General features: G+C 41.0%; 1 protein-coding gene across 2 annotated transcripts; it reads right to left on the reverse strand.

Moving 5' to 3' along the window:
* Positions 1–221: 221 nt before the first annotated feature.
* On the reverse strand, positions 222–51,066 carry CHODL (chondrolectin). Of its 2 annotated transcripts, XM_030552393.1 has the most exons (7): positions 50,930–51,066; positions 13,388–13,700; positions 12,449–12,606; positions 9,030–9,077; positions 8,525–8,608; positions 5,100–5,202; positions 514–670 (listed from the first exon to the last, which is right to left on the reverse strand). In XM_030552393.1, the coding sequence occupies exons 1-7, from the start codon at positions 51,018–51,020 to the stop codon at positions 586–588; spliced, it is 882 nt and encodes a 293-aa protein (XP_030408253.1). In that variant the 5' UTR covers positions 51,021–51,066; the 3' UTR covers positions 514–585. The 2 variants fall into 2 exon arrangements, with proteins under 2 accessions (XP_030408262.1, XP_030408253.1); XM_030552402.1 differs by lacking the exon at positions 5,100–5,202 and having other exon boundaries at positions 222–670.
* Positions 51,067–72,089: the final 21,023 nt, after the last annotated feature.

Raw genomic sequence — 72,089 nt, forward strand, 5'->3', positions numbered from 1 at the left:
CAATATCACAGCATTGAAAACTGTCTCTGCTAATGAGCATGAGCTACAGGATAAAAATAAAATCTGTGCCTAAAGAATCAAGAGCAATCTTGAAAATGTGCAAATAAATAACTGAGCAATCCATTTTTATCAAATATTTATGCAAAGATAAATTATTTTATTACACTGTAAATTTATGTCCATACAATTTACAGTACATCAACTAAAGTAGAATGTATGAGGGACTACAGGAAATAAAAATGTTATGATTACTACAAACAATTTTAAAACTAACACATATTGTAGATATTTCCCCCTATAAACTTCAAATGCATTGTCCATTCCACTGCTCAGTTGTAAATGAGTTACTGCCCTTAGCAAAATAGACACATCCTCTTTCTTTATCTAGCATGATATGTTTCATTTAATTAATAATCAAATGTTACATACAAAACTGATCTGAATAGTTGCCTCAAGGGGGAGCTTAAGTTCATCTTGCTGAACCATTGCAGTCTCAAGCCATTCCAAGCTAATGTGCTGAGATGACATTATAATAGCGCCTGACTGTAAAATATTATTTTTGCTTTGTTTTCAGTCATTAAATTGTTATACCTCCATGGTACTGTCCTTCCTGGGGTTCTTTGAAATCCATAATGTGGACTGGTTTGGGCTGGTTTTTGTTCTTCCTTTACTGAAAAATAAAAATATAAAATAATTTCAATTCATTTGATCCCTCTGTGGCTCAGATTTAGGATGCAGCTTGGTCAGGGTATGTCAGACTTGCATCCATCCATTAATTCAGAGTTGTCTCTGTTATTGATTTAATGTACTTTCCCCTCCTACAATAAAGTTATACACAAGCTCTGCCGAAATGCATCACAACAGTGATCAGCAAAGGCAAAGAAGCCACTAAATTATGTTTGAAAGGAGAGTAAATTATTTTGTCTCCCTGTAGACTTAGATTGTCCATGTTGTACTACATTGTTTAGGTTCAGATTTTGCCACTGTCATGGTATAATTCTCCACTCTGAACCTTAGCGTCCAAAAGATGGGGTACCAGCATGAATTCCTCTAAGCTCAATTACCAGCTTAGTACTTGTAGCACTGCCACCAACCAGGAATTACAGTGCCTGATACACTCCGGTCCCCTCCAAAACCTTGCCTGGGGACCCCCAAGATCCAGTCTCTCTGGATCTTAACACAAGGAAAGTAAACCCTTTCGCTCACCATTGCCTCTTCCAGACTTCCCCTCCCTGGGTTACCCTGGAAGATCACTGTGATTCAAACTCCTTGAATCTTCAAAGACAGAGGAAAATTCACCTTCCTCCCTCCTTCTCTCTCCCCGTCCCAGACTCTCCCTGAGACAGAAAGTAATCCTAACACAGAGAGAAAATTAGCCTCTCTCTCCCCCTTCCCTCCTTTCTCCCCACCAAGTCCCTGGTGGATCCGGATCCAGACCCAGTCCCCTGGGGTCTCACCAGAATAAAAAAACAATCCAGTTCTTAAATAAGAAAAGCTTTTAATTAAAGAAAGAAAAACAGTAAAAATTACCTTTGTAAATTTAAGATGGAATATGTTACAGGGTCTTTCAGCTATAGACACTGGGAATACCTTCCCAGCCTAAGTATACAAGTACAAATTAAAATCCTTTCAGTAAAATACAAATTTGAACTCCTCCCAGCCAAATACACATTTGCAAATAAAGAAAACAAACATAAGCCTAACTCACCTTATCTACCTAGTACTCACTATTCTGGACATATAAGAGCCTGTATCAGAGAGATTGGAGAGAAACTTGGTTGCATGTCTGGTCACTCTCAGAACCCAGAGAGAACAACAACCAAAATCTAACAGCACACACAAAAACTTCCCTCCCTCAAGATTTGAAAGTATCCTGTCCCCTGATTGGTCCTCTGGTCAGGTGACAGCCAGGCTCACTGAACTTGTTAACCCTTTACAGGCAAAAGAGGTCTGAAGTACTCCTGTTCTATTAACCCTTAACTATCTGTTTATGACAGCCACCCTTCCTTATGTTAAGCAATATCTTATGCTGAGAGAAGTCCCAGTGGCAAGGTTTTCCTCAACATGAACAAGTAGGAAAAAATCTTTCCTTTAGGACTTGATCTATTTTCTACTGAAATCAATGGGCATTGGAGAAGACTCTTAGTGATGAACTGGTAGAAAAGTCCTAATTATGGCTGGTCAAAGAATTTTCCATCAACATTGTTTTTTCATGGAAAATTGGGGTATTGTGTAATAAAAAGTGTTTACTTTCCACTGAAAAACATTTTTTTTCATCACAAAATGGAAGTCTGTAAAAGTCAATTCTGAAATGCCGCCACAGAACCACACATTCCCATTCTCTTCTGTGGGTTGGGATCCCCAGCCAGACTTCATCTTCCATGATATATTATGGCCAACGACTTCCAGGATGCACCTCAACCATGTGACTGACATGATGCATCACTTCCCCTCACCTAGAGGGGAAAATAGTGCATCCTGGGAGATGATATCAGATCAGGAAGCCCAGATTTTACAGGAGAATGGGAGCAAACTACAGTGCCCATGTGATACCATGGCAGCAGTTCAGAATCAAAAAGCTTTGGCTCCCAGACATATTTCAGGTTTTTATTTTTTCCAAAGGGGTGGGGGTAATTGGAGTAATTGAAAAGATTCCCATTTACTTCAGTGGGCTTTGGAGCTGGGCTGTATGCTTCCAAACTTTACTCCAGTTTTACACTAGTGAATCCAACCCATTTTGTTCATTTATGTCTGAGGTACCCTGAATGGAAAGTCATCTCAGCAAAAAAAACAATTAAAATATGCTCTTTCCAATACAACATGTCTAAATATAATGGATGAGAACTTCAGTTGCTGTATGTCTCCAATGAGTTCAATGAAGCTGTGGCTATTGCCAGCAGTGGAGGATCTGACTCTGCACACAATTTCCAGGAATAATGTTAAGTAAGGAGCAATAAATAGTTTGAGGATATTGTCTAACATTGTTGCTTTGACTGTGAAATACAATCATAGAAACTGAGACATATACCAGGTTGGAATTTAAACTTTCTGCAAGGCATTCAGAGGATAATGGAGATGGGTCTGTGAAGCAGTTTCTCCTTGCTTCCCTGGAAGAAAGGAAAGGGAGAGCATCTAAGCATGAATGAGTGATTGTTGCTACTAATTACAGGAGAGATGCTCTGTTTCCCTTTACTGCTACCCTCTAAGAACCTAAACCAGTCAAAACTTTCCATGTTCTTCCAAGCTAAGCAAGCCCTGGAAGGCATGGATTATGGCTCCACACCAAGATAACCTTTCAGAGGAAAGGTCATCTTCCTATGAAAGCCTACAAAAGAAAAAGGGAGAAGAAGAGACTCATTTGTAAATTGGGAACTTCCTTTCAGAGTAGAACTCCTCACAGAAAGCACTGGAGTTCCCAACTTCTTGTGCTCTGCTCTTTCTAGCTCTTGGAAAGTGCAAAATCCTTTTCTTGGATGAATTATTACAGTTTCAGGGGCCTGATCCAAAACCCATTGAAGTCAACAAGTCTTTCCATTGACATCAGTGGGTTATGCATCACACACTCACATTCTTGCATGGTCTATCTGGAAAGAAAGGCAAGACGTGAACTCAGTCTTTAAAACCCTTTGCATGGTAGCGGAGAGTGTGGAATGAGCTGCTAAAAAAAAAAAAAAAAAAAAAAGATCATGAATGTAAACCTGCCATGATACTTACCTGGAAGGCTAATCCCACTGTTATGCAAGGTGAGATACATCTCCTAATCCTTACAATGTTATGAATGGGCACCTTTCATCACAATCTTCATGTAATCTACCAAGATCCTGTTGGTCAGCGCTGGAATCATGGTGGTTGTATGTAGGTATGGATTTGCCTGACGTGTTACTATTGCTGAGGTTGGGAAATACAAATCTTCCACTTCTTTATATGGAAGTGCACGTCATTAGGCTACCTTACATGTTCTAATGTAGGTCTCATGCATCTGGAGGGATAGGATTACTAAATAACTGTGTGATGCCAGGGAATACCACAGTGATAGTTTATATGAATATCAGGAGATTGTTTCCCATTTGGGGCAATATTTTTTTTAAAGTTTCAGAAATTGCATACCTTTTATTTTGTTTTCTGTTTCACAAGGAAGAATTAAAACTGAAACCCACCAAAAACAGAGAAAATTAAACCTTCCAAATGTTAAAAAAGCTAAAAGAAAGCCCACATGGAATATCGCCCCATTTTACTATAGAAACTCTTCCATCGGCTATTCCCTGGGTCTTCAGAGTTGTTAGTAATCTTGCCTTCCCACCAAAGCTGACATTCAGGGGCAGAGGAGTGCCATGAATGAAGTATTAGCATCACGGTCATATGTACGTGCTTGGGAGAAGGGAGGCGCCACCACCAATCAATATGCTACAAAAGTGCTAACAACTATTGTCAAAACAGATGCATTCTTAAATGTTAGCACTGAAATCACAGCAGCTGAGTGCTGGAATCCAGGTAATTATGCTGCCCATGAACATGTTTGATTTTGTGAAGTTCTTCTGCTCTGGTGTCGTCTTTCTTGCTCTTTCTGGATGGCTAACGCATGAAGACTTATCAGGCTGCTACCCCTTTAAGTTTTTTTCCTAACAACTTATGCCCATTCAGCCAGGGAAGAATTCACCCTTTGTGCAGAAAGTTGGGGGAGTGGGGTGCTCCTTCTGCATGCTCCATGTCAGTGAAGCCTCCCAATGTCATTCCCAAGAGACCAGTTCCAATACAGACTGTGATCAGGCTGCAGGAAGTAAAGGAAAATTGCAACAGTAGAGACAGAAAAAATTGTCTTCCTTGGAACTGGAAAAATTCCTTATAGTCTGTTTTAATGGATCTGTGGATCTACATTAGGCTAGAGCCTTTTCATTGGCAAAAACCCATGAACATGAATTTTCAGTTGTCAGATATAAGTAAATCGTTTGGATTTTCAGGGACAAGAAGATGCATACAGCACAACTGAGAAGGAAGCAAGGGAGAGATGTAAGCATTCTTTATGTATGAAGAGCTTCCTAATGAAAACCTGAATTCATCATTATAAGACAATTTCATTCCAGTGTATTAAAAGTATTTACCTTTTGTGCAGCATCTGGAAACAGCAAGTACCAAAAGCCACTAATATCAACAACAGCAGTGGTATGGTTGGTATAACAACATAAATTAAATTTGGAATTATACCTACAAGGAAAAAAAGTCTCTCATTAGTGCATACTGTATTGAAAGACGTCGTCCCATCTCACTATATATATCTATATGCCCACATTATTCAATTCTGAATTCCTTGTGTAGAAAGACTGCTAATCAATTTTAAAGGAAGATGTGAATATATTAGGAATATAAGACTAAGCCCTCAATATTTTATGAAAATGATGTCCAGAAGGTGCATACTGTAGTTTTCCTTATAAGATTCAGATCTCATTATACTTACACTGCAGCTAAAATATACACTCGATTACATGCGATGAGCTGAATAGTCACAGCTCTTATTCAACCATGCAAGGGAGTAAGAAGTCATAAGCCCCAGGTCCACTCCCCAACCCAATTCCCCTTTACAGCCCTCATGACTGTGACTCTTTCTGGCTGAAAGGGGGCGAGCAGGAGCTACCCATCTGACCCTCTCTGCAGTGAAAACATGGAAAGGAATGGATAGAGGGTATCAGAGCCCTGGATCCACCTCTCCTACTCACTGGTCACAGTATCTACCTTGGTACTTAGTGGGGAGTAAGCTGCTCCATGAAAAGGGGTGAAGTAATTTATTCCTCCCACAGAGCAATACGGAAGCAGGGGCAGAACTGTGACTCTGAGTCCCCACTGGTTCTCTGGTCTTCTACTGGACCAGCACAGCTACGCATTGCTCCTTACTCGGGCTAGACTGAAAAGTTACAGTCTGCCCTTATGCCATTTGAATTTTTTTTCTTTTCTCAGCATTGCAGTTAAAGAACAAAAACAATTCCTGAAGCATTGTCTCCTTTGATATAGGAAGGGTGAGGCCCTTTCTACCCAAATTCTTACAGTGGGCTCACGAAGAGGGATGTTTAGACTCCAGAGACAGCTGTTGTGTGTGAAGGAACCATCCTTTGCCCCTTCAGTAATATGCCACCATACACTTAACATACTGCTGCTTACTGACCACCATGTAGTACCAAGCAATCATCATTGTACAGCTATGTTTAATAGGATCATCTTCCAGGTTCAAGAGAGAAACTGTGATTACATGTTAAATAACTGTATACCCACATTTTATTACCATATACAAGACAAGATACTTGTAGTTGTCTAAACTTGACCCACAAGCTGGTACTCTGCATACAACTATTTTTGAGTATACTTTCACTTGCAAGAGAAAATGTTTAAGGCCAGTTTGTTTATTAACATAATTTGGCTTTCTGTATACCATAGCACTAGTGTTAAACACAGGCTCTTTGTATGCCACGCATTGAAAAGCATAGTACCTATTTATTTATTTATTTTATTTATTTATTTTTAATAGCATTTGCCCCTGAGTGCTCAGATGAAAAATTGCTCTGAGAAACTAAGCAAGTGCAAATGGAGATCTATAGTTGGCTGTGACTGTTGTTGCTTATTTTCCCATGTACCATTGTAAGCCCCATGTTTTACCTCTCCATTATCTAGCATTTTTCAGGATTTTTTTTTCCTTTCTCGGTATATTAGCATTCTCATTATATGTTCAGAGAGCAGCACAACAATGTTATTCTTTAAAATTACAACAAAATAATTCATTGACTCATGTAAAGGTCTCCTAGGAGGCTGGTAATGGGACACGTGGGCATTCACAACAAGAGAACTGATTCAAATTCAGCTGAGATGGACAGCAGTGGAAAGTTATTGCTATCTTTCAGCTGTTCAGTGAACCAAGGACCCAATACTGCAAGATGTTGAGCTGCTCCAGAGAGATGTTGAGTGCCCTCAATGCCCACTGAAGTCTATAAGAGTTGAGGGAACTTAGCACCGCTCAAGAACTGCTTGGAACCATGCAGGATATCAACTCATAAATTAAATGAATTTGTGGGTCTCTGAGCAATTCTTAGCGGGTAGATGGCCCCATCCCAAAAAAACAACACCACAGTTGGCACTTTTATTGGCAGTTTTTCAAATGCTCTCAACCTAGAGATGATCCCTCCAAATATGGGTTGGGGCACATGGGGAACCTTGCTATACCTTGAGGCTATTGGGTAGGTAACACAACACTTCAGTCCCTAGAACTATCAAGCTGGCACCTTTTGTGAGCACTAAAATTCAGTTTCTAAAGAGAAAACAAATGTCTTATGTTTGTGTTAGATCATTTTACACATTTTTGGCTTTGACTGTATCAGAGATATTTGAGGCCTGATCCTGTAATCAGATCCACAGTGGTAGAACCCTGTGCCCTGGTAGAGACCCACTGAGTTCAGAGGGGCATTGGTGAGGGGCAAAGGTCTGATCCAGGTTCATGCAGATCCAATTGCAGTGCTGAAGACAAAGTAGGAATATTTGAAATAGTTGAGTATTCCCTCCCAGAAAGCTAATCACAGCCATTGATTCCTGCAAGAACATCTAAGAGAAACTGATCAGAAGTCTTGAATTTTTAGTCAAGGGTATTGTGATGGGGTAAACTAGGCTCAGAGGTTCACTGCTGGAGGCCTCAGGGTGCTACCACCACTCCATCTCAGAGAGGAGTTGAGTCCTCCCAGTGACCTAGAGAGGCTGTGGGGTGGGGAAGAGAAGCAGCCAATGAGAGAGGCTACAGGGAGCAGCCAATCATGGCCCAAAAGGGTGATATAAAAGGAGCTGCAGAGCCAGAGTCAGATAGTTGCTGCCTGGAGCTGAAGGAATGAGGACTGTGTTCCTGGCTGGCTGATGGAGCAGCTGTACCATGGACAGATCAGTTGTTGGCAAGAGGGAGCTCCTGGCTGGCTGCTGGGATCGAAGATAGAAGAACAGTTGGGGCCAGAAAGGTATGGCACCATACTAGGACGGACTGGGACTATTTGAGGCTAGCCCAGAAGGGGCTGCCAGACTGATTAAGGTCTGAGCCCAAGGAGGGCTGCAGGAAGACAGTGCCTCCAAGGAGGAAGCCCTGGGGGTTCTGGCCCCATACCAGGGCTGGGACTATTTAAAGACTGAGCCCAGGGAGGGCTACAGAGATACCAATGGAGGGGTACTGGGGTAGGCCCTTAGTGGACTGCATACACCAGAAGGAGTCTGTTTTGTTTCACATACATATTGCATGTGTGACTTGGCCAGAGGGCTGAGTTGTTGAAAACCTGCCTAAGAAACCACCTACAGAACTCACCACAAACTAAGAGGTGAAGACAATGCACCTGGCCAGAGGGCACTCATGAGAAGTGGATGCTACCCCTTAAAGGTATATTTTCAGCAGACCTCTAAGGAATAAACTGTCTAATTCCCATCAACAAGGGAAGTTGCATATCTCATTCTAATTCCCTCCATCCTCTGTTACTATTTTGCTCCAAACATTAAAACCCTATGAATACATTACCTGTTTCAGTAACAACTACATGAGAATTATCTTCTGATTTGTTTTCATCATAAGGCTTTCCTGCTGTCACTGATGGAAAAACCTCTGAAAAAGAAGTTAAACAGATTAGAAAAATAACAACCATAGAAAGAGGGGTAATTACATATAGTAGCATCTATTCATAGTTTTTTACATTAAAACAGATTCATATTTGTTATCTGAACTGTTTCAGTCCTGAATAAGTTTATTGGAAGTAAATGTGTCTACAGAACTTTAGTGTGTTAGGATTAAATATGGAATAGGAATTAAAAGCAGCAGTGTTTTGAACTACATCTATATATTTGCAACTACATCTGCAAATATTCCTCTCTGCAGGATTCTCTTTCAATATGTTCCACTACTAACACAAGTCTGTTTAAAAAAATAATAAACTATGTAACTTTCCTAGAGCCTGTAAATGATTCATGAGATTATGTCTTTGTCATTGCAACCCAAGCTAAAAGTTTTTTTTTTTAAAGTTTCTTACCATAATCTGTGTCTGTTCTGTCGCCTAGTTCTTTTTCTAGGACATCATCTGTTAAATCAATCGTTTGACAATGTAAGAGTAATAAAACAGACATCTTTTACATTGTTTTATACATAGTACCATAGCTCAAAACTATGCTTTCATGTTAATTTAAAAAACACAATTGTTAAAGAATTCTTTAACTTCATATTTCAATATTTGGCAAGCACTTTTCTGAAGAATGTTTGACACAAAACATTAAAGTTAAGAATTGGTATCAAACTACTTCTAGATCGTACTTCTGCACAAATCTAGATAAATAGGAATGCTGCAGTTTTGCCTTAAGGCCATTTTTTTTCTGTAGAATCTACTAATTTATTGGATGAATAATTGAAACCCACCCTTTTCTTGTGTCAGATATAATCTGAATATAGCTTTTCTTAACATCTCACTTCTTCTCTTATAGTCAGAGGATCCTAGAACATACTAAAATGGGCAATGGTCTTGATAATGTGGGCTAAAGAAACCTTTTCTTATTTCCAATAGGATTATCCAAAAATTTGCTATAGAGCAATGAGAAGTATGAACCAGATGTTTTGACAGAAGATATCAATTTTTTATTTTATTTTTGCTACAGACATCCCTAAAATCAAAAAAGATACATCAATGAACTATTAGAAATTGGTGGTAAGGAAATGCAATCATTGCAAAAGAGGAGGTTAATATTCCATTTCTAATGAAAGATAACCAATTAGAAACTATAACTACAAAACATACAGCAAAGGCCAGTTAGGATGCAGAAATGGGACAGTAGCATTATCTATGTCTAAAGGATTCCATAGATTATTGAAATTATTTTGAACGGAGAGAATGATCGCAGAGGTAGAATCTGTATGGTTATTTGGATACCATTCCCATGTTATAAGATGAATACCAGTTGTATTACTGGTCTTTAGCTCAAAACAGTAATGCTCAGAGTTCAAAGAGGTAATAAAATCTACTGTGTCATGGTATAAACCCCCACTCTGAACCTTAGCGTCCAAAAAATGGGGTACCAGCATGAATTCCTCTAAGCTCAATTACCAGCTTAGTACTTGTAGCGCTGCCACCAACCAGGAATTCCAGTGCCTGGTACACTCCGGTCCCCCAAAAATCTTGCCCGGGGACCCCCAAGACCCAGTCCCTCTGGATCTTAACACAAGGAAAGTAAACCCTTTCGCTCACCGTTGCCTCTCCCAGACTTCCCCTCCCTGGGTTACCCTGGAAGATCACTGTGATTCAAACTCCTTAAATCTTAAAACAGAGAGGAAAATCCACCTTCCCCCCTCCCAGACTCTCCCTGAGAGAGAAAGTAATCCTAACACAGAGAAAATTAACTTTTCTCTCCCCCTTCCCTCCTTTCTCCTCACCAGTTCCCTGGTGAATCCAGACCCTGTCCCCTGGGATCTCACACCAAAATAAAAAACAATCAGGTTCTTAAACAAGAAAAGCTTTTAATTAAAAGAAAAAACAGTAAAAATTATCTTTGTAAATTCAAGATGAAATATGTTACAGGGTCTTTCAGCTATAGACACTGGGAATACCCTCCCAGCCTAAGTATACAAGTACAAATTAAAATCCTTTCAGCAAAATACAAATTTGAACTCCTTCCAGCCAAATACACATTTGCAAATAAAGAAAACAAACATAAGCCTAACTCGCTTTATCTACCTAGTACTTACTAGTCTGGACATATAAGAGACTGTATCAGAGAGATTGGAGAGAAACTGGTTGCACATCTGGTCACTCTCAGAACCCAGAGAGAACAACCAAACCCTAACAGCACACCCAAACTTCCCTCCCTCATTATTTGAAAGTATCCTGTCCCCTGATTGGTCCTCTGGTCAGGTGACAGCCAGGCTCACTGATCTTGTTAACCCTTTACAGGCAAAAAAGATATGAAGTACTTCTATTAACTCTTTCTTATCTGTTTATGACATACTGCAACAGTAACAATTACTTCAGCTTCTCAGATAAAAACTGGTTAATTGGAACATGGCTTGGAGAAAAATATTAAAGTACTTGAAACTATTGCTTCTAGAAGTAGCTAATTGTGGAGCATAAAAGGGTGGATTAATTTTTAATTTGATCTGAAAATCAAGATGCAAGAGGAGTTGGCTCAGAAACTAAATGTGATTACAGCTACTATTATATAATTAAGATCAACATCCTTTCAAGGTGAATGAGATTCAAACCCACAGCTAGTACTGTGACATTAAACACCATCAAGGGAGGTTCCCCCACTCCACACCACACCTGAAGATATTATTTAGATAGAAAACAAAAAATTGCAATATGTCAATTAGGGACTTGGAGGCTGGCTGAGTAAAGTTGCCTAATGAATCTCAGAGTCAAACTCAGAGCATGAATTTTGATAGTTCCATTGTAAAGATGAAAAAACAAGATGTATTTAAGTACTCCAGAAATAGGAAGTTTTAGGAACAGAGATAAATTGGTTCTCCTACTCTGATTTTTCTAAACTTGTAAATTTCACTGAAATTGAAAGTGACCCTAATTTGCAGGCAGACTGAGATTTACTGTCTGTAAGGTGTAAGTGACATTCCAGTTTGTAATATATACCTTGTCACTTTTGTGGTCAGAGCCTGATTTTGTAAGAAGCAATTGGATGAGAATCTCTGCAGGTTCAGACTAAACACTGAAACTCTGGTTCAGTGTGGAGTTTTACATACAGCCTGGCTTTGAGGATGGTTTACAACCTGTTTGTTTTTTTGCATGCAGTTTGGCTAAATTTATGCTGGATTTGTATGTTCTCTTTGTGGTCACAGTGGACAATTTAAGATTCAGTAATGCTTTGAGTACCATAATCCTGGTAAGAAAAGTGGTGTTTATCTACTGCCAAGCATGTTTACTATAACTAAAAAATCATTATGTCCTCAAATTCAAGCTTGCTTCTAATTTCCTTGTTCTGGCTGTCCAGTTTTAAGTTTCCTCAGCTGAAATATGCAGGATCCAGAAAAGATTCGCATGTCATTTCTGGAGGTTAAGACAAACTGAAAAATCCCTGGCCTCTTGTGTCATCATCTGAACTGATGTGCCTGTGTGTGTATGTGCGTGGTTTTCTTCTTGTTACGCTGGACCTCCCTGAATTCCATTTACTTGTATTCATTTTACAGCTCGGTTAAGTGACATTTCCAAGACATCACAGAAAGGCAGTGACAGAGCCAGAGGGCGAGAACTAGCATTACTGGAAAATGGTGAAAATATTTTGGCAACATTTCACATGAAAACATTGGCCAATTCCTTTCACCCCATTTTCAAGTTCTTTCAGTACAGTTTTCCACAAAATATTGAGGATCCCCAAATCCGCAACAATTTCTGCTAAAGCAGTGACTTTTCTGTTAACATACCACATGTGAAATCTGACTTTAGTTTTTTCTTACCTAGACTATACTTGCAGATAAAATTGTGCTTCATGTTGCATCTGTCGTCATTCCACTGGTAAAGGTAAGGCCCCCCCAGGCCAGGGTTTGCAGTTGGTTGATGATACATCACAACACAAGCTTCACTTCCACAGGAAGGCTCATCTGTATACCAATTTCTAGCAGTGCATATAAATCATAATGTTCAAACTCTTGCAGATAAAAGGCCCACCATATCATCTAATAGAACCATTCACAAGCATCCAGAAATCTAGTGGAAGTTATAGCACATAGGCTCCATTGTCCCTTAAAGCAGAATAAGCTGCATTTCCCCCAGCTCCTGCATGAAACAGAGTGGGGGTCTACCACCAGTCTTGCAGATCTTGGAGCATCTTCCTGCAGCGAAGAAGCATCCATGCAGATGTCTGCTTTCTGATGCCCGTTTTCCCTGCCACCTACCCACAGATGCCCTGCAGATTATGGCTCCTGAATGTTGCCATTTGTTCTACTGGTCTTTAGCTGAATCAGGAAATCTAATGGGGTTTCCAAAATCTGGGATGTGGGCAGAGTGAGTTTCTCTAAACAGTCTGCACTAAGTTACGCAGCTGTTGGCCTTCTGGTTTGAGGGCCAGAATCCAGCAGAGTTTGGTTGCCATTTTCTCCCCATCCGCCTCCTTCCAACACCGCAGAGCTGGAAGCCTGTGGAACCCTTACTTCTATGAGGTTGGGAGCAAGGGCTGAGACAAGCATGCTGCTGAGACATCTTTCCACGTCTCTAAGTGTATATCCATTGGCTCAGCCTCCTCTTTGTGTGAAGAAGCAGCAGGGGCATGTTATTAGCCTCACTGACCAACTTTTCTATATGCTTCAATTCACAAAACATTTGACTTTTTTGGGTGCTGCACACTGTGTTTCCCTCCATAAACCCTTTAAACTATAGGCAATCTCTCAGACTTTTACCTGAATGATGAAATGGTTCCATCAGTCCATTGGTAGAGCTCAGGGCAAGCACTTGATGTTGCTTGTCCCTCTCCGCTTCTCCACAATCCAATCCAGAAGTCACCATCAGAAATCCCAGAGCCCGACTTAGTGAGGTTTTGTAACATGTTTTCTATGAGCTTCTGTTCAGTTTCACTTGCCAGACTTAAAAGCATACCACCATCGATTTCACAGGCATGACGGGCCTCCTGAAAGCCCACACGTCTTGACAAGTCCTGGAAGTAGGCTATCTTGTAACAGGGATGCTTGATATCTTCATAACACACTTTTTGACCTTAAATACCATGACAAAGAAGATTAATTATATTTCTACTTGCTACTTACTGAAGGAAGTCATGCTTTATTTTGATAGGGGTTCAGCAGCATTAACCCAATCTCCAATTTTAACACTGCTGGTGTCATGCACATCTTGGTCCCTGTCCTAAAATCCCTAAGCAGATGAAAGTCCCATCGAAACCACAGAGAATCCTTTTGACAACTATGGGAATATTCCTTGCTTAAGGACTGCAGGGTTGGGCCCCTTCCTTAAAAGTAGTATTTGTTTTTAAAAAACTGCTGCGTATGGGATCAATCCCACTTCTATTGGCATAAATGGCAAAATTCCATTTGACTTTAATAGACACAAAATTAGGCACTAAATTTTCATTGTCAAAAGGAGGTCATGAGTTTCTTCAGTCAGTTATCTAATCCTGCTTGTTTGGATTCCCCAATATTTATAGTTTTACCCCTATCTCCAGGCATGTTCAATGCAGTCAATGGAAACTACGGATGGTACGTGAGACCATAACAATACATAGCCAAGTGTAGCAGGGTGGTCCCCTGCTCCTGCCCTGAAGGGCTTAAAGCCAGCCCTGAGAGAGGGCTGAGGCTGGGAAGGAAAGCCTGGGCTGAGGCTGGGAAGGTAGTAACAGCTGGGGCCATGCCTCAATCAGGGCCAGCTGGTCTCTATAAGAGGCTGTGAGCCAGAAGCCCAAACAGTCTCCCTCTGCCTGTAGAGGGAGATAGGCCTGGCTGCAGGGAGCTAGAGAACAGGGTACCTGAGTGGAGCAGGACTGGGGAAAGGCTGAGGTACTGGAGAGCTCCAGCCTGGAAAGCCCCAGGCTGCGGGCTAGCGTTGGGCTAATAGGTACTGGGGGTTGCAGAAGGCAGGCCCCGGGTTAGGCAAAGGCAGCAGGTCCAAAACCAACCTTGTCAGTGATGGTTAGGCTGATACTGCAGCCTCTCCCAGGGCGTGGGGCAAGATGATGACTGGCAGTAGCCTGGTACTGAGGTGAGGTGGGGATAGTGTTTGGAGGTTCCCCAGGGAGGGGAGACTCTGAGAGAAAGGGGTTACTGCCAGGGCCAGCACCCCAGATAAAGGGGCACCTGGTCCAGGAGGGACACGGGGGCCAGAGGACAGGTGTATCACCAGCCTGCAGAGGGCACTGTGAAGCTGGAATGAGCTAATTCCATGAGAGACCAGCAGGAGGCGTCACAGGGGTGAGTCCACTCTTCTACACGAAGCAGAACAATATAATCAAAATATTTTCAGAAAGCATCAAATCTAATTTGTTCACACAAACAAATATTTACTTATCAGAGGGGTAGCCATGTTAGTCTGGATCTGTAAAAGCAGCAAAGAGTCTTGTGGCACCTTATAGACTAACTGTTAGTCTATAAGGTGCCACAGGACTCTTTGCTAAATATTTACTTAAACTTCAGTTGATAAATCTGTTTAAAGGATCAAACCAAACGCTCCAATGACTCTTTTTTGTAAAATGAAACTGCAAGGTAAAGAAAGTGAAACTGCACTTATTATATATTTACTTTCTTCCAAAAGCAGTTGAAATGTGTGCTTACTATCCTGTATTTGCTATTGACCTCTTTTAAAACTTATACTTTGAATCTAAAATGACAAATGATTCAAATCAGAGCAAATCAGTGGTGTCATCTGTATATATAATGTGGTTAGTGCTGCTGAAGTCCATAGATGTTTAAAAATGTACCAGCTGTATGTATAGTGATCTTGATTTTTATCTTAAGACTTTACACAGTTTCTTTTAGACTTCTTGTAGTTGGACTAACTAAAAGCCTCTTTTAAAAGAATTATTTTTCTTTTCTGTTCCAATTCCAGCATAGAAAATGTGCAAATTATAGTATTTTGTAAAGTTAACAAAGGCCTTACAGAAGTAATAAGAAATTACTATAATTATCTAGACTGTTTGAACACAAACAGAAAACAATTTTACCATTAAACCTGTAAAAAATAAGTTGTTCATAAGCCATATTTGTTGAAGAGGAGCATAAATGATTATTTTTGCTTGAAAAAATCCACGTCTTTTGTATGCCTCAGTTTTTAACCATAATAAATGTTAATAGATCTAGGTAAACACCCCAGTGACTTTATATCTGAAAGTTTTATCCTATTTAGCTTGATAAATGTATATGTTTTTGTAATTAGGACACAAACATCATTATGCAACTTAAATTTAATTTTCCCTAAATGTTTTTCCATACACAAAGTGTAACCATATTATTTCAATCAAAATGGCTTTTATAATAAGAGAATGACAAAACAAGAAATAACAAGTAGGTCTTCATGAAAGGGTGAAAAGAACAGGAGTATTTGGGGCACCTTAGACTAACAAATTTTTTGAGCATAAGCTTTTGTGGGCTACAGTCCACAGAGTGAGCACACAGTGGGTCTGATTTTCCTCCATTAAGTTATTCTTAATTCACATAAATGTAAAATCAGGCATACTGTGTATGATTCCTCAGAAGCAGGTTACATTTGCATACTGCATAGTAGCTGCTTCTCTCCATTTATAGACATACAGCATAATTCCTGGAACTTCCAGTTAATAGCGAGAATTCATTAAGCAATAGTTAGTATGATCAAATCCATCTAGCTAAGTCCAAAGGTAAGTCTCATTGCTACAAATTTTCAATGAAAAACAAATGTGGCTCTTCTGTGTTGTAGGGATGATCCCTATATTTAGTTTGGCTACCTCTTTACATAATAAATTATTCTTATGATCTTTCTTGAAAAGCGCTAATACTTCCATTGTTTGAAGTAGGCCTTTGAAATTCAAAAGGCAGAAATCCCTCGGGTCACAGAAGTGTCTTTTCTTAGTCCGATGAAATTCTGTTCAGGTGCGGTGGCGGTATAAACTTTAGAAAAATAATCATTTCCCTTCTGTCACTTTGGTAGGCAGCAAAAGTGTGACAGCCTGCCAAAATAATAACCCGACATGAATACTCTAACCTAAGGCCAAGCTTATATCAGCTCCACGTACTGCACAGACAACCCTTCAAGAAGACAGCTTCCTCAAGAGTTGGGGGGCTGAAATTCTGATGGGACTTGCCCTGACAATGGTTCCCAGATTCTGCACATGGATTCAGAGGTCCAGTCCCATCTCCTCTCCCAAGATAATAGCTTTTTCCTCCTACCTGCTAAAGAAATAAGTCCTGTAGTTCTAGCTGTGCTGAAGGTTCAGGGTTCAAACCCTGAAGATGCACATTGAGGAGTTGTTACAGATGTGCATAACAGAATTTGATTTTTACCCAGTTCCTTTTAAAAAATATCTTCCTTAAAAAAACTAATGTAGTCAAAGAACATTATTAAGGTTGCAAAGTCAAGCATTCAAAAGTTAGGAAATGTGAACATTAAGATTGCCCTGTGCTATTTAACTTGTCATTTGTACACATGCATTATGATACAGCCTTTAATTATATAATCACATACTACTTTTTCCTCTGGACCTCTGCCTCATTCAGTGCACAAGATGGACCGTGCACAGGAAATGAGATACCTGTTGAATATGTTTATCCTCATCATTCAATGAGTAGCCCCTGCCTTATTTAATGCAAAACATCCCAAGACTGAAATCAATACTAAATTATTTAGGTTGCAAGAATCTTTATAATGGAAAATGTTAGGTGATCTAAATAGAGGGGTAAACCTATAAACTTGAATTGAAAAGTGTATATATAAATTCTGAAGATCATTTGCCCAGTGACTTATTCTTCTGACTTTCCAGTTAAATATTAGGGATTTATTCTCCTCTTGTTCTGTGCACCTGGCTCCCAAGAGGTAGATCTGCATGGTGGGGACTCCCTATTAAGAACAGATAGGCCTGTCACTAGAACTGATCCAGAGAATAGAAATGTGTGTTATCTGCTGGGAGCTGTGATTCGGATCTGGTCCTGAGATTGAAGAGGATCCTACTTAGAGCGGGAAAGAATCTACTGATTGTCCTTCTTGCAGATTCTTGCCAGAACATACAAAGGAAGGCTATGCCAGGCTGGGGAAGACACATAAAGAAATGGAGGCTCAAGTGATCTTCAGTGGGATTCTGTCTCTAGAGGAGAAGACAAGACAAGATTATGATCATCAACAGATGGCTCAGGCAGTGGTGCTATAAGGAGGTGTCATAAACAGATAGCTAAGGGTTAACGTCTCTTTCACCTGGAAAGAAGTAATCTGAACCACCTGACCAGAGGACCAATCAGGAAACAGGATTTTTTTCAACTCTGGGTGGAGGGAATTGTGTGTCTGAGTTCTTTGTCTGTCTGCCTGTATGCTCTCTCAGATGAGGAGTGATTTCTATTTCCTGCTTTCTAATCTTCTGTTTCCCAGCTGTAAGTACAAAAAGATCAGATAGGATTTATATATATTTTTTGTATTTACATGAATATAGTTGCTGGAGTGTTTTAAATTGTATTCTGTTTGAATAAGGCTGTTTATTCAATATTCTTTTAAGCAATTGACCCTGTATTTGTTACCTTAATACAGAGAGACCATTTTTATGTATTTTTCTTTCTTTTTATATAAAGCTTTCTTTTTAAGACCTGTTGGAGTTTTTTCTTTAGTGGGAAATTCAAGGGAATTGGGTCTGCAGTTCACCAGGGAATTGGTGGGAGGAAGAAATCAGGGGGAGGTCTGTGTGTGTTAGATTTACTAGTCTGACTTTGCATTCCCTCTGGGTGAAGAGGAAAGTGCTTTTGTTTCCAGGACTGGAATTACAGAGGGTGGACTCTCTCTGCTTAGATTCACGGAGGTTGCTTCTGTGTATCTCTCCAGGAGCACCTGGAGGGGGGAAGGGAAAAGATTTATTTCCCTTTGTTGTGAGACTCAAGGGTTTGGGTCTTGGGGTCCCCAGGGAAGGGTTTCGGGGGGACCAGAGTGCCCCAAAACACTCTAATTTTTTGGGTGGTGGCAGCAGTACCAGGTCCAAGCTGGTAACTAAGCTTGGAGGTTTTCATGCTAACCCCCATATTTTGGACGCTAAGGTCCAAATCTGGGACTAGATTATATGACAGGAGGGCTTTGGGATGTTCAACAACTGGGAAGCAATGATGGACAGAAGACTTTTCTCATAGGATGGACTCCACTTAAATAGAGTTCAATTCAGAATTTAATATCTGGCAGACTGCTTACACCCAATCCCCAGGTATGGAGCCTTACCAACCTTCAGGTATGGAGCTTGTCACAACTGATCGAAAGAGTTTTAAACTAGGAATTTGAGGGAGACTGCTGGTAAATGCTCATGAAATTGTCATGCCTCTAACATTCAGAGGGAAGAAAATCAAATAAGAGAGGATACAGCATTGGAAAAAGGAACAGAGAGTAGGAGATTGGATATCAAGAGGAAAGATGGTGCCAATATCAATGACAATAACAGTCAGGTAGGTGATATTGGCAGTGAAATGACTGTACCTAATAGGGCAAAGAATATGGGTGAAGCCAAACAGAAACAACTAAGATGTTTGCACACCAATGCAAGGAGCCTGGGTAACAAAATGGAGGAACTAGAACTACTGGTACAGGAAGTAAAACCAGCTATTATAGGAATAACGGACACATGGTGGAATAGTAGTCCTGAACAGAATACGGGTATTGAAGGGTGCGTGCTAGTCAGGGAAGACAGAAATAAAGATGGTAGAGTAGCATTGTATATTAATGATAAGGTAGATTGTAATGAAATCTGAAGTGATGGAATGGATGAAACAGAATCTGTTTGGGTCTCAATCACTTGGGGAAATAAGGTAAAAGAGGCTCTATTGGGATACTACTTAGACAAAGGAATTGCAATAGATCTAATCTGTTCAGCAAAGCAGTTGATGAGGATCCACATGGGAATTTATTAGTCAAACTGGAGAAAATGGGGATTAATATCAGAATCTAAAGGTGGGTAAGGAACTGGTTAAAGGGAAGGCCACAATGGGTCATACTGAAAGATGAACGGTCAGGCTGGAGGGAGGTTACTTGTGGAGTTCCTCAGGCATTGATCTTGAGACCAATCTTATTTAACATTTTCATCAATAACTGTGGCACAAAATGTGGGGATTTGCTAATAAAATTTGTGGACGATATCAAGTTGGGCACTATTGTCAATATGGAGAAGGACTTGAATATCATACGAAAGAAGAAAGAATATCATACAAGAAGATTTGGATGACCTTGAAAACTGGAGTAGCAGAAATACAAATAGTGCAAAGGTCAGGCACTTAGGTACTAATCACAAGAATTTTTGCTGTATGTTGGGGACATGTCAGTCGGAAACTGCAGAGGAGGAGAAAGATCTGGGTGTATTAGTCATTCTGTGGTAGACTATCAGCTGCTCTTGTGATGCAGCCATGAAAAAGGCAAATGCAATCCAAGGATGCATCAGGCGAGGTATTTCCAGTAGAGCTAGGAATGTGTTATTACCATTATATAAGGCACTGGAATTATATAATCTTCTGGAATACTGTGTGCATTTGTGGTCTCCCATGTTTAAGACAGTGATGCAAAGAGCTGCTAGAATGGTCAGAGGAATGGAAACCCTATCTTGTGAGAGGGGATTTAAGGAGATTGTCTTATTTAGCCTAACAGAATGGAGGCTGGGGGAAATATGATTGCTATCTATAAATATGTCAAAAGAATCAACACTAGAGACTAAGAGGAATGATTTAAGTTAAGGACCAATTTTGATACAAGAACTAATGGATATAAACTGGCCATCAAAAAAGCTTAGACTTGAAATTAGACAACAGCTTCTAACCATCAGTGGAGGGAAGTTCTGGAAAAGCCTTCCAAGGACAGTAGTGAGGGCAAAAAAATCTATCTTGTTTTAAGAGTGAGATTGATAAATTTATGGAGGGAGTGGTATGATAAGGTTGCCTACAATGGCATATGGCCCATCCACTACTACTATTAGCAAATATCTCCAGTGGCCACAGATGATACAGTAGAAAGCGAGGGCTCTGAGTTACTACAGAGAAACCTTTCCAGGGTCTGGGTTTTGCCATATTTGGGATCAGGAAGGAACTTTCCCCCAAGTCACATTGAAAGAAAGGGATTTTTTCACCTTCCACTGCAGATGGGGCATGGGTCACTTGCTGGTTTGAGCTAGAGTAAATGGTGAATTCTCTTTAACTTAATCTTTAAATCAAGATTTAAATCAAGATTTCAGGACATCAGTAACTCAGCCAGAGGTTATGGGCCTACTGCAGCAGGGGTGGGTGAGCCTCTGTGCAATGTGCAGGAAGTCAGATTAGATTATAATGATCCCTTTTGACCTTAAAGTCTGAGACATTAATAGGAGATGTATTGGTGGTGATAGATTACTGATGATCTTGATTTCACGAGAATTACTTCATCACCTCAGGTCAAATGCATTCCCCTTATCAAGCTGGAGCAACCAGGCTTAGCACAATAAGGGATACTTCCTGAGGGCTGTGATAACTGTTCCCAGGCCATGAAACAACAGTGGAGCCTCTCTAGAGATGCTACTTCAGCCCTTATTGCTGGTCCCCAGTTTGTGAAACCTAAGCGGATCCATATCATGATGGATACACTGAACCTCTCCTCCCTCAAAGGCCACTCTATTGAGTTGCAGACTGAGCCCCTTGGAGCTGATGTGCAAAATATAAAGGAATGTGCAGGCTCCTCAGACTTTTTCTATGTGCAAAGTTTCACAGGTTTAACTAATCATGAGATTTCTAAACCCATGCAACCTCGTGAATGGACATTCTTAGACCAATTTTAAACCCTGTTTTTATTACTTTAGTCAATATGTGTGTCCACAATGGAGTATGCACTAGTTTAACTCATTCAGTTTTTAAAGTGACCTCTCCTTTATCTGGTACCTTCCACAGCTGTGGCAAAAGGCATAGGTTTTATTCCTTAGAATATCAGGCTAATAGCTATTCCAAAGGCACAGTGTCTCTAGAACACCGTAGAGGAAACAGTCTGTGAATAACTGAAAGTGGCATGTTTTGGGCTCCAGCCCTCATGTGCAAATGAAACACCTGAAATCAGATGGTACGTTCTTCGGAGAAGGTTGTGAAGTCCTCTGTGTTCTAGCTAAATTAGTTCCTGATGTTCAAGCAGTGACCTATTCTGAATCCTCTTCTTTTATGCTTCTGAAGAGGAGTTTCATCATCTTTGCTGCTGCAGAAGAAGTCATTCAATGTGCTAATGGAAAACTGGAATTGTGTATTAATGGCTGGTAAATCAGTTGACATTTTAGTGCCCTTCTCTGAGCATGCTGCGAGGTCAGCTGCTTGAGTTTCATTTTTAGCAATTTTGTCTCTGTTATTCATCTACAAAGCAGAAATGATCTGACAGTGAAAAATGGTAGTGTGTGCAGCACACACTGTTGCAGACAAAATAGGTAGTAAAACGTTGACTATAAGCTGTTTAACCCTTTCGTAACAAGAACTTTACAATGGGTAACAACCAACAATTAATTTAAAGTAATGTATTGGATCATTCTATGACATACATTTAGAATCAGATTCTCCCATCATTATAATTCTTGAGTAGACCCTAATTTTGCAAGTAATTTCATTGGAATGAAGGGGGCTACTGCAAAATAATATACTACTCAATTGGAATATAGGTGGCAGGATCAAACCCTTATTACCTGAGGGCAAAATTCTGGACTGTGTTGCATGAATGATGGAAGAGGATGCAAAAATCTCTTCCATCCCCAACTGGACACCTGGGTAGGGATAGGGCAGTATGCAGATCTTGTATTCCCTTGAACACTAGGCTGAATAATGCACCAGATAAGACCCAAATATGTGCTTTTATTATTATTGTTATATGACATGTTCAGCCATTTTTGAGGTTATAGACAGGCCCCTGGCTTCTTACCATTAGGCAGCAGAACAGAAACGTATACACTTCCTTTTTATTGGAGTGTGTTACATCAACCCCCGCCCCGCTCCCTGAGCTATCCTGTCTTGTGCAGACAGAATAGCTCAAAACATTCCATTCTTACTAACCCTACACCACTGAGAGGAGCAAGCACTGGATTTTGCCCTTATTTTTTTTCCCCTCAATCATTTTTTTTTCCTCCTACATGCTTGTGAAACAGACATTGTCCTATTGAAACTTGCTTTACAAATCAAATATCCTTACCCCTATTAACACCTTCCATTCCTAAAACTGGAACCTTTTGAAAAACATCCAATTTATATATCCAACACTTACATTATTCACTTTGTACTTTATTCAACGTGAACTATTGCAAAAAAGCTAGTCAGTTTCCTATCCTGGCACTCATGAACCAGCACAATGATGTGATTATTTTGAAGACAAACACCAATCAGGAAAAAAAAAAGCAATTGTCATCTGAATATTTTAAATTTAATTTAAGAAATTCTACCAATATTAATATCAGCAAAGCAATTATCTGAAAAGAAAAAAAACAGGAAACAAAGACAATAATTCAGTAGTGCTTTTATATATTTAGGTTCCAGGAGGTCAATTAATTTCATATTGGCATAGTAATGCATTATTAAATGGGAATACTAAATGCTTTTAAGTATGCACTTATAAGTAACTTCTGCCAAAATTTTGCTGAGAACCAGGATCGTCAATCAGAACTGCACCGCTCAAGGAATTGTAGCCAAGGCTTTCAGAAATGTTCAGTGATTTGGGGTGCATTTAATTTGTAGATGCTTAACTTACGACACATTAAAGGGCCTAATTTCTACAGGGTAGGAGATCAGTGGTTTCTGAAACAAGGCGCCTTTTAGATGTCTCAAGGTGGGCACCCAAAATTACTTGTCACTTTTGGAATTCTTGGACAGTCTTTGCTTGGAGTGTCACTATTTACTAATCCACTGCCTGTGGCCATGGATGTTCAGAGGGATTCTCCCAGGAAATGCCTACTCCAACAGAAGCTCTGATACCATTTCAATGAATGGTGCACTCACTTTCCTTTGAGCCCAACCCTCACCCCATCTTCCCTTCCTCCATTAGCACTCACAAGGGTATTAGCAGGAAGCAGAATCTTAATTTCCTCTTCCTCCCCATATTGTGCAGTCACATAGCACCTACCATGACATAGTCCCTTGGTCATTTTAAAAAACCTATTCAGTAAAAATTGGAATTGTTGCAAAGGAAAACTGGATACTTGATACCTGTTGGACTGTCCCCATCAAATTTAGCCTTAAGAATTCAGTGTTATACCAGACAGTAGCAATGCTCTATCAGGAGTAAAGTCTCTTAGTATCATATGATCAGATGATGTCATTCCTGGCTTGGACCTCACTTGAATTAGCTCATATTGCTTGTATGAAGTTTTGTCTTGTGGGAAATTATACTTTGTTCCCACTCACCTCCTTAGCTATTTTAAAGCATGTTGTGGGTTTTCATTAACTCATTTCTTTCTGTTCTAATTTCCTCCCACTTGATATGAAGCCTACACTTTTCAGCTGCCCTCTTCCTTCAGCTTGTTCACTGCTATTGCTTGTCAACATCCTAGCATTTCATTTTAATTCCTTGAGGAAATTTCCTTCTGGGTAACTTTAATAGATAACATCTTTTTATCAGAAACTTATTTTTGCTTTCACTCTTCCTGTTTCTTCCACAACTCAGAGATGACACTGCTTTGGCCATCATTCCCTTCCCCCTCGCCACCCAAATTCTGTGCTCTTTCCTGCCTTATCAATTTCTTCTTTCCTCTCCTCTCCCCTTCTCACTCCCTTCTTCTTCTTCCCACTAACTCACTTGATGGAATCTCTTGTCTTCAGCTCGGTTCCTATACTCTGATTCTTTTTCTTATTTAAAGTCCCTAGCATCTTACTTTAATTTAACATCTCGACTTTTTCTTTCATTGAGCCCTGATATTTTCCATTGGCTCTAGTGCTCCTCTTACATCTGAGTTCTTACTTTCTCTTGTCTGGCTCGATATTACCTCTGTTAAATTCAGTGACTTGATCATCCTGGGTGAAAAACCCTGGGTGAAAAACTAATATGCTTTTAAATCTGCCTTATCATCCTTTCCAGCTGGGCTATTTGCAGTCTCTTATCCAAGGCCTAATTACTCTAGTTATTCACATAAGCATTTTGCTTCATCCTTTGCCCCCTCAATCACCCAACTTCTTCCACATCCTCATTACATTTCACCTCTTATCACTTTACCTGGTGTTTGGTGAGCAAAATTACTCTTGTTTGCAAAGACTTTGGTCCTTGTCTTGCTCCTTTCCTAACCTCCATCTGCATCTCTCATTACTTTCCCTCCATCCTTGGGACTGAAATTGTAATATCGAAACCTTACATCATAAAAAACAAAACAAACAAACAAAAGCCCTACGTACACATAGTCCATAATAAGCAGTATATGCTCTGGGCAGTTTGAAGAGATTTGGTTATACAATACAATAGTTATGTGCATCTATAAATATTCCACAGTGCATCTGCCATGGGAAATTATGGCTAGCTTTAAACAAAAGTACATGCACTTTTCACTCTCCCAGAAGGTAACTATGGAGTATGTAACCACAGAGTCTAGGGATCATGTGACTATAGTTTGGGAGCGGGACTATATAAAGCCACAGGAAGCAGATGCTTCAGGGAGCTGTCGGAATTATTCTGGATCTCTCTATTCAGGAGTGGAAGATTAGAGTCAAGGCAAGACCTGTGAGGGGAGGCTCCTCTTCATCAAGAGGGCTGGAGAAAGAGCAAGGAGAGGCTGGCTGCCAGAAAGGCCCTGGGAGAGAGCCTAATGAGAGTCAGGGGACAGAAAAATCTAGAGAGGGATGAAGCTGGCACCAGTCCCTTTTTTAAGAGCCCCAGGCTGGGACATCTGAATAGGATGGAAGGAAACTCCCCCACCAGCTCTGCATCAGAGTGAAGACCTGGGGAAGGGTGGAGGGTTACTGAGCCAGAGGAGATGCAGGGAAGAGGGGCTTTTAATTTGGTTGGAAGAACAGAAGCACCAAAAGTCACAGGAAAACTATATTATCAGAAGAGAACCAGAGGCACAACAGGGAAACTGAGGTAAGAATATACGAACTGATGTCAGAAAGATAAGAATCTGTTACCGGTCCCAACTGAGACCAGGGCCCATTGCACCAGGCAGTGTACATCCACTTAGTGAAGGATAATCCCTGCCTCAAAGTGTTTACAATCTAAATAGACAAGTCAAAATTATTACCCCTATTTGACAAATGGGAAACTGAAGCACAGAGAGATTAAGTGACTTAGCCAAGATGACACAGGAAGTCTGTGGCAGACCTGGGAATTAAATCCAGATTTCTTGGGGGTTAAAGCTCTGAATTGCATCTCAAGTCTGTGTCCTTTTGCACTTTTCCCTGTGACCACTTCATTTTAATTCTTTTGCCAACTGTTGAATGTGGAGAGATGCAAAGAAGCTAAAGTAGTCTATTTTAACTCCATTGAACCCCTCCATATTATATACAAATGCTGGCAAAAGACTACTATAAAATTCATAATCACTACCTTAAAATTCAACAAAAAACAATGTGTTACCACTTATAAATGCAGAGGCTAATTTGGGTGCAGATAAAACATCACAATCAGGGAGACTATTTTCACCCTGTATAATGAATAATGATTTCTCTGCCCTAAAACATGGCTGCTGGACAGAATTGGTATATGAATCTTATTTTTTTTATATTTTGGATGCATTAGAATCATAGAATATCTGGGTTGGAAGGGACCTAAGGAGGTCATCTAGTACAACTCCCTGCTCAAAGCAGGAACAATCCCCAACTAAATCATCCCAGCCAGGGCATTGTCAAGCCTGGCCTTAAAAACCTCTAAGGAAAGAGATTTCACGACATCCCTAGGTAACCCATTCCAGTGCTTCATCACCCTCCTAGTAAAAATATTTTTCCTAATAGCCAACCTAAACCTCCTGCACTGCAACTTGAGACTGAGGGATGTGCTGGCCACCGCTTCCTGCAGCCCCCATTGGCCTGGAGCAGCAAACTGTGGCCAGTGGGAGCCATGATCGGCCAAACCTGTGGACGCGGCAGGTAAACAAACCGGCCCAGCCCGCCAGTGTGCTTACCCTGCCGAGCCGCGTGCCAAAGGTTGCCAATACCTGATCTAAATCATTTGAGAAGTTATTCTGGCTTTACAGATTTTTAATTTTCAAACTGAAACCTAGCACATATGTTTGAGTGGAAGACTTTGGTTAAGTTCATATGAAAGGCATACATTTTCTGTACTGATGGTGAATTTCATTTACCTCAGCTATATTATCTACTGTTGGGGAAAACAAAATAAGAGTGGTTTTTAATTGTAAAAAATTGTGGGCAATGCAATGATTATTAAAGTGAATGAGTAATTGTATTGGCTAGAGCTGACTAGGCATAACCAAGTCAGATTTTGTGAAAGCTATCCCAATAATGGTCTGAATTATTACCAAAATAGGATTCTCCTAGAGGTCTTCAGAAGTGAGAGGCTAATATATTAACTTACTACACTAGAAGACATAGCATTTTAATAGAAACTATCCCTAGTATTCCCCAGTGTCCTTAAGATCCTATCTCATTACAGTGTAAACTCCTAGGGGCAGGGACTACCTCTGTTTGCACAGCACCTAGCATAATAGGGCTACTGTACTATAAAATAAGTGCCTTTGCTAACTGACAAGGAAAAATGCTTTCTCTGCAACTTCTGAATACTATCATATCTTTAAAATCAGTCCCTTTATGAGTAGTGAAATGTTAGTTTGTATCTGTAATTTTTGAACATTTTAACCCTTTTTTATGGTTTATTGATGGGATCCCATAGAATTAACCATGTGGCAGAATTCATTGTCTGATCACATAAAACAGCAAGTGACCATTTTAGTTAGAATTTAAGCACTTCATGACTTTGAAGGATGTACAGTGTGTGTATTAAGGCAACTGTCCACTTGACTAGCCATAGGCTAATGCTTTTTTATAGCCTTAAAAAAAAAAGGCCTGCTTTTGTACTACTGTCATATGCGATAAGACGTGGGAAATATAGACGTTGTATGAAAAGGATAAAAAATATAGACCATTATTAATAGGCTCTAACTCGAAAGATTAAGATACATATACAGTATCACTCTATGGAAAGGACCAGAAATGCCGGTATATCATTTTCAAGCATCTCAGACATTTTGCAGGTGATGTAGTACTGAGTAGGATAGTGAATTTAGCATGAATTGAACATTAACAAATACAGTCTGTACAGAAAGATTGAGGAGACAATAAGGAAATTTGCACTATAATACTGTGAAATCATATTATTATCTATATTATATTAGCACCTAGACCAGTGGTTCTCCACTTATTACACATTGTGGGTTGCATATGCAGTGGCAGCCCAGACTCCAAGCCCAAACCTCCACTGCACGGGGCCAGCTGACTGCCAGCCTTGGGCATCTGCCCCAGACCTTTGGGCCCTGACCCCAGACCCCCGCCATGCAGGGCAGGCCAACTGCCTGTCCTGGACCCCCACCACATGGCTGTCCCAGCCCTCAGAGCTTGCAGGACTGCCCAGTTGCCCCAGCCCTGGACCCTGTGGGGCTGGCCAGCAGCCCTGAGGTGGGGGGAGTAGGTGGGGCCAGGCAGCTGATCCAAACTCCCACTGTACGGCTGCCCCAGACCACGGAGTACATGGGACCAGCCAGGAGCCCTGGACCGCCATTATACAGGGCTGGCCAGCTGTCCCAACCTCAGGCCCCTGCCACGCAGCTGCCCCAGACCTCACAGCTCACTGGACTGGGCGGCTAACCCAGACCCTTGGCTCCTGACCCCCCTCTCCCATGGCTGGCTGGGAGTCCCAGACCCTTGACCCCATGAGGCCAGTCAGGAGCCCCGGACCACTGACCCCACAGGCCCAGCTAGCAGCCCCTACCCCATGAGGCAGCCCAGACCCCTCTATGCCGGGCAGCCAGGAACCTGGAGACCTTGGCCTTTAGCACACAGCTGAGCTGGGCTGCAGATGTGTGCTAATTGGGCCGCATGTGGCCTGTGGGCTGCGGGTTGAGATCCGCTGACCTAGACTTTCCAACCAAGATCAAAGCTCCATTGTTACAGAGATAGTCCCTGCCCCCAAAGACTTTATAATCCAAATAGACAAGACAGTGAAAGGTGGGGGAAGGAAGTATTGTTTTCCAGATTGGAAATTAGGGCACAGAAAATTTAAGTGACTTGTCCAAGGTCTCATGGGAAAACCATGGCAGAGCCTGGAATTGAATGCATTTAACCACGGCCTTAACCACAGACCATGCTTCCTCTCTAGCATGATTTTTTCCCCATGAAATATTCACTAGCTCAAAGAAATTTGTTCCACTAATTTAGGTATGAAATGTCAGAAAATATTGTAACATAGGCATATAGCGTGGAATGAAGTACAGAGACATGCATATAAATCTAAACTTTTCTTTATTTAATAATGTTAATCAAAGTACCTTGTTGAATTTCAAATTAGAAAACATTTGTAACTGTACTACTGTGGAAAGATGACTTGATGTGGTAACTTCTCATAGGGCTTTCATATGTTTTTCTTTGCCTACTAATTAGTGACATTGTCATTTAAAATCTTGTGCCATTGAGATATCTTATATTATGATGACATTGTTTATTAGAGCAGAAAACATGTTGACCAGCAGAGATTCTGATACACTAAATCATGTGAAGGGGAAATATTAATTTAAATGATCACGAAAGGTGAAATTTACCCCTGTACAGAGAGCCAATAGAGGTTTAAGTGGGACTTAGTCAAGCACAGACCTGGTGCTGGCCTTCTGCACAGAGATGAATTTCATCCACTGTTCCCATTTTACAGACACTTACTATTAAGTGTTGTGCTTACTATCAGAAGTCTCAGTTGCTCACAAGAAAATGATTGAAGGATAAGACCCTAAGTCAGAGCATTTGTGATGGAAGAGTCCTACTATATGTGTGAGATCCCATACTGCCATTATTTTTCAGCAGTTGCCATATATGCCCTAACATGAAATTTGCATTAACTGTTGCTGATGCAGTTGGCATGGTGCAAGAGTTTCCATAATAGGCCAGTTTCCCCAGCTATTTATAACATGAATATAAAGGCTTCTTTTTGGACTGAAACTTGGCATAGGGATCTCAAATTAGTTTGGCTAAGTTTAAAGATGAATGAAAAATATTTGTGGCTTCAGATTTTTTTTTTGTTTTTCTTTTCTTTTCAACTCTCAGCAGTCAATAATGGCTCCAGTTTAAAGCACGCAATTTATCTAATCCATCAACCCATGTGATTTAGCACATTTGGGATTGGGCAGGAGAGGGAGGTATCATTAAAAAAAATGCATCATGCAAACAGCTAAAGAACTGAGTTTTCAAAGACATGTGTGCAATGACCAGTCTGTCTGAAGGATTTTTAGAACACATTCATTATTGTATTAATGTTTGATGTATAATACATACATCAGGACCACAGTCTCCTCCCCAGTGAGATTGTTTTCCACTGGTCTGGTGATACAAAGTATCTCCTCTGAATCAGCAGTGAGCTTTCCCCTGCCTTAGATGAACTCCTTGGTGTCATAGCATAGCCAGTTTTATGTCACCCTTCTACAACACCTTATGCAGAAGATTGGGGGAAACATGGCTTGGGGGAAACTTGGCTTGGGCATTTTGTGACCTTGCAATCTTCAGCTGCCATAACTCCTTGGGAGCTACCACAGGTACTATGAGTTAAAGCAGCCCTTAGACTACTCAGTATTGCCCACCTCCAATATTCAAAATTCATGAGTCTGACCCCAAAAATCTTGAGATTGGCTCAAAATTCTTTGCCTTCTGTTTGTTGAGACTTAAGGGGTTACATATTCATGCTTTGCTTTTCTCTGCTACCATGAGAGCGAAAAAGTTACTTACAAATACTGAAATCTGTGATTCCCATGTAATAACATGACTCCAGGAATAAGGGCTTTAAAAATAAAACCCAAATATCATGAGACGCATGACAGAATTATGATTGTTGGCAATGTTCTGGCTTCCACTGGGGGCTGAACCAGCCCCCAGCAGGCCCAGGGATTGGGGAGGCACAAAAGTGGCCTAAAGCTAGCCTTTCCCCACTCGAGCCTTAACTCAAGATCACCATGTTCCTTCAAATCTAGATGAGCCTACTGTGTCCATAATCCATGAATTAAAACTCCTCAGTTCTTCAGTACAGCAACTGGTCAGAGGAGGTGAGGACACTGGGCAGAAAAGGGATAAGGGTCCAGGGGAGCAAGAGAGCTAGAGGAGGGATAAAGGGAATGGGATAGAGGGATGAGGTGGGGCATCTGCCCCACACTGGCGGAACAGGAGTTAAAGTAGCCCCGGGGATGCTGCACGGGAGACAAGCAATTAAGAAGATTTAGAGAGACGGCCAATCAGAGCCAGGCTGGGCCATATAAGAAGGGCAGCTGAACAGAGCAGTGGCAGTCACTCCCTGGAGTTCGAGGAGGGAGGACTGGCTGTCTTGAAGAAGGGAGAAGAGACAGCACCATAGTCCGAAGAGTGCTGGGTGGGGTCAAGAGAGCATGAGTGAAATCCCAGCTGACCGCTGCCAGACTGAGGCCCTGATACAAGGGCAGAGAAGGTGCTAGGGCTATGGGGAAGTGGCCCAGGGAAACAGACGGTGGGTGTTGGTGTTGACGCAGCACATGGCTGATGGCTAGAGGGTCCTTGGACTGGGACCTGGAGTAGTGGGAAGGGCCCATTCCCTCCCTGCCCTCTTTGGCCCTACTTGCCATGAGGGGAGGGGCTAGACTGGACTGCAGCCTGCCACTGAGGCAAGTGGCTGGACAGAGGTCTGCCAGCCCCCCGGAAGTGAAGGGAGAGAATGGAGTGAGGCACAGCAAGAGGGCTGTGTCCAGCAGAGGATACCATGGTCCAGAGAGCAACACAGATCCTCATGACAGAAGCATCAGTGGCGCGATGCCACTAAATGAAGGCGCACTGGTGAACCAGAGCTAATTCCAAGATGGCCAGGAATAGGCACCACAGTGGTGAGTTGTGCCACATCACATGTGGTGGAGAATGCGGGAAAACATTCATCCATGATACAAGGGGAAGATAGAGGACTGTAGGGACTATTGCCTGGTATAGACGTTTGAGAGACTAAGGGACACATAAGGTGGAGAAAATGGAGTCAGAGGCCTTTCCAAACCGAACTCCAAAGTTGGTGCCCCTGTGGAAAGGGGTGTACAAGCACCAAGGGCAGCTTCCAATCCTGCTACAGCAGGTGCTCGCAGCCCAGCAGAGACAATGGGAGGCACACGAATACCTGCAGACCTGTATGGGTGGACTAGTAAAGCGGCAGCTGTACCTGTTTAAGTCGCTGTGAGGGGGATTCCAAAAGAATCGTAGGGAGTGAGAGGGGAATTCAGGCACCAGGTTCAGGAGGCCGGGAGAATGTTTCACTTGTGGGCGGCAGGGACATTTTAAGAGGGAGTGCCCCTGCCAGAGAGAGGAACAGAGACCCTATCCAGGGAATGGAAGGGAGAAAGAGCCCAGGAGAGTCCCCGTTGTGAGGAGAACAGTGAGGCAATGGGCATGATGGGGCTGTGGGCAACAGGGGCACCTGAAAAGGGAATGCCTGACCCATAATTGCAGGTCCCAGGCTAGCCCACAGTATGGAGCTGAGCCAGAGAAGGACTATAGGAGTGCCATGACTATAGGGATGCAAAGAAGGTGCTTCCAGTGCCAATGAGGAGAGCCATATAAAAAGGCATTGCCCTCTGAAGAGAAGGAAAGGGACACCTGAGAGCTAGGCTTGGTTGGAGACAGCCCAAAGCGAGGGGGCAGTGAGGACTGACGACCTGGCAGAAAGCCATCTCTCACACTCAGCAGGGTAGGTAGGGAGGCGATGGATAGGATGACTGGGACAGTGGAGACCCAGACAAACAGGGGAACCCATACAGGAGCAAGACAGGCTGCAGTGAGGACCCAGACCCTGGAAGAGGAAAGCAGGTTGCTCCTCTTGGTAGAGAGCCTGAGGCAGGAGAGGGATAGCCTGAAGGCCAAGCTACAAGGGAAGCTGGGAAGGTAGAGAGAGAGAGAGGGAGAGAGAAAGAGAGAGAGAGAGACATACACACACACCAGCTGTGTGTGGTCTTAAGGGGGCGGGGTGTGGTAGGGTGTCTGTCCCACACTGGCAGAAGAGGGGATAAAGCAGCTCTGTGGAGGCTGCACAGGAGACAGCCAATCAGGGCCAGGCTGGGCTATATGAGAAGGGCTGCTGAATAGAGCAGTGGTAATCACTCCCTGGAGTTCAAAGATGGAGGACTGGCTACCCTGAAGGAGGGAGAAGAGATAGCACCATGGTCCGAGCAGTGCTGGGCGGGGTCAGAGGAGCATGAGTGAGCTCCCGGCTCACCACTGCAAGACTGTGACCCTGATACAAGGGCAGAGAAGGTGCTAGGGCTGCAGGGAAGTGGCCCAGGGAAACAGGCAGCAAGGGTTGGAGGTGACGCAGCATGTGGCTGCTGACTTGAGAGTCCCTGGGCCAGGAGCCGGAGTAGTGGGCAGGCCGGGGTCCCCCCTTTCCTTTTATCCTATTTGCCACTGAGGGGAGTGGCTAGAATATGGGCTGCAGTTTGCCACTGACACAGGTGGCTAGATCCTGGACTGCAGCCTGCCACTGAAGCAAGTGGCTGGATAGAGGACTGGTGGGCCCCTGAAATTGCGGAGAGAGAACAGACTGGGGCGTGTTCAGAAGAGGACACTGCAGTTCTGAGAGTGACATGGGTCCTGATGACAGAAGCGACATCAGTGAGATGCCACTAAATGAAGGCGCACCAGTGAACCAGAGCTAATTCTCAGGTCGGCAAGGAGGAGGCGCCACAGTGGTGAATCGCACCCCATCACAAGGGAAGAAGAACCATCTGGAAGAGCCAGTTTTGGGACAGGTGGAGTCATGGGCTAAACGGAACGGGGAAAACAGACCAAGGAAACAAAAGTCTGGGCAACTGGAGATAATCAAGGTGAGGAATCCAGATTGGGAGAGAGGACCAGGTAAAAATGGAAGAACGAAGTCCTTGATCCTGCAAAATGACCTACACAGGTGGATCCCAATGTCCACAGCTTGCAGGATCAGGGCCTACACAGAGAAGGGAGGAGCATAGGGCATCGGGAAATGACACAGGAGAGGCAAGAAATGGGGAGATGACTGCAGACTTTCAAGAGAGAAAACAGGACCAAGAGCTGCAGAAGGCCAAGAAGTAGCAGAGATGGGGGGAGAAATTGAGGTTAGTGAGCGCTAAGAGGAGACGGGAAATGAGCATGGACTTGTGGGAAGTTTGGTGTGAGGAAAATGTTTGGAGATAGTTTGTGACCAGAAAAAGGTGAAATCTATTGAGAATATTAGTCATTAGATAGTACACTTAGCTCTAGTGGCCTGAATGGTTTTTGTCAAAACCATCTGAAAAAATGTGTAGATTGGAATGGGAATGGCGCACCTCCTCCTCAGGCCCACTGCTCTGTCACTGGTATAGGTCCCTACTACTCAGCTGGTAGGACCTGGAAAGGGGTCACCAGCAGGTGGCTGACAATGGCTAAAAAAACCTCTGGCCAAGTCCTGCAGCATTAAGATCAGCTAGAACCCAGAGAGGGGGAGGAGAAAACAGCTCCCATCATCTCCACTTCTGCCACCCAGTGCCTCATCTTCTCCATCCTTGCCCTAAGCCAATCACACTGGAACTCTCCCCTCCCCTTGCTTATAGAGAGCTGAGCTCTCAGCAGGTTGCTTCTCGAGTCGGCAGAGCCACCGTCACAGCCTGAAGAAGCACCACCCCCAATCTCTAGAAGTCTTTTCACCCCCGAAGCCTCCCCAGCCAGGAGAACCAGCTCAAGCACACATGGAAAAAATGACCTACCCAATTCTAATCCCACAATCCTTGATATGATGGGTTGTGGGGTAATTTCCTGCCCATTCTGGACATGGTAGATCACTCTTTTTCTCTCTTTGAAAAACTGCAGATTCAAGGACCAGACAGAGGCACATGGTACACTTTTTAAAATGATGTAAATAAAAACACACATAGGGACAGGGAGATAACTAATCATATTTGGCTGAAGTACCAATATGAAAACCTAACCAAAAGACAGAACTGCATACAAACTTAAGACTACATAGTGTATACATCTTGCTGCCCTCACAGTATTCAGATTCATTGCTGGCTAGATCCTCAGCTGGTGTCAATTGGCCTAATGTCATTGACTTCAGTGGCACTATGCTGATTTTCACCAGGTAAAAATTTGACCCACTTTTTTCCCCACCTTTTCATATGTCATACTCGGTCCCAAACTAAGTCCTAATAATGCACTTTAGAATGTGGCCACTAAGCTGATAAAAAGTAATAAATCTTTCTAATCACATTCTGCTCCAACTCTGATGCACCAGTTGTTAACTGATCTTTGTATCATCCTGTCACACTTTAATTTGGGTCTTGTTTTTATATACTGTGTTACTACTGTTGATGTTTTACTGTATCATGTTCTCGGCTGGCTAGTGTACTGAATTTAATTTGGATTTTATGATGAATCATATTGCATTACTACTTTTTAAAATAATATTACTACTGCAATAAGATTTCATAATTGCATTCTGTCGTCATTTGCGATGGAAACAAATGGAGACTAATACCATCTCAACTGCCAAGGTTTGTATGTCTCCAAAGACATATCTCTCCTTTGTTATTGAGTCACAGTGTCCAATTCACAAATGCTGCCTAGTTTATGCTCCTGAAAAATGAAAGAAAATCAGAGTATCACTCATTTTGACACACAGATGCAAACTGGTAAATGGATTTTAATACATTAGTCAATGTCGTTGTTAGTATTTTAACAGCAAACTTCCTGTCCCCAGGGAGGTGGGGAGAGAAGTATCTTTTACTGTTTGGGTTTGCTAAGGTAGATGAATCACTAGGGGCTCATATGGTTTTTGGTCCAGGGAATAACACAAATTGTCACCATGTTGATCTCAGTAAAGTTGCTCTAAAATAATAATACAGTAGTTAGTATTTCTGTGAAAACTTTTTGTCGGAGGATCTCAAAGTGTTTTGCACATATATTGGGGATCAGAATCTGGCTGAAAAGTACAGGCCTATTTGGGCGCAATTGTGCAGAAGGTCTGAGAGGTTCTGTGTCTTAGGAAGGCACAATGCCTCCTGCAGCTCCTGGGAAGGGGAGCTACCACCCATCCCCTTAAGAGGTTAGTGTGAGCTACCCTCCATGGCTAGCCACTGCAGCTGGCTTGTGCTGAGAAGGGGCAGGGCCATGGTGTCACTTCCCCTCAGTGGTATATTGTACCTCAGGGCTACTAGTAAATAGCAGTCATTAAGCTAAGGAAAGCACAAGGTCTATAATAGTACCTGTGCATTGTATGGCCTTCAGGCTAGGAAGTGGTTACTGTTCTGTGTTTGTAAAGTACCTAGCACAATTGGGCCCTGTTCTTGATTAGTCCTAGATGTCACCATAAGTAAAATAATTAATACAGAAGGGTTAATCTTCTTGTTCTCATCCCCAAATGCAAGGGCCAGTCACAATCTGACTATAGTCAATTAGTCTTTATGATACTCCTGGGCATTAGGAAAGGGACATGTGTAGTAAAGATCATCAGGCATCAGTGAAATACCGCCAACTCTAGGGATCACTCCAACTGTTTAGTTGTGCAGAGCAATACTCTATACAATGGCTAAAGACAGCAGGTAGAAAAACAATACTGTGTTCCATTGACGCTGCAAAGGGGATTTAGTTTAGATAGGCAGAAAGTATACTTACACAAGAGGCAATGAGGTCAAGTCAGCACCTCCTCCTTTTATGAAACATGCCATGGGATTTTTAATAGTCTTAAATGGGTCAAGACTTGAATTTTATATTATTACCCCAATTAGTTTTTGTCACCCAGATCCTTCCTCTCATCCCTTTTTATCTGTGATCCTCATTTGTTATGTCAAGGGACAGGCAACTGTCCTTACTCATTTTTGTGAGGTTCCTAGCATATGTTGGGGCGAGCAATATAAAATAATCTGAAAGATGAATGTTCCATCAGTACAGTGTCCTCTAACACTAGCGCTCACTGCCTGGGGCCCTGGGGCAGTACTGACTCAGGTGTCAAAGTGTGTTCTGTAGTCACCAGCACCACTTTCTTCAGTGCCTAGTTGTTCCATGGATTCTGCCATCCCCATACTGGCCTCATCCAGCCCCACTTAGTTTGAAAACCAGTGGGATTACTGAATAAGGTTGCATGCGTACAGGCTAGACTTAGCAAGGACATACTTCTGAATGCTATTAAGGAACATTCATCCTAAAAATGCATTTGCCATGTTATATTAAAACAAAATAGATCTTTGTCTGCAATGTTCATTGGTATAGATCTTGGGAAATCATTTACTGTGTATATTAGAGAGAAGCTAGCCAGAAACATGTTTTTCTCATTTTACAAAAGTTCAGTAGTTTGTGGTTAGGTTTTTGTTTTGGATCCAGTCCAGATCCTACTTTATCTGAACTCTCAAAATTTGGGAGGGTTTGGTTCCAGCACTAGCTGGTCTTTGTGCATAAGAAATGCAGTATCAGATTTCCCTAAGACACAGGGCATTGCACACACACTCACCATATGCTGAAAGGAGTAATATCAAACCTTATATTCATGTCCCTACCAAATTCATGGTCTATTTTTGTAAATTTCACAGTCATAGCATTTTTTAAATCTTGAATTTCACAGCTTCAGATATTTAAATCTTAACAAAGCATGAATACATATTTTTAAATGACAAAATATAATCATGTAAAAAGCCCATGATAGCACCCCTGCAAAAAAGTGACGACACCCCTCCATACCATGCCACCTTTACTTCTGTGATGCTCTTAGGCCACGCAGCTCAGAAGTCAGCACAGAAGTAAGGGTGACAATACTGCAGCTCCTTTAAAATAGCATTTGGGTTGGGACCCCCAGTTTGAGAAATGCTGCATATGGTAAAAGTACACAAAAGATCAGATTTCATGCAAGAGACCAGATTTCACAGTCCATGATGCATTTTTCACAGCTGTGAATTTGGTAGGGCCCTACTTATAATGATCTCCCCTCAGTACTAATGGGAGCTATGCACGCTGATCAAAGGGAAGAGTAGACCACTTCATTTGCACCTTAAACTCTCAATACAGAGGCGTGTTGCATAAGTCTAAACCGAGATCTAGAGGAGATGAAAGAAAGTGACGATGTCTAATTCTTATTAGAACAAGCTAATCAATATTTCAGCATTCGATTACCCCTGAAGGAAAAAGCGCACCATTACAATTACCTGAATCAATACAAGGCAAATGCTGCCTCAACTAAGAAATGGATATCTATTTTGAAAGAACAAATTAAACATGGTTTTATTCACTGGTGTAAGAGGTATGCTTTATGAAGAAAAAGAATCCATGAGGTATTTCCTGAGAGCATTTTTTTTTCCATATCTATTAAAACATGACAGTTTTGCTTTTTCATCTAAGTGGAAAATGTCTATTTTTGGCATTAGTTCTGTGCTATATATTTAACATTGCATAAATTGGAAATGTGAGACCCATTTAGCTCCAGTTATAATAAATGCATTTTACTGCTTTCTGACCAAATGGGCCTTGTGATTATAAATCATAGGATTGGTCACGGCAGACTGTCATAAACAGATAGCTAAGGGTTAACGTCTCTACTTCTTTCCAGGTGAAAATCTGAAACACCTGACCAGAGGACCAATCAGGAAACAAGACTTTTTCAAATCTGGGTGGAGGGAAGTTTGTGTGTGAGTCCTTTGTTCTTGTTCTTGTGCCTATCTCCCTCTCGGCTATGGGAAGGATTTCTCTATTTCCTGCTTTCTAATCTTCTGTTTCCCAGTTGTAAGTACAAAAAGATAGGTTTGTTTTTTTGTAGTTACATGTGTATAGTTGCTGGAGTGTTTTGACTTGTATTCTTTTTGAATAAGGCTGTTTATTCATATTCCTTTTAAGCAATTGACCCTGTATTTGTCACCTTAATACAGAGAGACCATTTTTATGTATTTTTCTTTCTTTTTAAGACCTGTTGGAGTTTTTCTTTAGTGGGGAACTCCAGGGAATTGAGTCTATGCTCACCAGGGAATTGGTGGGAGGAAGAAGTCAGGGGGAAATCTGTGTGTGTTAGATTTACTAGCCTGACTTTGCATTCCCTCTGGGTGAGGGGGGAAGAGAGATTAGCTCTCGGTACTTCTGTTTTCCAAGGCTGGAAACGGGGAGGGTGGAATCCCTCTGTTTAGATTCACGGAGTTTGCTTCTGTTTATCTCTCCAGGAACCCAGGGAGGGAATACCTGGAAGGGAGAAGGGAAGGGAAATGGTTTATTCCCCTTTGTTGGGAGACTCAAGGAATTTGGGTCTTGGGGTCCCCAGGGAAGGTTTTTGGGGGGACCAGAGTGCCCCAAAACACTCTAATTTTTTGGGTGGTGGCAGCTTTACCAGGTCCAAGCTGGTAACTAAGCTTGGAGGTTTTCATGCTAACCCCCATATTTTGGATGCTAAGGTCCAAATCTGGGACTAGGTTATGATACAGACACCCACCAGATAATGGGCCAGTGTACAGCAGCACCATCCCTGTTATGGGGGTATGATGGGTTGGATCACAGAAACCCCCTTGGGAACTGCCAGCTTCTGTGCCAAGACTATTTCTGCCCTTGCTTTCCTTCAGTCTGGGAATCCAGCACCCTGTCTTGCTGGGCCAGACATGCCAGTCTGCTCCAACACAGACCCAAGGTCTGAACCACATGCCCCTAAGCTGCGGACTTAACTGAAAGCAACTTACAGAAGTGTTCCTGTCTTTAATACTCAGATGCTCAATTCCCAATGGGGTCTAAACCCCAAATAAATCCATTTTACCCTATATAAGATTTATACAGGGTAAACTCAAATTGTTTGCCCTCTGTAACACTGATAGAGAGATATGCACAGCTGTTTGCTCCCCTCCCTCCACAGGTATTAATACATACTCTGGGTTAATTAATAAGTAAAAAGTGATTTTATTAAATACAGAAAGTAGGATTGAAGTGGTTCCAAGTAGTAACAGACAGAACACAGTGAATTATCAAGTAAAATATGCAAATCTAAGCCTAATACAGTAATAAAACTGAATACAGATAAAATCTCACCCTCAGAGATGTTTCAATAAGTTTCTTTGACAGACTGGATGCCTTACTAGTCTGGGCACAATCCTTTCCCCTGGTACAGCCCTTGTTCCAGCTCAGCTGGTAGCTATGGGATTTCTCTTGATACCTGCCACTTTGTTCTGTTCCACCCATTTATATATCTTTTGCAGAAGGTGGGAATCCTTTGTCTCTCTGGGTTCCCACCCCTCCTGCTCAATGGAAAAACACCAGGTTAAAGATGATTCCAGTTCATGTGACATGATCACATGTCACTGTAAGACTCCAAGTCTTCATTCCTCCCAGCCTGACTCACAGGAAGGCCTGCCTGCAAACAGAACCATTCACAGTCAATGGCCCCTGTTAATGGGAGCCATCAAGGTTCCAAACCACCATTAATTGCCCACACATTGCATAATTACAATAGGCCCTCAGAGTTATATTTTATATTTCTAGTTTCAGATACAAGACTGATACCTTTATACAAATAGGATGACTACACTCAGTAGATTACAAGCTTTGTAATCATATCTTACAAGAGATATTTTGCATGAAGCATATTCCAGTTACATTGTATTTATACTCATGAGCATATTTTCATAAAATCATATAGAGTGAAACGTCACAGGGGGCACCCTGAGATTCTTGTGCCTCACACAGTCAAAACACCTCCCAGAGTTCTGAGAGAACAGTGACTGTACCAGCCTGGTGCAAATTGTAGCATGTGCTCTCCACCATCTTGTGTAGGTCCAGCTCTTCTGCATCCTGTAGAGAAAATGAGTCTCATACCCTTATAATTTCATAAATTCTTATAAACTCATACCCTATAGTCTCCTACCCTTATAAATTCCCTCCTCCCTTTGAAGAGAAAGTGCCACTATAGATGCTAGCCTTGCATAGTCCTTGTGCTCAATGGAGCCTGCTCCTGTGCATTGAAACTGAGCAGCATCCGTGAGCTTGAATATTAGGGCAGAACTTCTTAAAACAAGATCATCTAGTCTAGCATTTCACAAAGTATAGAGCATGCTTGTCCCTCCCCAACAGACTGAGAGGGATGGGAAGGACTAGTTAAGGGTGTGAGCATGTGGTGTAGACTGGTCTCTAAATTGTTTTCTAGTATCTCAGCTTTCCCTTTTTAAAAAATTACATTTGTGAAGAAAACATTGAAAAATGTTTCCCAAGTGTAACTGATGCAGCAATGTCTGCCAACGTTTACAGAGAGCCTGAAACTATACATCCCAGGTGTGAACTGCCCCATTCATTTCAATGGGTGCTAGCCTAGGTGCTAAAGATAATCCTTTAATTATCAAAGCATATAAGAAATAAGAGGCAGAATCATAAGACATGAACATGGACGCGATCTATCCTTAATGACTGCTCACTTTGGGTAGGCCTTTAGCAAAACATGGAAGGGTTTCACAGAGATGTGATTCATTTCTTTTTCCTGAAGGAGTCTCAGCTTTCAAAAGTTTGGCAAATGATGAATTAGGCCATGGTATACATTTCAAAGACAAGCTATGGAAGCCCACATAATGTGAGCCATTTAACACTAAAGTCTGGGGAAAACACTTAAAAACTCTCATGGAAATTTCTTGTTTTGACAGAGAGACTGACAAAATACTGATAGGTCTTTTTTCCATCTCTTAAATCTCAGTGTAGCAATTCGTTCCAGAATCGACTTCCGAGACATTTTTTTAGCCAGACATAGTATGCCTACATAATAGTTTTTGGTAAGCATTATGGGAGAAGCCACTGGCAGAAACTGCAGGGTCTAAATAGCTTAAACAACATATGTGTGACAGTCAGAGGAGCAGTGAATATATCTATTCCCCTGACCCCAAACCTGAAAACACTTACATACATACTTAATTTTCATGGCTGCATAATCTCACTCAATAGGACATGTCACATGCATAAACGTAGGTACTTGTGTACATTTTTGCAGTATAAAAAAAAGTTTCTTATTCCCTCGTTCTGCTTTTTACAAGAAAATAGTACTTAAAATCCCAGCCATTAAGTTTAATGTAGGTGATCAATCATTTTTCAATATATGTCATATTTCATATGAGAACCATCCATCTTGTTGAGTTGCCTTGAGCATGGTTTCATTTCACTGAAATAAAAATGATTTTTTCCACTTCTTAGCAATTTGAGTTCAATTAATCTGGATTATTTATTAAATAAAGATTATCTACATTATGTCTTTCAGATAAAATGTATGTGTGTGTGTGTGTGCATACACACGTGCATGTAAAATATATGAGGATTAGTACTATCTCTTCCTCGGTTTATGAACCTAACATTCTCCAGGCATAACATAAACCAGCATGATGCCCCAAATACTAGCATTTTCATTTGCATCTTTGTGTTATCTGAAAGATGCGTGAAATGTCATATGCAGTCAACTCCGCACTGACTATGCATGCAAGCCAGGGCATGGGTTTGGCTTTATCCAGCAAGAATATGGGATATACTATGATCCTGGAATGTGACAAGGTGGCTGGATTCTACTGTGACTTCATCTTGGTAGCTAGACCCAGAGCTTCAAAGTTATTTAGGCTTCTAACTTCCAGTAAAATCAATTGGAGTTGGATGCCTGCATACCTTTTAGGTTCTGGGCCCTGTAAATTAATCCCTGATCACTCAATGATGCAGGTGTGGCTTGTTAAACTCCACACTGTATATAAGAGAGGTGGGAATAGCTCTTTAGTGGGGAAGTTAGGGCCTCGGGCAGGTGGGGCCCAAGGTAGGAATGTTGGTGAAGTCATATCTGGGGAGAAGGCATAGGTTGGAGTTTATATTGTTATGTTTAGTTTGAGTTACCCTTAGTAATAAAGCCAAAAGTCAGGTGGGGGGTAACTTTTAACCTGGTCTTTTGTGATAGTAAGGCAGAAACTCCTTCAGTTTACAGTAACTGTTGTGTAGCGCTAAAAGTTCCTACTTTTTTGTCAATGACAATAGGGTATGACTTTTCTACAACCAAGAGAATATTAAGCATTCATTTAAATCTAATGAGCTTTGGGAAAGATTGTTGGATCCTGCAGAAACACTTGTGGTGAAGTTGCTGCTAGCCCCTTAGGGCAGGGGTCCCCAACCTATGGACTGTGGATCCTACACGGCCCACCAGAGTATTTTATAAGGCCCGCTGCCTGCTTCAACACAAAAAACTACTGGCCGATTCATTAACCTTCTGTTGTCATGTTTACATCATTTTAGTTTACATGAGTGTGTAAATAGACAATACTATACATAGAAACAACCTATCTACATACATATGAAACAAGCTGACTTAAAATGTAAATCAATACAGGTGACTTTAAATCTTATTAAAATATGTAGAATTTCTTTGGCCGACACAAGATTGTGTTTAGGTTTATGTGGCCCTCGTGTAATAAGATTGGGCACCCCTTCCTAAGGGCAGTGTTTCTCAAACTGGGTCTGCCGCTTGTGTTCACCGCTCCAGGCCAGTGGGGGCTACTGGAAGCGGCGCGGACCGAGGGACATACTGGCCGCCGCTTCCAGCAGCCCCCAATAGCCTGGAGCAGTGAACCACGCGCGGCCAGTGAGACCTGCGATCGGCCGGACCTGCGGACGGGGCAGGTAAAAAAACTGGCCCAGCTTGCCAGAGGCTTTCCCTACACAAGCAGCAGCCCTAGTTTGAGAAACATTGCCTTAGGGTATGTCTGCACTGCACACTAAGCCCAGACTTTGACTCAGGTTTCAGCCCACGCCCCTATTTTGCCCACACATAAATCAGTTTAACTTGGATCAGCAAGCACTCAGGATGTGGTCCTAGGACTCTGCTAGGGGGATGAGTCAGAGCACAGTTCCTGCTGTGATTCAGGTCTAAGCCCTGTTACTTTGTAGTGTGAATGCAGCTCAAGCCACAGACCCAAGCCAGAAGACCTCCATAATGCAGTATAGCCAGCTCAGCGCAGCTGCGACACCCAGGTCCAACAACTGTAAACACAGGTTTACAATGCTGCTCAGGTATGGGCCTGGAAACACCAAGTCCACTAGCCTAGGTCCCACAAACCCAGTCTTAGTGTGCAGTGTAGTTCATCCAAGGTAGAGTGAGGAGAGATTATTCAAAAGGAAAAGTTGTTCTGGAAGGTGTGACTTGCTCATTTGAGTCCAATTATATTCATTTTACCTCACTCCAAGAGCACAGCTGTAAAATGACCAACACACACACAAGTATTCCACATAGCCAGGTTCATCTTTACTTGCTTTAACTATTACTGTGCCATGAAGGGGAAAGGTTTTGGGGAGCTCCTGTTCAAGTCTCTGCCACTAAACTGAAGTAGATTCCCATCCTCTGATGGGGTTCACCTTCAGTTCTGATACTGCAAAATCATCCCCGACAAAGATGACTGATCCCTGAAACTCAGGTAAATATCTCTTTAAAATACTTTATCCATTCATTTTGAAAATAGAACAGATTACACCAAAAATCAAATAACTCCCTGAGGAGGATACTCCTGACTTACCTAACCAGGACTTAACCCTTTCATCAAAACATCTAAGATTATACAAACTATGTACACCGCTACCTCGATATAATGCCTCCCGATATAACATGAATTTGGATATAACAAGGTAAAGCAGTGCTCCAGGGGGATAGGACTGAATGCTCCAGTGGTTCAAAGCAAGTTCAACATAACATGGTTTCACCTATAACACGGTAAGATTTTTTGGCTCCCAAGGACAGCATTATATTGAGGTAGAGGTGTATTTTGGTTAAGTGTTCATATACTCCACATATTTTGCCGGAACAAAGTACAGACATTTCCAGTGTACTTAACATAGGCTACCTTGCCACATAATGTTGCCTTATTCCTTGGTTATGCTTATAAGAAGTATTTTTGTTTACTAAATAGATTCTCCAGTCTTTGTCCTGTTTCAGCAAAATACTTAAGCATGTCAATAGTCCCAATGAAGTCAATGTTTCATAGAATCATAGAATATCAGGGTTGGAAGGCACCTCAGAAGGTCATCTAGTCCAACCTCCTGCTCAAAACAGGACGAATTCCCAGACAGATTTTTGTCCTGGATCCCTAAATGGCCCCCTTAAGGATTGAACTCACAACCCTTGGTTTAGTAGGTCAATGCTCAAATCACTGAGCTATCCCCCTTAAGAAAGTAGTTTTCACCCCAGATGGGACATGAACCCACAATCGCTGACTTAGAAAGCCATTGCCTTATCCATTGATGATGGGACATGTTTAAGGCTAAGATTTCCAATGAGGACTAAGGGAGTTAGGTGCCCACCTTTCAGTGGGAATTGGGCATTCTCACTCATTCCTTTACACCCCTTTGAAAACCCCAGTTTAAGCAATTAGTTGAATAGGGACCTGCAACTAAAAAGCTGCAATTTGTGTTGTTAATTGGTGAAGCATGAGTAGGCACTGTTCAGTAGCAACAGCCATGCCACTGTTTAGTATATGGTGGGTTTTTCTGCTACAGGTGAAAGTCACTCAGCTCTCCCTGGAAGGCAATCCAGTACTGCTAGTGATATCTCTCGTGGGCCAGGCCCTGAAGCTACCATACTTTCACCAATATGAAAAATACCAAAAACATGGTAGGATATCTTTCCTAGGCTAGGTTACTAGCCTTCTTTTTTTTATCCTGTACAAAAATATGCATCTTTAACCATCTAACCGCTTTGACCAACACACGTAGAATGTAGTATTTTAGCAAATCAGATCATAAACTACATAAATGAACAAAAACTATTCTTAAAGACATTTGAAGTAAATAGCCCTAGAATTTAAGAGCAATTATGCTGTTTCTTTATCCGCTGCATGTTAATTTTTCTCACCTTAGGAAATACTTTATACAGTCAAATATTTCCCCATTCAAATAAATATATTTATTGCTTTAAAATTCCATGTTAATATTTAATCTACTGTCACATGCCTTGCCATAGTAAAGAAAAATGTCATAATTTAAAAAGGAAACATAAAATGACAGCAAACATCAGTCATTAAGGTATACTGACTATGATTAATACATAGGTTGTTAAATGGTTAGTAATAAGATTAGTTTGCTTCTTTCCTGCCCAATAGATACTTAAAGTAATTGCATCTTTGCAAACTGCATTATCATCACTTCATGTTCTTTATGATGTCATGGGACAGCAATGCAGGCTATGTAACATTCAGCAGTTTTTCCTACCCCTACTTTGTTACTTTCCTTTAAAACCTCTTTTTCTGCCAACTGCAGACATTCTGACATATGAGGATGTAGAATAGCGCACAAAAAAATCTCAATATATCTATGTTAAAAAGTAAAGAGCACTTACATTTTTTTCTTTAACAACTTGCGCATCAAAAATAATTATGGCTAATGTGTCATCATAATGTGAAAAATCTGCTGAAAACAGTAATAGGCCAATTGCTTTTCTCTAGCTAGTTAGATCTTATTCACAAAACAATATGTTAACAAGTGGGTAAGAGACATGAACTTAAAGGGAAAAGGATAAAAAATGGAAAACCATTACAGAACTAAATTAGCCAAAAATCTGAAAGCCATTTTAAAAAGCAGAGCATTCTTTTTTGTGATCCCTACCACTTATGCTAATACAGCAGGGGTCATTATATCTTACAGTCTTTGCCATTTATCATAACCACTTTGTCAATATGTAAGTATTATTACTAGGTCTTATCCAAAACCTATTGAACTCAATGGGAGTCTTTTCATGGATTTCAGTAGGCATTGCATTAAGCCCATAATGAAGAATGTTCTCTATTCTAGTTCTTAGAAAAATGTAACTGATGTAGGGAGGGAATGGGAGGGAGAGGAAATTCACAATTCCTAAAGAATGTGATGCACCTCTACCCCGATATAATGCAACCCGATATAACACAAATTCGGATGTAACGTGGTAAAGCAGTGCTCCAAGAGGACGGGACTGAATGCTCTGGTAGATCAAAGCAAGTTCGATATAACGCAGTTTCACCCATAATGCAGTAAGATTTTTTGGCTCCCAAGGACAGCATTATATCAGGGTAGAGGTGTATATTAAAATGAAAGTTAATAACTTTCCAGTTCCTCTTGTCATCGCCATCTGAAATTCTGTTTCTGTGATATTTTAAACTAATGTGTATATACATACATACATGTCTAAGACCAAATTGTTGCTGCTCATGGGCAGATATGCAAGATGGGAGTGAGGAGGATGGCACAGTGTACCCTACACACCTGTGCTGGTGCTTCTGTTTCCTGAGTGTCCAGGAGTATTAACACTGCCTATAGGACTAGACAGTTCTAGTGTATGTGGCAGGGCAGGGGTTTGGCCCCTGTTCAGAAAGGAGGAGTTTTCCTTCAGCACCCCAGAGCCTCTGTGTTCTGGCCAGTGTTGCTTGGTATAGTGCTCCCCTGCACACTTAAGCTAGCTTTGACTACTGCAACCCAATACAACTCTTAATGTTTTTTTTTCTTTCTACAACTGGCTTCAAATCTTACATATTTGTTACACAAATAACCCCATATAGCATAATCACATACAAGATTAATTTTATGTTTGAAAAATAGTGTGTTGTAAATGTGCCTTTCAATAGGAATCTAACAATGGTTTGAAACACAGTTTGAAAAAATATAGGTGCTGTAGCCTGATTTCGAAAACATTATTGACACAGATGATCCTTTATGAATTATAGTCACAAATTTTCACTAAAAGATATAGTTCTGTTTGAAGATTATGTTCTCAAATCTTGTATGGGACATACGGTACATCCTTAGAAAAAAATAACACAAAAGAAATACTCATGAAAACTAAATGCAGTTATAAATATTCAGTTTCCAGATGGCACCTATGATAGAACATATAGTCATTTATTCATATCTATACACAGATGTTACTAGTTCAACTTTCTGGTTGCAATGCAAATGTAAATGGTTCACCTTAGAATGCACTTTAGCTGGGTGTGACTTTTCAAATCACAAGAACTTCCAAAGTAGGGTGACCAGATGTCCTAATTTTATAAGGACAGTCCTGATTTTGGGGTCTTTTTCTTATATAGGCTCCTGTTACCCGCCCCCCCAACACACACCCCTGCCCCGATTTTTCACATTTGCTGTCTGGTCACCCTATTCCAAAGTATGGCATCTTGGGCCTTGTTTCCTGAAAAAAAATAACTTTAATGGTGTACAAAAATGAAAGCACGCTATGGCTAATTTCATAATCTTGCTTCAGTAGGTACCTACTGACTCACAGCAAGTATCAGCACACAACATCTGTACTTAGCACCATGATAAGATAAAAGTGATTCTGAACTTTTCAGCTCTGAAATAAATGTGCGCAAAATAAATACAAATTAAAAATGAAACCATGTTTTCTATAAACATGCCATCATTTTACTATTACTCTATTTGTAACATCTTATATGAAAACGGTTTCCACCATTCTGCTATCTGTGTATAGAGGCATATTTTCATCTGCCTGCATGAAGATTTAGGTACATAACTCCTATAACTAAGAACTTAAGAGGTTCTCTTCTCAAACCTCTTCTCAAAAGATACACAGTAGGTGGACATGAGGTGAATTTCAGACTTGTGCAGGGGAAAATTGCACAATAGCTTGGCTACAATACATCCAACTTTAATTAGCACTTCCAATCTGACTTTCTCAAGTTTATGGGAAAACAAAACTCAATCACTAAATTCACATCTTCACTCTCTCCATCTATATCTATGTCTATATATAAAAGCAAAACCTTCAACCTTATTTGCTTGTTTAAAACAAACAAAAGGAAGTATTTCTTTACACAACCCACAGTCAACCTGTGAAACTCTTTGCCAGAGGATGTTGTGAAGGTAAAGACTATAACAGGGTTCAAAAAAGAACTAGATCAATTCATGAAGAATAGGTCCATCAATGGCTATTAGCCAGGATGGGCAAGGATGGTGTCCCTAGCCTCTGTTTACCAGAAGCTGGGAATGGGTGATGGGAGATGGATCACTTGTTCTGTTCATTCCCTCTGAGGCATGTGGCATTGGCCACTGTTGGAAGACAGGACACTGGTCTAGATGGATCTTTGGTCTGACCTAGTATGGACGTTCTTATGTTCTTAAGTGTAGTCAAGAGTGTAAATCATCATGAATCAGGATCAATCTGTGGACTCAGTTCTGTATTCCTTGTGCATCCAAGATTCCCATTGCCTTCAGCTTTCAGATCCAAAACCTATTGAAGACAATGTTAATCTTTCCATTGAATTCACTGGACATTGGATCAGACGCTGAGTGTGCCAGGAATGCAGAACTGGATTGTAAACCTTTTGAACTGTGGTTGAACTCACATTTCAGATATGCTTTCATCTTCTTCCTTTTGGGGTAGTACAAAAGACAATGCAAATGAAGATACATACACAATACAAAAAAGGTTATCCTGTTTTCTTCTTAGTCTTTTCTAACTTTACCATAAAAAGAAGGAACAATCCTATATAACTAAAGACAGATGTGCATATAAAGATATCCTACACAAAGAAGTGCCGCAGCATGTACCTTTTATTATCCTTTTAAAAATGATTAATTTAAGGTACAAAAATAGTGACATCTTGCAGCTTAGCAAGATGTTTTAAAATGTCTTCTGGTTGCAGAAAAAATGCCTTAGAAAACATTAGGAGAGGTTGCAGATCACAATGTATCATAGTGATTTGCTGAGCTTTTCATCTCTGAAGATCTGGAATTAAATTTGCTTTTGAGTGTAATGAGTTTGGCAGTCTCTGTTTAGATTTAGCTGGTCATGATGCAGATTACAAAAATGACAGTTACAACAAACAATCTTTTCTCAAAAGATGCACAGTAGGTGAACATGAGATGAATTTCAGACTTGTGCAGAGGAAAACTGCACAATGCTTAGATGCTTGGTTACAATGCATCCAACATTAATGAGCACTTCCCATCTCACTTTCTCAAGTTTATGAGAAAACAAAAATCACTCAGTAAATTCACATCTTCACTTTCTCCATCTTTAACTATCTTAATATATAAAAGAAAAGCCTTCAACATTATTTTAAAAAAAAGTCCCAGATTTAATTCTTTTTCTAGAACCAGCCTCTCCTGTATGATGTATGATCAATTTCTTTCCTGTTTGTTTTTTTTTTAGAAAAAAGATCCCTGTGTTTGCAGACAGTAAAGGAAGTTAACTCACTGATGATCTCAGTACCTTCAAAATCAAACTTCACTATCATTATCATGTTGTCTTAATTTTATGGAGGAAGTTTCAACTATTTCTTTTTAAAAAAAAAATCAGTGGAAAGTTGATTTAAAAAAATTACTGCTATTTGGAATCCAGACCGCAGCAATTGCCACTCCATGAGAACTTTTATGTGCAATTGACCAGTAGATAACTATAAACAAAGGTGAATCTGACTAGCTTGTTTTCATTGATCAGAATGATTGAATGCAAAAGAGAGACAACACAGAATAAACAGCACATACAATTACTTCATATCAGTCACCTACGTGTGAATTGTCACAACATTTATTTTTAATCGGTCCTTATCCCATTAACTAATTTAACAGTATATTCTGATTTCTTTAACCCAGGTAAGACTCTCTGGGGCTATTGTGAGCAATGTCAATATAAATTTTAAGGGCCAAATCCTGCGGTCTTCCCTTAGCCTTAGCTCTGACTTCAGGGGGGAGTTTTGCCTGTAATAAGGGACGGAGGAAGAACCTCAGGATTTGTCCCTAAACAGACTGTGTCTTCCAACTTTGGCACCTGTGCTGATGGGGGCAATTAGAAAGGTGATGACAGAGAGAGGAAGTGGGTTAGAAGCACTAGATGGATCTCTTCGACACTGAACTCTCAGGCTAGCTCCTCCAGTCCTGCTTCCGCCAGGACTTCAGTGGAAGTTCGGCCAGAGTGAGGAACGCATGACTTGGCCCTAACCCCGTTAAATAAACCCTGCCTTCTCCTCTTTCCTTAAGCAAACCAGGTTTCCGGCAGCAGCAGCCCCCGTCACGCACAGCTCGCGCTGCAGTCACTGGGAGTGTTGTCTGAGGCTGGCTGGAAGATTTGGCCCTAACCGGCTGCAGCTGTGCAGACAGTTCCCTTCCCAGTGTGTGTGGGGCAGCCTCGGAGGGGAGCTCCCCACGCCCTCCCTCCCTCTCTGGCTCACTCACCGCTGAGGACTCGCAGGGAGAGGCAGCTCGGCCCCCACAGCATCGCGGCACCCAGCAGCAGGGGGATCACTCTGGAGGGAGAGGCGCTCATAGCGACGGGAGAGTCCCAGCACGAAACAAAGGCGGCACCAAGCACGGGCTGCTGCACCTGCATCCACTGCTCCCCCTCCGCCCCCACCGCAGATGCTCCAGCAGCCACAGGTCCCCCCCCTCGCAGCAGCACCGCGAGCTCTCAGAGCAGCAGCGCGCCCTGCGAATCCCGAGCCGCGGCAGCTCCGCACATTTCCCTTGGCCAGAGGAGCCCGCTGCCCCTTGGCTGCCCAGTCCCCCTCTCCGGGCTCTCTCCCCCGGCGCCTTGCCCTGCTGCTGTGCTGCTCTCCCTCTCTCGGAGGGGTGTGGATGCTCCTTGTTATATAGCCAGCCCGAGGTGTTGTGCCTGGGAAAAACCAGCCCCAGACTATCGATTTCTGCTGCTGCCGCCAGCACCCTCCGCCCCACGCGCAACACTGCAGCTCTTATGGCCCAGAGCGGGACCCAGCGCGCTCCAGGAGGGTGGACTCAGCAGCAGCCCCTCCACCTCCCTGAGCTGCAGGCGGGAGCCAGGCGCTTCGGGGTCGATTTGCATACACCAGTGTCAGCCTTGCCATCAAAGTCTGGCAGGAGGCTGGCTCCTTTTCGTTTTCAAACTGCTGAATGTGCAGCGAAGTGGCAGGCTACGGGGTCAGTTTACTCCTAGCTGCTCTGTATTGCTTCACTACTCGGATACCTGGCAAGATGGATGGGGGAATTCAATCCCGGGCAGGATTTTCCTGTATCCTGGAACTGGATCTCCGCCAAACAGGTTTCCTGGTTGAATGGTTATGGAAACAGATCATAAAGAACCATGTGGGTTTTCCCTGTAAGCCTCCACCCAAGAGAGATACTCAACCATCCCCATCCATATTTCAGGGAGGGGGGATTCAAATCAGGGCTTTTCATTTGGCCCATATCTAGATCTTAAAGTCATACTGTGCTATACCACCATGGAAATGTCCTATAGAGAAAACTAGAGAATGAAATCCTAGCTCCAGAGTTTTTAGCCAAATTATAGAATTCTGCAGCAGGCATGTCACTCTACATTTAATTCCATAGATTTGGAATAATTTCTGTAGATCCCCTACACTACAGGGATTTGAGCATGAACCAGGAATATCAATGAGAACTTTATCATAGAGTTCATTATATTCGGGACCAGACCATAAAGCCCTATAGTGATTATCTCTATTAAGTGTGTAAAGATTTTTTGCCATTAAGGGTTTTTCTCCATAAGAATATGAATAAACATATATTTTCTACTTATTTTTGTAAAAGAGAATCTCTCATGCTCTTTGTTAGGCTACTGTAGCCACATCCAGATTACTATTTTGATACATTATGTGTAACTATGTTTATAACATTTTTAAAGAACACCCCCAATGGCTTTTTGTTTGGGATTATGGTCTCAACTGTTTTGCTTATGTGTGTACAGTACTTGTGAGTGGTTTATTTTATTACAGGGCATGATTAATATAGACCATCGTGTTTAGTGGACATCTTCTATACAAATTCTTTGGGGACTTGTCCCTCAGATTCCAGCTACTAACCATGTATATGGCACATTTGTAAATTTTTTCCTCTCAACAGTTATTATAACTGGGTTTGTAGGCATATATCTCAGTTTAGAATGGATTTTCAAAAATGTAAGAGATTTTCTAGCTGCTTTAGAAATATGTGAGACTGTCTTTCATACTGAAAAACCCAGTGTTAGGTTTCTAAACAGTAATTGAAATCTAGTTAAAATATACAGCATTTTGTTCCCAACTTTTTTAAATTACTTAATAATAGGACTTGTGTTTTTATTTGGCTGATACAGACTTTTCCACTACGGCTTTCAATTTTCTAGGGAGGTCTCTAGTATTTTCCAGGTTTATAGTGCCAGGTGTATCAGTCTAAAAATAGTCACATGGGGGTCATATGGCCACTTCCTGTGCAAAAATAAACAAAAGTAGAGAACTTAACCAGAGACCTCCAGGGCATCTGAAATTCTACCCATTCCTCATTTGACACTACTGGCACTGTGGAAGAGATGGAATGTGGCCACCCAAGCATGGCTATGCTGAAAATATCTAGGTAATGATGGCAGCCAAACCCCCACAAGTTTATCACATGTGTGCAAACTTGAAGAATTGTGGGGAAGATATTTCTATAAATTATCAGGAACCATAGAGCATGTCCCATCAAAGAGCAATGAGGAAAAGCCAGGCCTTATAGTGCAGAAAAGGAAGAGAGAGAGATGTCAAAAGCTGCATTATGCTATTTAGCAACCTGCCACTGAATTGAGAAGGGATGATAATGATAAACTGATGCAGAGGATGAAACCCCTAAAATTGTGTGAGCCTCCATCCAAGATGGGCTGTACACGCCACCAATACTTGAAGAGTCTGACTTCTTTTTCTTCTGCTTTGACAATACCTGCATAGTAAGTTATGCCAATAAAGTCTCAATGAATTGAAATTATATCTGCCATGCCTCTGCACAGCTCCAAACACCCTCCCAGGACTTGACAGTATGGTTAGCTTCTTTACCATCCTTCTACTGGTTCCCATCATGACCCTTCCAATATGGGTTCACATCGGAAAGTTTAAAGCAGATTATTTTCATGAGTGTATTCCATATATAAGAATTACTGATAGAACATTCAACAACATATAGTGATCAAAACCACTGGGACAAAATCATTCCTATACTAACCGTGCTAAATACCCCACTTGTAAGAATCAAGCAATCCACTTATGAGAATCATTTGAGGGCAAACTGACTACATGTAATACGATACTTGATCAAGTGCAATGACATAACAAGCCAATAAAGCTGTTTTGAATCTGAATTTGATCACATCTCATGTTATTAGGCATATAGCATGCAAAAAGTATAATCCCTATGTAGAAAAAACAAGTTTTCCTGTTTATGTGTGAATCAACATGGCAGGAAAAAGAAATGCTTTCTGCAGATGAAAAATACCACCTCCTGGAGTCCTATGATAGTCTTCCCAAGACTACAGCTCAGAAATTGGGCACTGCACCATCTATATTGTCTAAAATTCTCAAAGACAAGGAGAGCATCATACAAAATGAAGGAGACAGAAAAAGAATGTGATGAGGCAAGGCACCTATGGTTAAGGTGACACTTATAAAGTGGATCAGAAATGCCAGAGAAAGAAATGCACCCCCTCCCCCGGCCCAAGCAAACGGTTGGTGATGCAGAAAGCGGAAGAACTAGTGGTGGACCTGGGCGTTACTGACTTTAAGGCCAGCACTGGCTGGTTTGAGCCCTTTAAAAAACTGAGAGGGGATTGTTTTTAAGAAAATACATGGAAAAACCCAAAAACATAGACATTAGATCACACTGAAGAATGGTTAGAAAACAAGTGGATTGAAATGAGACATGATTTCACTGAAGAAGACATTTGAATACCAATGAAAGTGAAATTTACTTTAGAGCCCTGCCTGGTGAGACTCTCGCCTTTAAATCAGACAATAAACAGAGGAAAGAAGTCTAAAGAAAGAATTACTGCTCTGTTCATCAGTTCCATGACTGGTAAGAAAAAGACCACTGGAAAAAGTCAAAACCCACGGTCTTTTAAAAATGTGAGATATCGTCCAGTCCACTACGCTGCCAATTCATCTGCCTGGGTGATGGGGCATCTAGTCGGTAAGTGGCTGAAGGACTGGGACTGAAAGTTGGGACAACTCCACATGACCACATGACGAAAGATGTAGCACTGCGAAATATCCTACTTGAATTCTTCCCAAAGAACACAACTTCTATCTTTCAACCATGTGATTAGGGAATTATCACAAGCAAATGGCTCACATGGTGGTGCATCACACTGATGATAAGGACAGCCAGACTACTGCTTTGGAAATTGCCATGAAGATCAGTCCTTTAGATGCCATTCTAATGCTTGCAAATGCCTGATGTGATGTCAATGCTTCAATAACCCAGAATTGCTGGAAAAAGGGAGGTCTGATCATAGCACCCATAAGGGACGCAATTGCTGTTGAGCCACCAAGAGAACTGAGTGCACATGAATGTGAAGAGTGGATAGACATTGATGACAATGCTTTTGTTATACAACTTGTTTCTGATGAGGACATTGTGACTTAGATCTGAGACCAACTGGAAGTGAAACCCGAAATGATGCCGGGGTGGACTCTGAACGACAAAGTAATTGTCCCATCCTTGACCCAAATGAAGGATGTGATGAAAGAATTGACAAATGGCCTGTTGTACAGGGGCTTCAATGATTTTAGCCTCCGACATTGCCTTGAAAAGCTGGGTAACAATGTAGTGGATCATGCAATGATCCAGGGAACATCGGACAAGTCTGTAATCAAACAGTGACTGCGCCATTGCATTATGCATTCAGAGTGCCAGACGTGCTACTCCAGGGACAGATGGTAACACTCTAAAATAAATAATAATGTGAGCCAATACTGCTAAACATGCATTTTGTTGTTTTGCATTTATATTTATGCTATGAAACCAAGTGTAATGCACTTTCATATCTTATATTTGTTGCAGTTTAATTGAACAATTTTTAAAATTTGTATCTTTGGATCTTTACCTTTAGAAGTATATAGCTCCGCTAACCTACACTTTGTGTGAAGCTGTAACATGCTGTACAGTATTCATAATTGCCTTGAATAAATGCACCTGCTAACTGATTCAGTAACAATAATATAGTAATAGTGTGTTGCTCAGTTAGAATGTTGGTGTGGTTTTGTTCCATGCTGAATATCTATATTTAAAATCTAAAGAATTTAGTTATGGTAAATGAGACATTTCTCAGTTGAATAAACAAAGCCAGTTGTTTAAAACATAATAGTCAGTTTCATCTATTCTTTACAGTTCCACTTGTAAAAATCATTCTCTTATAAAAATCAAATCATCTGGGACGGACTTGATTTTTACAAAAAGGAAAGCACTCTATTAAATTATGCAGCATTAATTGATGATTTGACATGCTTTCTGCTGGTTTGTCAGGAGAATTTGCCACACACAGTGACTATTCCTTGGCTTCCTCCGCTCCCCGCAGCTTCTTGCTGGCCACATACCCCTTTTCCTCTCCCACATATTTTCCGAGGAAGACTCTTGGTGGCTGTCCTCTAGTATCAGATGCTACCGCATTTCTATATTTCCTCTTGGCACAAACTTTCCAGGCCCCATTTTGTCTTGTTTACACTTCCTTGCTACCCTCTCATAGAAGAAGGGAGCAGATGGGATTTGGTAGTGTATCAAATGAGTTTTACTCACCTATTCAATTTATGCCAATTCACATCAGCAGATCTGGCCCATTATTACTGCATCTTTCCAATCCATAATTCCACTCCATAATTTTGGTATATTCCATTTTATAAGGATCAGTGATTCTACCTTCAGTGACAGAAAATTGATTTACATTAGGATCCTTCTAGATCTGGCAACTGTATAGCTTTGTATGTGTGCAGCTGGGGCTACTGAAAAGACAGGGAGCAGTTTGCTTCTGTCCTGAGAGACTAAGCTTATTGCTTTCAGAATGTGTTCACTCTGTGCTGGTGTCTCAGTTTGGTCAACAACCTGATCTCCTTCTGACTGATGCATGCTGTAGCACACAGCACTGTTGCCAAATCATTGAGCAGCCCAGAAGTTCAATATATGGCATTATTTATATTCAGAGTGGCAAACTAACCACATGTGTTTCAAGAAGTCAATACCCAGGATATCTACAATTCTAGTTCATTGAGGTTTAAGATATCTAACCTATCTCAGCTGCAGATTTAGTGCTTTCCAAAATTGTTATAGCTAATTCCTCTAGGAGACATTTCTTTAACAGGTATTAAATACTGGAGTACTCTTTATATTACATCATTTACTTTGCCACATTACTATGTTTAATTTTCTCATTTTGAGACAGTTTTCTCATTTTGAGACTTGGGCAAAGACTTCAGGTTAGCTTAAAAAATAGCAGGCTAATTGTTCCTACCTGAACAACTCACATGGCCTTGATCTTCACAAGTATTTAGTTCCTAACTTGCAAATGAAGACTGAATGCCTTTCTGGTAGTCAAACCCATGTTATTGGTCTCAATACAGGAAAAACTCATGTTATTGGTCTCAGTACAGGAAAAAATGGGTGACATTTATGGCCTGTGTTGTACAGATGGTCATACTAAATATTCTAATGGCCCTTTCTGGCATTCATACCTTTCATACTTGGATGCATAAAGCTGGGCCCAAAAATAAAAGCTTATTTAAGAGCCTAAATATAGATGGAGGTGACTAACTTTAGGTACCAGCACTGACAAGGTGGCATGAAGGCTTTCACTGTTTCCCTACAAGAACCTCACTCTTTTGTTTCTAATATGCTTTTTTCTTTAAAAAATCTGTGTTTGAATTAATTAGTATTTTACTACATATTACAGTATTTTACTGTATAATATTTATGGTTAAATATAATATTTCTCTCTTTCTTGCTTTTTATTTGGTCCACATTAAAGACAAGATTCTGCCAACCTCAGTTGTAAGGTACTACTTGATGTCAGCCAGAAAGAGTGGCAGTATCTATCACTAAACAAGCCCAAAAAGGAAGAAAATTAAATTGTGAGTGTACAGGAAGTCCTCATATGAAAGGGATAACTTTTCTTCAGTCCTGGCATCATTTTGCCAGGTCCATTAGATGCAGCAAAAAGATGTGGCTTACATGTCATTTTCATACAAGTTCATTAGAAACACCAGTGATTGCTATATATTTAGTTTATTTGTCATCAAAGATTATTTTCCATGTTCTTATTAGTTTTCCCTACTCACTTCTGAGCTCTTCTTTAATCTGCCCTAAAATCATGCGCTATCCACAATTGCCTTTGTTTTGTTTTTTCCATGTGTTTACCAAATTCACCCAACTCTCATCTGAATAATCTATTAAATTCTTTTAAATGGACACTGTTAATTTGACTTCTAGACAGTTTTAAAAAAAAAACAGTTTCAACTACTTCACTTATCCCTGGATCTCTCTGTCAGTTTCTGTGGCATTATAACATTATTATATTTTTTAAATATTGTTTTTCTCTTTGTTACTATTGGAAAAAATCACCCAAATATCATAACCAACTAATAACTAAGGATCTGATCCTACAATAATTTGAGTATGGGTTTATATTTGTCCACGTACATGGCTTCACTGAGTCAAGGGGAGTGCTCACATGCAAAGCTAAACACATGCATAACTGTTTGCATGATAGGTGTCCAACTGGCTGCACATGGAACACAATGAGCACAAAGTGCTGCCACGGGCATAAAGTAATTCGATTGCTTTCAGTTATAATCTTCTTAGGTGATACATGTAGCAATGCTAGGTTAATAAAAAAAAATCACAAGTGTCAGTCAGAGAGTGTCCATTGAAAACCACAGGAAGCCTGTTAAAACTATGGCTGCAGGTATAATTTAGTCAGGAGTATTTATAGTAAAAGTTATGGACAGGTCAGGGGCTGTGAATTTTTGTTTATTGTCCCTGAACCATCCATGGCTTTTACTAGAAATACCCGTGACGAAATCTTAGGCTTAGTTATAACCTACAGACCTTCAGTTAAAATAGTAAATTCCACAGTTATGTACTTTTAAGTTTGGTTTTACTTTCCATTTTATTGGAATCCTAAAATTTGTCTTGAATTAGTTCTTTCATCTACTAATATGCTTTTTTCTTTAAACTACAGTTAGTAATTAGATTTTGAGCAAAATCATAGCTGCCACAACATTAATTTATGTATCTGTATTATGTAATGACAATGTGTTTGAAAAATGCATTCCTTGTTTAGAGTCCAGTTACTAATTATGGGCTAGAGGGTGTCTTTAGACATAGCCCTGAGCAAGAGGTTGTGTGTAGGATGCAATCCCCAGGAGGCACTGAGCCTCAGAGAGTATGTCCTACACTGCGGCTGGGAGTGAGTTTCCCAGTCTGAGTAGACAGACTCACGCTAATGGGGCTCGAGCTAGCACATTAAAAGTAGCAGCGTGGAAGTTGTGGCTTGGGCAGCAGCCTGGGCTCCTGAGCCCACCCTATTCCCTGCTGCTGAGCTCAGGTGGTTAGCCTGAGTGTCTGCTGGAGCCATAACATCCACTCAGCTATTTTTAGGCCACTGCCTTGAGATTTGCTACAGGCTGTCTACCTGGGCTAGGAGGCTTTACTCCCAACTGTAGTGTGATACAGGCCAGCAGCAAAACACTACCCTCCCAGTGCTGACTAGGCTGTGCTGGCTGGCAAGGTTCAGGATGAAGGCAAGGTTCCTTCCATTTCCCTTCTCACACACTCCCTGCCTACCTTCTCTAGGGAGCAATAGCAAGTTACCCCAATGTCACACTGACCCCTATATGTACACACACAAGGTCCAGGCAGCTCATGCAGAGGTGTAAGGAGGGGTATTCACTCACTCTGATGGCATGTGCAGGCACATACTCTAGGTCACGATGAAGTCATACTTGATTTGCTATAGTACATTCATCATTTGGATGAGAACTTAGGTTCTGATCACTTGTGTTCATCAAATATCACATGGCAAATTTGCAAGTGTTCTGGTGTTAAATCTAGGGATGTTCTTTTATTCTGTTGTACAGCATCTAATGAGATTCAGCTCTGGTTGTGATTGTGGGGGGGTCTCTAGGAACTATCACAATAAAAATAATAATATGTAGGCCCTGACAGTGGGTCCAGAGTTAAGCTTTCAGCAGGATTTTCCTGTTAATGTGAACATCGTGATCCTCTAGTTTACTTCTGTCCAGATTTTTTTTAAGAACTTGAAAATATGAATCTCAGCACATTTTGATTTTCTGGGGACCTTTGAGTTGGAAAGTTATATAGTTAGGAAATAACTGTGTTTAAAAAAAAAACAAAACAAAAAACGCCTTAAAAAAAAACCAGGATGACAGTGGTTGAGTAGGGTGAGTTTGCTACAAAAACTGAGATCATGTTTTGTGAGTGGGTATGCATGTGTGATGTGATGTGCTGTGCATAGCTTGACACTGCGTTTCTTAGATTTTGTGGGTCTGAGTTTGGCGTTATTGCCCCCTAGCAGCTTTACCTGGTTTTAAACAAGTGTATTTTATGGCTGAATATAAGGGGGCTCCACAGACCTTTTCTCCCTGCAGCAGTTTTTGGGAATATAGGGAGGAGTCTTAGCCTGATGAAGGAGCTATAAGCCAATAGGATATGGCAACAATTAGGCAGGATGAATAATAAATGTGTGTTAGCCAGCCCCAGAAAACTGGGAGTCTCTGGTTAGGATACTACTACTGAAGCTGTTGCCTGGCTGATGTGGAGCTTTCCTGATCTAGCCCTCTATCTAACCTACTCACTTGCAGCTGAAGTACTAGGAATGGAACAGGTGGGTGTGTTTAATTATCTTTGTGGCCACATAGGCTCTCAAATACTGCAAATGTCTCTCTATCTCATCTACTCCTCTTGCTACTGGAGTCCTGGGCACCCGTCAACACCCATGCAGCTCTGCTGATGCTATTACTTTGTTTGGACTTGCACTACCCATGCTATTCCAGTCCTGAGCTGCTCCTCCTCCCAAGCAATTATTCCAATACCCCTCAATCCTATTTCCCCCTCCTCCTTTCCCTTTGTTCTTCCAATAGAGTACTAGACTTCTTGATTTCCCTCCTCCCCAGCTCTTGTGATCTTCCTCAAGGGTGACATCTGACCCCACCCTCTAGCTATTTTAGCCCTGGGCTCCCCCTCCTCCACCTTAAAATTGATTACTCTTAATCTTGGCCTGTAATCCCCTTGCTGCTATTCCAGTCTGGGGCTTCACACATGCCTGGCATGAGTATTGTCTGTTTCTTTGTGGGTTTAAATGTTCCACCTCTACTCCTAGTCAGCTTGTCTTTTCTCTTCCCCTCCCTGATCCCATTCACCAATAACTCTCTATCCTTTTCCCCAAGGACATGCCTCCAGCCAGTGCTGAGATGTGGGATTCTGACTACAGCTCAGATGAAGAGGTGAGAGTACTGTTTCAGCTGTAGATTGCACTGTCTCCTGGCCTGGCTCTGGGAGGGGAATGAGGTCTAGTGGTTAGAGCAAGGGTGGGGCCTGTCATGGTTAGCAGGTCATTCATTTGTTGCTTTTATACACACACACACACAGGACTAATGCTGGGGCTAGGGCTAGAATGTCTCTTTTTTTTTTTTTTTTTTTACAAAACCAGCTTTGTTTTTTAGCCCTTTCTTGAATGAAGGAATATAATGATGTAACAATCAAAATGTCCTTGGCTTGCAACAAAGCTGCAAATTTTGTCAAATCAGTTTCCCCAAACACAAAGAAAGATGGGGGTGGAAAAGGAAAAGATATGGGAAACTTTTGTTAGTGCTGGCTGGAATCATGGCCTTCACTTCAGGCATGTAGGGTCCTGGGATCTATCTGATATTAGATTAGAAAGTCTTGGTCAGAGGTGTGGCCCTATCGCAGCTGAATGAAATTTCTCTCCCAGTGTCTGTGGGCAGTGTATGAGCATGCAAAAACAAATCTAGGACCATCTAGTGTGTATATCCAGGACATATATGGGTGGGTGCTTTACAGATGTAGTTTAAAGCTTGGAATAAGTAAATAGTTGATAAAACTGGAGGAAACAGAATGGCCTGTGGATTAATGGGCTTTACTCTCAGAAATTGGACCAGAAAAAATAAGAGCAAAGAGAAAGGACTAAAAAAAATGAAGACAAAGACCAGTCCAGACCATTTTAAGTTATGCTGAAGTTTGTACTACTTAGTTTATAGAAAGCTACCAGTCTGCAGCTGTCCTTCCCCATATCTTTCTGGCCCAAACACTCTTATTCAAACAGTGCAACCTTGGACGATCTCAGAGTCCAACCTCCCCACTCTGAAGAAAGTTTGTTAGGCTCTCCTTAGTATGACTCTGATTTAAATGATTTTCTCAAAGTTTAGGATAATAATGTATTGTCCCTAGGCTTTAATTCTGTCTCTTAAAGGTAAGCAAGGTTAGTTGTTCCAGAGACAGACAACTTTTTTTATACTAGGTGACTACAGTTGTTGAATATGGCATCAATGCATAGTTGGTACATAACTGAACTTCTCCACTTTTGATAAAGGGAGAAAATTGTTCCCTTTTTAATGCAATTCCTAAATTTGGGGGGCACCTACAGTCCCCACCCAAGTCACCAGTTGCTGTGTCACTGTGTTCCCATTGTCATGATCTTTCCAGGAGTTGAGATTCCCTAACCCTGATGTGGCCTGGTGGGTTAGATGGGGAACCAGGGAATCAGAGCTTCTATTGATTTTTGTGTGATTTAAACCACTTTCTTCCTGTTTCATCAAACAGAGATAACAGTGCAGGCCTTATAGGGCTTCACATCTGTCAATCATTTATGCTGTTTGCCCTTCACTAGCTCCTTCCAAAGGGAGTAGCTAATGTTCTGTGGTGTCCCCTTGCTGTCACAGGGTTAGTGCAGACACCAGAGCTGGTGAAGGTTAAATTGCTCATTCATTTGATTGTCTGTCTCCAGATATCCACTAAGAAGGAGCAGCACTCACGTCTGGGAGAGGATAACTTGGATGATACACTGGAATATGACTTTTCTGGCCCAGCCTTGAGAAGGGAGAGGCTGGCATCTCAAAAACCACTGACGGGGGACAGTAACCCAGTAGAAAGTGAGGATACCAGACAACCAGAGGATAGGAACTGAGAGAATCAAGTGCTTTCGGCTGTGTCTGACCCATCCAATGGATAAGTTATTTAATTTCTTTGTATCAAAGCTATTTTTGTCACTTTCTCAGCCAGCATGGGAATTGGAGACTGTAAAGGCATTTCTTACATATAGTTACAAAGATCCATGTGTTTTTTTTAAAGGAGTATTAATAAAAATATCTGTTTACATGCACATTGTAATAGTGCAAGCATGTGTTGGGTGAATTCCAGAAAAACTCTAGGGTAGGGGGTGAGCTAGTAAATATCTATAGAGATAAGGCTACAAATTTAAAACTAACAAAAGGGGCTTTTTTTCCTCTTTTCTCCCCACAAAACACCCTTCACCTGTGATCCTCTCATGAGGGAAATGCAGGAAATCACCACAGCAATCAGTTACCTCTATCCCCGCCATGTAGTACATCTGATATATAACTTCTTCTGCATCCTCCATTTCTTGTTTTCCTCATAAAATAATCAATCAACTCTTAACAAATATAAGTAGGTAGTGTATTTTGTTAGCAACAGCTAGCTCTTGTCATTAATGATGGATGAATGAACTGGATTACATGTATACCTGTAGAGTAGCAAGGTAATATTTTTAGCTTAGAAATATTAAATTTTGAAAGGTTGATCTCATGAATTTTAAAGTCAGTCAAAATGACAAGTAAAAATAGCTATTTCTCTGATAGCATGTTGGGAGATTTTTTTTTTTTAAAGCTGTCAGGGAACCATTTTCTCTTTCAGGAAATCTTGGTGCACCTTGGAGCACGATAGTGCTTGTCTGTACTTTATAGATTATATACTAAAGAATTGTGAAAATCATTACTGCCTTACAATTTGCACTAACCTTTGGTAATAGCATATATCACCCACTTCTTGTCTTATGATGACATTAATTCATTGAGAGCTGTCAGGCCTGTTACAACTTACAGAGGTTTTGCTAACCAGTCTCAAGCACAAGTGAGGCTTTCAATTCAGCAAGGTTCTTAAACAAACATCTAACTCTAAGCACATGAGTATCCCCATCAACTTCATTGGAACTACTGATATGCTTAGGTGGGTACTTAAATAGTAACTCAACTCCAATTCTGCAAGCTTTTTCTCGAAAGGGCCCCATCTCACAAGGCATTGAGCAGCTTTCAGTGCTATTGAAGCCAATGACAGTGAGAGTTAAGGGGGCCTAGCATATCATGGCGTTGTCCCCTAGTGAGCAGTCATCCATAATTTGAAAATGCCACTCTAATATCAACCCTAAGTCCAGATTCTCATTTTGTGTAAATGGTCATAGTTCAGTGGCATGATGACAACTTACACTAGCTTAGGATCTGACCCTGGAGAATTTGGTAGGGGAAAAGGACAGCAAAGCGCTTACTTTTTAAAGTAGACATTTGGTCTAGCAACAATTAGTGCAAAGAAAAAGGGGTGTGTTCATCAGATGATTTACACAGAGGAAAAAAGTGGGGTCAGTTTTCAAACTTTAAATCAAACTGAAGTTAAACTGTAGAATAATTATATTTTGTGGCTTCTGTAAATGGAAGGCTGTACCTGCTTAATCAAGCAGAGCAATGTTTAACTAAACTGGTTTGGATTTGTTGTGCTATTAGTGTTCACCAATATAGCAATAGTTTTTCATAAAGCAAACAGTTCAGAGGGAATATCTTACTAAAACATCCACGAGGAACTAAATAGTGTCAGATGCTGGTAATGATTCAATACACCTTTTGACATATGTATTGCCAATGAACACTGTGATGTGACCATTTTGATTCTAGAAAGATTTTGTTTAGGGGCCAATCTCCTGGGCAATACATGGAGCCTTGGTTTGTCCTAGAGTAAGCAGAACCAAAAACTGTCCTATCAAGAGTCCAAATGAATGTAGCAAGAAGCTAACTTTGATGACTCTCAAGAAAAGTTGGATATAGTAAGGTTATGCAGTACTTTAAACTTTCATATACTAAAACTTCTCATATCTGCTCATTAAAATGATTAAACAAATGAACATTGCACAAATTCATCCACATTTCCCTGGTTTCTTAGTCTCCACATTTTAATGCCTGAAACTAACCAAAGTTGAACTCTAAATTAGAATGTGTGTCCAAAAAGGATAAGGCTTTTTTCTATTCCATTCAACAGAGAAGGCTTTAAAATTCATTTTTTTTATTGTTCTGTTTAAATGCATTTGCTGCTTTGTACTAGCCTGTGCTTATGTATGTGTGTTGTTTGAAACTAGAAAATGAGCGCAGGTGCTTGCTGCAACCCAGCAAAATCCACATTTTTGTCAGATTTATTCTAAGTATACTTCGTTTATCTATCAGTGATACTTAAGTCTATAAGCAGTATGATTTTCTCAGGACCAGACCCAGCAAAGCTTTACTCATGTAAGTCCTTCATTGTGTGAGTAGTTTCATTGAAATCAGTGGATGATTTTTAGCTTGATTAAGGATTATTCATAAAAGTAACGCATGCAGGATTGTGCTTCTTGTATATTAAAGCCACCACTTTCTCCCAGTATCTCCCTATGAAGCACCTTGATGATGGAATAAACCTGATAGGTAAGAAACTGTTGCTTGGGTAATGATACACCAGTATTCAGAAGCTGCTTCATTTAAAAAAAAAATCTGCTTATTAAGAGCTTAAATAAAGATTGAGTCCAAGATCCGATCCTGGAATGACCCTTGTTCATGTCAGTAATTTTTAGACTTCAAAGTCATAGACTTCAATGGGGTTACTCACATGAGGAAGGCTCATACTCAGGTGAGTATGGGGAGCAATGTAAAACCACAGCATTAATCTTAAAAGGATCACATTAAGGATCTAATCCCTCTTGTATTGAAATCAATGATATAATGGTAATAGGAAACCGTTATGCTCTTCTTGATACAGGAAAGAAGGAATCCTCCCCTACAGCAGAGATGGAGAAGCCTCATACCTATAAGGCTGGGAGGTCTGCTGCCACCATTGTCAATAGGAAACATAGGGTAGTGGTGGTTGGAGACTCCCTGCTGAGGGGGAAGGAGGCGCCCATCTGTTGCCCTGACATTACATCTCGGGAGGTACGCTGCAGGCTGGGGGCCCATATCCAAGACATTACAGAGGCATTGTAGAGGATTATCCAGCCCTCTGACTACTACCCCATGCTACTCATCCAAGTGGGCACAAATGATACTGCGAGGTGTGACACTGAGCAGATCAAGAGTGACTACAGGGCTCTGGGAGTACAGGTGAAGGAGTTTGGAGCACAGGTGGTAGTCTCTTCAATTCTTCCTGTCAAAGGTAGGTGCCTGGGCAGAGACAGGGCATTGTGGAGGTGAATGCCTGGCTCTGAAGATGGTGTTGCCAGGAGGGCTTTGGCTTCCTCTACCATGGGCTGCTATTCCAGGAAGGACTGCTAGGCAGAGATGGTGTTCATCTTTTGAGGAGGGGAAAGACCCTATTTGGACACAGACTGGCTAACCTAGTGAGGAGGGCTTTAAATTATGTTTGGCGGGGCCATGTGAGCAAAGCTCACAGGTGCATGGAGACCTGGGAGATGGGTTGTAAATAGGAGGGAGCGTGGGTTATAATGGCAGAGAGAAAGGAGGGCCAGGGCAAAACTGGGAGGCAAGATCAAACAGTATCTTAGATGCCTATACACAAATGAAAGACATATGGGTAATAAGCAGGAAGTACTGGAAAAGTAATAAATAAATACAACTATGACATTGTTGGCATCACCAAAACTTGGTGGGATAATACACATGACTAGAATGCTGGTATGGATGGGTACAGCTTGCTCAGGAAGGATAGATGGGGAAAAGGGAGGCGGTGTTGCCTTGTATATTAATAATGTACACACTTGGACTGAAGTGGAGATGGACATAGGAGACAGAAGTATTGAGAGTCTCTGGGTTAGGCTAAAAGAGGTTAAAAAAAAAAACCAGGGTGATGTAATGCTAGAAGTCTACTACAAGTAACAAAATCATCCAAAGCCCAAGATTTGGTGGTGATGGGAGACTTCAACTATCCAGATATATGTTGGGAAAATAACACAGCGGGACACAGACTATCCAATAAGTTCTTGGATTGCATTGCAGACAACTTTTTATTTCAGAAGGTTGAAAAAGCTACTGGGGGGAAGCTGTTCTAGATTTGCTTTTAACAAATAGGGAGGAACTCACTGAGAATTTGAAAGTGGAAGCCAGCTTGGATGAAAGTGATCATGAAATCATAGAGTTCACAATTCTAAGGAAGGGTAGAAGGGAGTACAGCAAAATAGAGACAATGGATTTCAGGAAGGCAGATTTTAGTAAGCTCAGAGAGCTGATAGGTAAGGTCCCATGGGAGTCAAGACTGAGGGGGGGAAAAACAACTAAGGAGAGTGGCAGTATTTCAAAGGGACACTATTAAGGGCCCCAAATCAAGCTATTCTGCTGGTAAGGAAAGATTTGAAAATGTGGCAAAAGACCAGCTTGGCTTAACCATGAGATCTTGCATGAGCTTAAAAAAAAAAAAGTCATAAAAAATGGAAACTCGGACAAATTACAAAGGATGAATATAGGCAAACAACACAGGAATGTAGGGGCAAGATTAGAAAGGCAAAGGCACAAAATGAGGTCAAACTAGCTACAAGAATAAAGGGAAACAAGACTTTTTTTATCAATACATTAGAAGCAAGAGGAACACCAAGGACAGGGTAGGCCTACTGCTCAGTGAGGACTAAGAAACAGTAACAGGGAACTTGGAAATGGCAGAGATGCTCAATGACTTCTTTGTTTCGGTCTTCACTGAGAAGTCTGAAGGAATGCCTAACATAGTGAAAGCTAATGGGAAAGAGGGTAGGTTTGGAAGATAAAATTAAAAAAAGAGCAAGTTAAAAATCACTTGGAAAAGTTAGATGTCTGCAAGTCACCAGGGCCTGTGAAATGCATCCTAGAATACTCAAGGAGTTAATAGAGGAGGTATCTGAGCCTCTAGCTATTATCTTTGGAAAGTCATGGGAAAGGGAGAGATTCCAGAAGACTGGAAAAGGGCAAATATAGTGCCCATCTATAAAAAAGGAAATAAAAACAACCCAGGAAACTACAGACCAGTTAGTTTAACTTCTGTGCCAGGGAAGATAATGGCGCAAGTAATTAAGGAAAATCATCTGCAAACACTTGGAAGGTGGTAAGGTGATAGGGAATAGCCAGTATGGATTTGTAAGGAACAAATTGTGTCAAACCAATCTGATAGCTTTCTTTGATAGGATAACGAGCCTTGTGGGTAAGGGAGATGCGGTGGATGTGGTATACCTAGACTTTAGTAAGGCATTTGATACAGTCTCGCAAGATATCCTTATCGATTAAACTAGACAAACACAACTTAGATGGGGCTACTATAAGGTGGGTGCATAACTGGCTGGATAACCATACTCAGAGTAGTTATTAATAGTTCCCAATCCTGTTGGAAAGGTATAACAAGTGGGGTTCCGCAGGAGTCTGTTTTGAGACTGGCTCTGTTCAATATCCTCATCAACGACTTAGATATTGGCATAGAAAGCATGCTTATTAAGTTTGCACATGATACCAAACTGGGGGGTTGCAACTGCTTTGGAGGATAAGGTCATCATTCAAAATGATCTGGACAAATTGGAGAAATGGTCTGAGGTAAACAGGATGAAGACAAATGCAAAGTGCTCCACTTAGGAAGGAACAATCAGTTTCACACATACAGAATGGGAAGAGATTGTCTAGGAAGAAGTATGGCAGAAAGGGATCTAGGGACTATAGTGGACCACAAGCTAAATAAGTCAACAATGTGATGCTGTTGCAAAAAAAAAAAAAAGCAAACATGATTCTGGGATTCATTAACAGGCGTGCTGTGAGCAAGATACAAGAAGTCTTTCTTCCGCTCTACTCTTGCGCTGATTAGGCCTCAACTGGAATATTGTGTCCATTTCCGGGCACCACATTTCAAGAAAGATGTGGAGAAATTGGAGACGGTCCAGAGAAGAGCAACAAGGATGATTAAAGGTCTAGAGAACATAACCTATGAAGGAAGGCTGAAATAATTGGGTTTGTTTAGTTTGGAAAAGAAGACTAAGAGGGGACAGGATAAAATATCAGCTATCTAAAAAAGTGTCATAAGGAGGCGAGAGAAAACTTATTCATCTTAGCCTCTAAGGATAGAACAAGAAGCAATGGGCTTAAACTGCAGCAAGGGAGGTTTAGGTTAGACATTAGGAAAAAGTTCGTAACTATCATGGTGGTTAAACACTGGAATAAACTGCCTAGGGAGGTTGTGGAATCTCCATCTCTGGAGATATTTAAGAGTAGGTTAGATAAATGTCTATCAGGGATGGTCTAGACAGTATTTGGTCTCGCCATGAGGGCAGGGGATTGGACTCTATGACCTCTCAAGATCCCTTCCAGCCCTAGATTCTATGAATCTATAATTTCTCTGTACTTTAATGAGAGTGAATGGAGTTTTAAGAGACCATTTACATTTTGATATTATTGGCTCTGCTGTGAGCATAACATCTATGGCTCAAAACAAAGTAGAAAGGTAAGTATTTTTTTGTTGTACCATGCTTCCACTGAGGTAAGTGAGAGATTTGCCGCTGCCTTGAAAGGGAGAAAGATTAGGTCCAAAGCTTGGGAAGTAGAAATTAAAATAAAGAGCCTAAAACATAGCCAAAAATGTTCTCTCTCTAAATAAGTCTACTTAAAGATTCACTCTTTTTAGCTCGGAAATTGTATTTCTAGATGTATGTGATAGATGTCACTGAACTTTTCCTAATACACACAAGACATATTCACAGGCCTACTTAACCTCATGGCACTCTCTCTCAGGTTGTCCAAAGATTCAAATATTCTGGATGGAAATGACAAAAAACTTGCAGGAAACTTGTGAGAGCCATCATTGTAGCCTCCTGTTTTAATAAAGTATTAAATATTAACAGACATGAAACTCTACAAATCAGATCGCACAAGTCTTTCTTTGCTGACTCTGTCAGGCAAGTACATTCTGCTAATATGGATAAATGAAATATCCCTGATGCTGATGAATTGGATGCCCCTGAAGAAGGAAAGTCTTTCATTTGAGTGAATGTGAATGAATGCATGATTTTAAGAGAGTCTTTTATTTTTTTTATGAGAAATAAGACACCACTTGTGAAAATGGAAAGAAAAGCAGGAAGAGTTAACTTGCTAATAAACTATTTGTATGGATGCTTACATAGAGTAAATTTCCCCTTCTTTCCCCCTTGTAACCTGAGTGAACAGGTCTATAGAAGGAACTAGGTTGGGCATAGGAACCCAAAATATGAACATGAGTTGGAGCTGCTCCTCATAACTGCTATTCCAGTCTCAGAACTAGAGTAGAGGTCATGAAATCCAATGTACTACCTGTCCTGGAGTTCATGGACACTAAATCCATGTTATTGTGGCCGCTATGACTGCACCCTTACATTATCAAACAACACTTCGTTCACTAAAAAAGCTTACATAAAAAAAAAAATCAGCCAACTCTCATGGCAATTCATACCAATCCTGTTATGAATACAATATATTTTTAAAACATGAAACTCTGCTTTTCTGAGTAATATTTACACTTTACAACCTCTGGAGTCTAGACCAGTGGTTCTCAACGTTTCCAGATTACTGTAGCCATTTCAAGAGTCTGCTTTGTCTTTGTACCCAAAGTTACACCTCACTTAAACTATTTCCATACAAAATCAGGCATAAAAATACACAAGTGTCACAGCACACTATTACTGAAAAATTGCAGACTTTCTCATTTTTACTATATAATTATAAAATAAATCAATTGGAATATAAATATTGTACTTACATTTCAATGCATAGTTTATACTGCTCTATATACAAGTCATTGTCTCTATGAAATTTTAGTTTGTACTGACTTTGCTAGTGCTTTTTATGTAGCCCATTGAAAAACTAGGCAAATATCTAAATGAATTGATATACGCTCTGGAAGACCTCAGCATATGCGCAGAGGTACATATACCCCTGGTTGAGAATCACTGGTCTAGACCATCTGTTTGGACGTGCAAAGCACAAGAAAAGTTTAAATAAGTAACTTACCCTTTTTAGTGCATTAGCATAGAGATATACAAATTAGCAGAAATCAGGCTTTTTAAAATGTATACTAAATTTTGAAAGTGATTCATTGTTAAGTAACAGATCTTTTATCCCCGTTTGATACAGTCACACATGCACTGTACTGAATTGCACCTATTTTTTGTATCTTTTAATCTTTTCAGTTGGAATTTACTTTGTGTCCACGAAAATCAGAATAGTTTCCATTTCAATTATTTACCTTTGAATGCTCAAAACTCTGATGCAAAGGGCATGAGTCATCACTGGGTAGTCTTTGACGTGACATAACATAAGCTTAATAGTCAGTCTTTGCCCATTGCACCATATGAAATAATATGCCATTAATGTTATATTACTATTGTTAACTGTGATCGATATAACGTGCGTTTTCCAATGTCATTGATATGCGCAGCCTTCAATAGCAACCAATTACACTGTTCTTCAGAAATGATGAAGTAAAATTGTAGGAGATGAGAAAAAGAAAGTGACTGAGAAAAGGATACATATTTGTCAAGTCTTTTCAGCAGGAAAGTATGTAGCTGTTGTCCTGAAATCATTATAGTCCATGTGATGTCTTACATTGGCACTAGAATCAAGTAATCTTTTAGTAAAAAGATAAACTTATCAGCAACAATTTGAACAGTAGGATAACGCTAAACAAAAAGAACTCCCTCTCAGGCTCATGGAGACCATTCTTTACCTTGACCTGCCACATTTGGCTGGTATACTATTTCAAAACTTCTTGTTGAATTTTAATCTCTCTTTTCCTCAGATTCACCAAATAACAAACAGAACATGTTTTTGAGTGACAATAGTGTTATTACTAACAGACTGTACATAAATAGAACATTATTATTAATTTGTATAGTGGTGGCTCCAGAGGCCACAATCAGGGACTGACTCCTCATTGTGCTTGGCTCTGAGCACATAGATAATGAAAGGCTGGTCTCTCCCTCAAAGAGCTTTCCACCTAGGTGGATTTCCATCCTCAAGCACCATGTTATGCTGAAGCTGTGTATTTCTGCAGCCTGGGGCTACTGTTATGTATTTCAGTTAATTTTAAATTGACCAGAGTGGAAGGTTCTTGTTATTTAACATTTTCTACTTTTTTATAACATTTTTAAAAGGATGCATCTGACCCTATATTTGGGCTGTTTCTAGGACATGTTAATACAAATCATGTATAAATAGTGGTGTAGTGAGGCTGAGTGGCCTCCCTCTGAGTGGGAGAGCATTACATACTCCTTGGGGGACAGAGCCTAGATTGCCCCACCCCCCTCGCCAGAAGGACTAGGTTGTGCCTGGAAGTATAAAAGGCCAACCCTGCAGCT

Source organism: Gopherus evgoodei, chromosome 1 (assembly GCF_007399415.2).
Source record: "Gopherus evgoodei ecotype Sinaloan lineage chromosome 1, rGopEvg1_v1.p, whole genome shotgun sequence".
NCBI classification, from domain to species: domain Eukaryota; kingdom Metazoa; phylum Chordata; order Testudines; family Testudinidae; genus Gopherus; species Gopherus evgoodei.

Bases quoted from the DNA above. Each gene is read 5' to 3' on its own strand.
- CHODL (XM_030552393.1), bottom strand. From the start codon at position 51,020: ATGAGCGCCTCTCCCTCCAGAGTGATCCCCCTGCTGCTGGGTGCCGCG. The intron at 12,607-13,387 runs GTAAAAGTCTGA...ATGCACTGCTAG, and splicing joins GGAACCATTTCATCATTCAG to AAATTGGTATACAGATGAGC. The intron at 5,203-8,524 runs GTAATGTATTCA...TTTTCCTTGTAG, and splicing joins TGTAGTTGTTACTGAAACAG to GTATAATTCCAAATTTAATT.